Consider the following 67,372-nt stretch of genomic DNA (forward strand, 5'->3'; position numbering starts at 1 on the left):
CGGCAAGAACGTCACCGGCACTGACGTGGACATCGTCTTCTCCAAAGTCAAGTGAGTGTTCACATCAGCGCCAGTGTCAAAAGACTGCATAAAATGCAGTTCCTCTAATGTCCACTTGAGGCAGGCTCCAAAAGTGAGAGTCCCATTTTATAATCCCCAGCCTCACAGTAGAAATGAACTGGTTAACTGTCATCATTAAAATGTGCAGCCTGGAACAGAAAGCAAATTTTTCCCAGCTTTATAACCAAGTTTGTGACCATCGGCTGATGAACTAGCGTCTCATCTTAACATGGCCAAATCTACGGAAGAGGATTAGGGCCACTGGGAAAAAAATAATAATTCTGACTTTAATCTCAGAATTCTGACTTTTTTCTCAGAATTCTGACTTTAGTCTCAGAATTCTGACTTTTTTCTCAGAATTCTGACTTTTTTCTCAGAATTCTGAGAAAAAAGTCAGAATTCTGATTTTTTTCTTCCAGTGGCCCTAATCCTCTTCCGCCCTAATCCTCTTCCGTACAAATCTCTCTCCAGAAACTCAAAAGGATTACAGAGGTGACTTTACACAACACCCTGCTGGTGACATGTGCGTTTTGAGTACTGGAGATATTTTACTGTGGTATTTGAAGACCTGCTGGTCCACACTGAATTTGAGGAAAATTGAGTACCATTATGCTGATGAAACAGCAGTGCTCCACTGTCAAGGTAGCTGTCACATTTTTATTGCATATGCACATTTAATGTGGATGATGGGGAGCTCAGTGTTTGGTGCAAACCTTGAAGGGCTTTGTGCTCGGACACGCTACAGATCATGGCTAATCTGGAAACGCCCTTTTAGAAGCGCCGTTCAAGCCTTGCTTGTAATGTGGGACAACAGTGCGTGCAGGGAGTGAATGTGTCCTGCTCTTTAACAAAGGTGGGGCGATTATTCGAACTTATATTTGTAAAACCACCTCCCTTAAAGTCTTTTGTTGCCATATTGTATGGAAACACGTGCATAAATCTTACCTCTGAAAGACTTTTTGCTCCGTATTTAGTTTTTAAGTCAGTGTCTCCTCCACACGCCCTGATAAAACTGCAGCACTTTAGTCTATATTCGAACACAAATGTAGCACATAATTAGTTCAGGCAGAGCGCTGAAGTCATACTCCGAAAACTGATGAGTGTCATCCATCACATGGGTGTAACATGGATGGGACTGGCGGATAAAGACAGTCGTGGAACTACATTATAAAACTTAGTAACAATAGTACATCATTGTTTTGGGGGACAAAATGTTAAGCACTGGATGAAATGATTGATGTCAAGTATTTCTTTAGAAACAATAACATACACCGGGGGACCAAGAAAATAATGGAAATGTTTAGGGACCCGTTTTGAACTATGCCAAAGATTTAGACCTGCAATAAGAAGACTTTTTGCTGTGTTCCTGGGATGGACGTTTTTGAGGAATTGCAGTGCGGTGTATCGAAGGGGCAGCTGTTGTTTGTTTTCTGTAGTTTTGTTGCTCTACTTTTAGTTACTTGAGTTCTTGTTGAATTCCCAGTCACCACAATTACTCTGACAGTTGTGCCTGTGTTCAGCTTCCCAAACTTTTCTCGATGAAACAAAATATCTGTTTAATAATTTAAAAACAGCTAAAAGACATTTTCCAACCAAAAGAATTAATAGTACAGTTTAGACTCTGAACTCTTCCATGTCTGTGTTCCTTTTGTGTATTTCTGTACAGACAGAAGACGTCTCGGGTCATCAACTACGAGGAGTTTCAGAAAGCTCTGGAAGAGCTGGCTCCAAAGAGGTTCAAAGGTCAAAGCAAAGAGGAGGCACTGCAGTCTATCCACAAGCTGGTGGAAGGCCGAGAGCCTACCAACGTTGGTGTGACGGTGAGACAAGATGCTTGTGTGCCTGTTGTTTTAAAGCTCTAAATCCCACAATAAAGATGCTCAACAGTAAAACAGGAAATTGTGATTCTATGCTATGTATATTTTGTGAAATGCATCATTTTTCTTTTTGTGCATATGTGTAAAAACAAAAGCAATGAGTCTCCAAAAGAAAAGACTTAAAGGTAAGTGATAATGTAGTTATATGGATTAAACCACACTGTCATACTAAGCCACACCCATACTTATATATAATAGTCCCCTCCATGAATCGCCACCTTACCGTGGTGGGGGGGTTTGTGTGCCCAAGTGATCCCAGGAGCTATGTTGTCCGGGGCAGTTTGCCCCTGGTAGGGTCTCCCAAGGCAAACTGGTCCTGGGTGAGGGGCCAGACTAAGTGCGATTCAAAACGTCTAAGATTGGATTCATTAAGGACTGAGGACCAGGGATACCAGGACTCCACCCTGGAGCTACACCTGGGGTAGGGCCTCATTTGAGAGGGCAGTAGATAACACAGTGTATTTAAAGTAATGATAAAAAACATCAAGGGGCGAGTGAAGTCGGAAGTTTTATGCAGATGATGCATAAAACTGCATCATCTGCATAGAAACGAATTTTTCTGATCAGTTTAGTCGATTTCCCAGCTCCACACTCTGAGCTACAGTTTGGACAGAAGAGTGTCTGTCTGTGAAAAACAGCAGCATAATCATGAAAACATGATTAGACGAGTATGATTATGTGCTGCTCATATTTATATTTAGCTCAGCGTTTAATCACCTCAGGCTCATCTTCTCAGTTTTCAGCTGTAGAAAAACAAGTCCTGAGCTGCTCCACAAACAAGCGTCTTACTCTGCTCTAATATTTCAGAGCCATGGCTCAATCACAGCTGGTTCATCCATCAGATCACAACTGCACACATCAAAGAGCTCTTATTTTATAATGATGAGGTCCTCAGAGCCTGAGCCAGCAAGAGAGGCAGTCTGGATCCTCTCCAGATCATTAAACGCTCTTCAGTCATCAGAGCAGATACAGTCAACACTAACCTGACTGAAATGCATGCATTACAGATGACAATCCATGAGTAAAAAACACGATCAAGTTACAAGCTTTTGTGTTCATGAAGGAATCAGCGTTATATTATCTATCATATGTCTGTTATCGATTCAAAGTTTTAAAGTTTTCATGGATTAAAGCAGAACTTCATAGTAAGAAGTTCTTGGTGGCTATCTGTGGAGTTACAAATGACACTGCATGTCATTTAAACTTTACCTATCAGCAGTACAATATGGGACTGTTGGTGAAATCCATTGTTTTCCTGAGGTGAAAAAGAACTGTTTCATATCCAGATCTACCCATTCACTCACTATTGGTTCTCACACTGATTTGATAACTACACGACTGTAAAAGGCTAAGGAGCAGGCACCTCTTGCTACTTGCTAATCAAGTGGGAATGGTGCTAAATACATGTGACTTTAAAAACTATCAGATGCTTTATTTAAATGTCCATATTCTTTAAACTTTGGTTTCTACTACCCTTCCTGTTTGCCTTGTTTTGCCTGCTCTGACATTGGGCCTTTTTTTCATTCGCTTAGTTTCCAGTTACTCTATCTTATCCTCATTTCAGCTACCTGAAGAAAACTAATGAAGAAAGCAGACATATTATTCTTGTTGTGGTTTTGCAGTGGAGTCTTCATTTGATGCCCTGGGGCAGAGAGGATTGCATAATGAAGGTGCAGTTTACAGGGACTCAGTGCAGTTAAATGCAGAGGGCTCCGTGTTATCTAAAATGCTGTGCAATGATCAGAATCATAGCTTAAAGCAAACAACAATTTTAATTCCACTTTAAACTAAACGTGAATCAGTAAGAGTTGCTTTCTAAGTGGCGTTTGCGTGTTGCACCCATGGTCGTACAGAAAACATAGAAGTTATGAAAAATAGTTGTAGCCACTGTGATATCACTTGTTGACTTCATGATTTTGCATTTTGATGATTTTTGGAATCACACGTTATCATCAGTGAGTTAAAAAGCAGACGAATAAAACACAACAAGCCAGAATATTTATTGTGTCATCTATTAAAATGCTCTAAAAGGCTCCAACGCCCAAACACACGATCAATAAATAATGTTTAGTGACCTGAAGTAGTGGATGGTTTATGTTAGAGGCTGTAAACATGCTTTGTAATGTTGGATATGTTAACATGGAACTCTAGAAGGGCCAACCTCATTGTGGCCTCAAGTGGTCATTAGAGGAACAGCAGTTTGTGACGCTTCTGCATTGTCTTCATTTTTCCCCTCTTGTTAAAAAAACAGAGACGCGTCCTGAAGCAGGGAAGATATTTTTTCTTTTACTGACTTTAATCTAATTTTTCTACTTCCATCAGAAAGTGGCAAAGACAGCAGCGGTGGACCGTCTGACCGACACGTCCCGTTACACTGGATCACACAAGGAGCGCTTTGATGACAGCGGCAAGGGCAAAGGTCGCGAGGGTCGTGAGGAGATTGTGGAGAACACGGGCTACGTGGGAGCGTACAAGAATGCCGGGACGTATGACACGAAGGTGAAAGCTGAGAAATGAGTGAGCTGGAGGCCGCGCCCCCTGCTGGGAGCTGACTGGAAGCACAGCTCCCCAACAGCACTTAGTCTGGACCAAACCTTGAACTTTGACCCTTCTATGTCTGTGTGGATGCCTGTGTGTTTGCACTGGACAGAGCTTTTGTTCATTCTGATTTGCAGATAAAGATGTGGATCTGACAGAGGTGAGGTATTGGCCTCATATCAACTCATCAGCGCCCCCCTTAGGCTGAAATATTCATCACACATCTGGACTTCTTGTTCATTCTCACTCAGAGCAAGGAGGTGGGTGATGTAATCAGTACCTGCTCTGCTCAGTGATGGTAATCCAGTCTGCAGTGTTCAGTGTTCAGCTCAGTAATAATGAGCTGTTTCTCTGACCTGGCTTCTCCTATTGTGCTTTCAACCCTGTCCAGAGCCTCATTCATGTGATTCAGATTCTTTCATTCTCCCTATGAAGGCACCGGTGCTGCTGCTAATCTGATTATCTCTATAGTTTTTATTTGGTTACACAGAAGCAGACTTAAAAACAGGAAACAGCTTCTGCATTTTCTGGAAGTCATTTTAAATCTAATGATACACGTTTAAGTTTGTTGACTAAATTCCATCTCTGAGGATAACTGCACACACTTTGCTTCCCTTTGAGTCAGTAGCGCCCCCATGGGGAGGCTTTTGTATTTGTCCAGCTGAATGTCCACTTCTCTTACGAGTCCACTCATGATACTATGCTATCACAATAAGTCACCTGTGATAATGATGGTATCACGATACAGCAACTCGTGATATTTGACACAATGTGCAACAATCAACGATGCAGAGAAAAATGTATTTATTCTCTGCTTTCATCTTTAATAACACAATAACACAATAATTCGCTGTCCACACTGTTCTGGTTCACTGCAGTTTAGGGAACGTCCCTGCTCCCTCTTCCATTTCCATGAGGAGTCATGAAATGCTGATTCCAGGAATCCATTTAGCACACCTGCATGTTTGAATAAAAATCTCAGTATGTGCAGCTGGTGTACCAATAGCATCACAGGAGGAAGCAATAAAATATCAGGACTGAAGAAGCTTCTTGGATGAGAAGTGAGACGTCTTCACAAAACTTAAAGGAGTCCAATCGCTTTATTCCCAACCTCCTTAGACTCTCTATATCGCATTATTGAGACTTCACTCCTCTGCTGTTAGCCTGAATAACTATAGTGACGGCTTCATTGCTCACCTCCTTCTATGAGGTTCATGTGTCTGAATGGGGCTGTAATTTGTGTGTAAAGTCGTTTAGCAAATTAAATTCTCACTGCCCATTACAAAAAAAGGTGTTGACTTATGAATACTTATAGTATATATATATATAGTATATTCAATCTCCTGCAAAAAAGAAAGTCAAACAAACCAAAAAGCTCAATCATCTCTGGATCCACATCAGATTAAGATCAAACTGTTTCTGCAGCGCTGAGGCTTCTGAAGCCATGTTTGCATTTTTTTAAATCTTTTTTTGTTATATATAAGTTTTCAGCCTGATTTTTCTTCTGCAAAACAAATATTTTGCATCTTCCCCAAGAGCTTTACGTGTTAATTATTGTTGTTGATGCAGTGTAAGTAACTTTAGTGAACAAATAAAAGCTTTAAAATGGTTTTCTTGTTTCTTGTTTTTTTTGTCCCAAAAGGCATTTGCAGGTCAGTTTTATTTAAAGTAATGAGAGAAGACAGTCAGGGGGATGAGGAATAAAGATTTTTGCTGCAAGAGTTCAGCTTTTGCATTCTTTTATTTACATTTTACAAGCCGTCCAAACTTGTTTGGGAACAGGTTTTGAAAATCCTAAGGCTTCCTTGTCTGCATGATGCTGGGGCTAGAATACAAATACATTTCACGTATTTGTAGTTTATAATATACAAATAAGCCCTTCAGGTTTCAAATCAAATCAAATCAAATCACTTTTATTGTTACATCACATGTGCAGGTACATTGGTACAGCACATGTGAGTGAAATTCTTGTGTGCGAGCTTCACAAGCAACAGAGTTGTGCAAAATACAATAATGTAAACAAGCAAAATACAAGAATGGCTACATCTGAAACTAATAAATATATGTACAATATATAATAGTATATGCATTTCTGGATGTGTATACTAAATATTTTTCTACGTGTGTGTGTGTGTGTGTGTGTGTGTGTGTGTGTGTGTGTGTGTGTGTGTGTGTGTGTGCACATATTTTACAAATTAAATAGAGTAAACAATAAATAAAATATATAAAATAAAATATACAGAGTGAGACATGTGCAAAACAGTGGCGTTACTGTACAGTATGGAGTGCATAATGTTGAAGTTCCAGTAGTGAAGCTGAGGTGTCTATGACGTGTTCAGCAGTCTGATGGCCTGATGGAAGAAGCTGTCTCTCAGTCTGCTGGTACGGGACCGGATGCTGCAGAACCTCCTTCCTGATGGAAGTAGTCTGAACAGTTTATGGCTGGGGTGACTGGAGTCCTTGATGATCCTCCCCGCTTTCCTCAGGCACCGCTTCCTGTAGATGTCCTGGAGGGAGGGAAGCTCACCTCCAATTATCCGTTCAGAGCACCGCACTACTCGCTGGAGAGCTTTGCAGTTGTAGGCGGTGCTGTTGCCATACCAGGTGGTGATGCATCCAGTGAGGATGCTCTCAATGGCACAGTGATAGAAGGTCCTGAGGATGCGGGGGCTCATGCCGAATCTTTTCAGTCTCCTGAGGAAGAAGAGGCGCTGCTGCGCCTTCTTCACTGTTTTATTTGTGTGTACTGACCACGTAAGATCCTCAGCCAGGTGTACGCCAAGGAACCGGAAGCTGCTCACTCTCTCCACAGCAGCGCCGTTGATGGTGATGGGGGTGTGTACTTCTCTGCACCTCCAGAAGTCCACTATCAACTCCTTTGTCTTTGTGACGTTGAGGGTGAGATGGTTGTCTTGACACCAGTGGGTCAGGGCGCTGACCTCCTCCCTGTAAGCCGTCTCATCACCGTTGGTGATAAGACCCACCACTGTAGTGTCGTCCGCAAACTTCACAATGATGTTGGAGTTGTTAGTGGCTGTGCAGTCGTAGGTGTAGAGTGAGTACAGGAGAGGGCTCAGTACACACCCCTGTGGAGCACCAGTGTTCAGTGTGATGGGGGATGAGGTGATGCTGCCCAGTCTGACCACTTGGCGTCTGTCAGACAGGAAGCTAAGGATCCAGCTGCAGAGGGAGCTGCTCAGTCCTAGATCCTGCAGTTTCCTGTCCAGCTTCGAGGGAACGATGGTATTGAATGCTGAGCTGTAATCTACAAACAGCATCCTCACATACGTGTCTCTCTTCTCCAGGTGTGACAGGGCAGTGTGTAGTGTCAGGGCTATGGCATCATCAGTGGACCTGTTGTGGCGGTATGCAAACTGTAGAGGGTCCAGTGAGTCGGGTAGTGCAGAGCAGATGAAGTCCCTGACCAGCTTCTCGAAGCATTTGCTTACGATGGGGGTCAGGGCTACAGGTCGCCAGTCGTTCAATGAGGAGATGGTGGAGGATTTGGGTACAGGGACGATGGTGGCCATTTTGAAGCAGGCTGGGACTACAGACAGAGAGAGGGAAAGGTTGAAGATGTGCGTGAACACTCCAGCCAGCTGAGCCGCGCACGACTTGAGGACGAGGCCGGGAATCCCGTCCGGACCAGTAGCTTTGCGTGCGTTCACCTTCCTGAAGCACCTCCGCACATCCTCCTCAGACACAGTGTGCGCACTGACGTCATCCGCGGTGCGCACACTGTCCGGTCTCATGGTGTTCGCTGTGTCAAATCTAGCGTAGAATACGTTTAGATCCTCACACAGAGAGGCCGTGGTCTGCGGTGTTTCTGGACAATCTGACCGTATTTGTAAAAGATAGAGGACCTTTTCAATCAGATGACAACCAAAGATCCAGATTGACAATTTATTTAGAATAAAAGCCTAAAAACATTAAATGACAAATAATAAAATCACACAGAGCAAACTAGCTGTCACGGAGTATTTTGTGTCCATAGCTGAACCTCCATGGATACGCCATGCACTGTGTATCTGAAGCATAATACCAGCAAAATCACTTCTAATGACGCCTCTGATAGAAGATGCTAATATATATGATAAGAGAGAAACACCCTCATCAATAATCCGGTGTGAGAGTGTAACATTAATCCTGAATCTCTGTAATATAAATCATGTAAAACCTTTTACTGAATCAGGTTTTATTTATGTGTGTGTTGCTGGATTATAGCCCAGAGCGACTCCAGGTTATGGTCAAGCATTCAATAACATTTTTTTCAAATTAAATTCAGTCGTCAAATAAAAAGTGATTTGAATGATAGACTGTGTATGCAAGGTGGAAGCAGCTTTAGTTATGAAAAGTAAAGCCTTAAATTTTCTTATTAATGATCAGCTGGAGGAAAATCCTCAAAAGAAGTCTGATTGCATAGAAGTGTATGAAAAAATGACAGAACTTTTTACTTGACTTATGACCTCAATAAACATTATCCTCAGACATTTGTGATCTCAGTCACCAGTTTTGGGTCTTACTGAACAAAACGTTAAAGTTCACTTTGTAAATTATTTTTCCAGTTAGAGTGAAATAGATGATAAAGCAGGGGATGGTTTAAGGCGTGGCTACTTTGGTCCCTTTGCTTTTTGCACGCTTCATCCATGACATTTAGTTGCAAAACACCAAGATGGTTTTGCCAAAGTGACTCATAATTGTCGTGTTTTCAATAAAACATCCGTAGTAGTTAGCAAGCTTCTTTATTTTAACGTGGCTCACATCCATGTACGTAAACATAACCTGCCGCTGCTTCTACGACACAGTATATATCACAATTTGGTTAGACAGCCCCCTAGTGGTGAAGCTGAACTACCCACATAACTCCTATCAACACATCCCCTTTTCTTTAGATGTTATCTGCTGAACAACACTATGGAAACATACCTAACATTGCATAGCTTGAATAACATCACAAACACTTGTGACAGTGTAAACTACGGAACACACAATAATGCAGAAAGTTCCTTTTTGATATATGCATATATATCTAGCTATATATGTATACACCAACATATACATATATATATATGCTTAAAGGTTTAGTCTATCAGGTGGCTTGATAGAGCGTGCTGATCTTCTGTCAATGGGTGACTGGTCTCTTTGCTCCACACTGTCCTTCACGGGTGTTGTTGGTTCAGGTGGTGTGTTGTTGTCATCACACTGTCCTTCCGATGGTCCCATTGTCTTTTGAGTGTACAGTAAACTCCTCCGATTTCTCCTTAATATCAGTCCATCTTCAGTTTTCACATTGTACGATCTTGGGTTTACCTCCTCCAGTACAGTTGCTCTCTTTTCCCAGATGTTTGCATCTTCCACTCTGACTGCTTCATTGGGTGCGAGTGGTTTTAGACTTTTTGAGGACTTGTCAAAGTTGACCTTTTGTCTCTTCTGCAACTGTTTCATTTTGTCTCTCACTTGTTTATGTTTCCTGGTTGTTGTGTAAGGAAGAGTGGTCCGTAGTTTTCTTCCCATTAATATTTCTGCTGGTGACTTGCCATGCTCCAGTGGTGATGCTCTGTAGCTCAGTAGTGCCAAATAAGGATCTGCCTTACCATCTTGTGCTTTCTTTAGTAACTGTTTCACAATGTGCACACCTTTCTCTGCTTTCCCATTGGACTGTGGATGCAGGGGGCTTGAGGTCACATGTTTAAAGTCATATTCCTGAGCAAATAGTTGGAATTCTCTACAACTATAGCAAGGTCCATTGTCACTATGAACAATCTGTGGTATCCCATGTCTAGCAAATATTGATTTCATGTGCGTTATGACACAAGTAGCTGACATGTTGGACAATAATGCCATCTCTGGATAGTTTGACAAGTAATCAATAACCAGCAGGTAGTTTTTTCCTCCTAGGTGGAAAATGTCTGTTCCGACTTTCTGCCATGGTTCCTCCGGTATGTCTGTTATGGTCAGAGGCTCTTTTGGTTGTTTTGCCTGGTGTTTGATACACGTATCACAAGTGGAAACCATTTGCTCAATGTCTGCATTTATACCTGGCCAATAGACTGCTGTTCTGGCTCTCCGTTTGCATTTCTCTATGCCTAGATGTCCCTCATGCAGTCTTTTCAGGATGTCTCCTCTCAGTGAGTGTGGAATTACTACTCTGTTTTGTCTTAGCAGAAGTCCATTCACAACACTTAGTTCTGCTCTTATGTTGTAGTATGTTTTGCATTCACCTCTTGGCCATTTCCCATTCAACAGTGTTATAACTCTTTGCAGACTAGAGTCCTTTTGTGTTTCAGCCTTGATCTGATGTGATTTTCTGTCTGACACAGGAAGTGACTCTGCTACCAGGTTTACATGTATATTTACATCCATCTCTGTGGAGCTTTGCTCTTTGTTTGGGGTTGTGGCCCTAGAGAGTGCATCTGCTAACACAATGTGTTTACCTGGTGTGTAGATCAAGTTGAAATCATAGCGCTGTAGTTTCATCATCAATCTTTGAATGCGTGGAGACATTTCACTTAAGTTTTTCTTGATTATGGCTATCAATGGCTTGTGGTCAGTCTCTGCCACAAATGTTGGCAAACCATAGACATAGGTGTGGAACTTTTCAAATCCAAAAACAAGCCCCAATGTCTCTTTTTCTATTTGGGCGTAGCGAGATTCTGTCTCTGTCATTGCTCTTGAGGCATATGCCACTGGCCTCCAGTGGTCTCCATAAGCCTGCAACAACACTGCGCCGATCCCGGCCTTCGATGCATCTGTTGACACTTTTGTTTTTCTTTTTGGATCAAAATACGCCAAAACTGGCTCTGTTGTAAGTGTCTTTTTCAGTTGTTGCCACTCGTTTTCCAGTTCTTCATTCCATCTGAACTCGCAGCTATTGTGTAGAAGCTGTCTCAGGTGCACTGTTTTGGCCGCCAGGCTTGGGATGAATTTTCCAATAAAGTTAACCATTCCCAGGATTCTCAACACACCTTTTTTATCTTCAGGACGTGGCATTTCCAGTATAGCTCGTAGCTTTTCCTTGTCCGGCTCGATGCCTTCGGCTGTCAGCTTGTCACCGAGAAAGGTAATGTCACCCACGCCAAACTGACATTTTACTCTGTTCAGTTTAAGTCCATAACGTTTCACCCTTTCCAAAACCTTTACTAGTCTCTCATTGTGCTGCTGTAGTGTGGATCCCCACAAAATGATGTCGTCCATATAAACTCTGACTCCCTCGATTCCCTCGATCATATGCTCCATGGTCCTGTGGAATATCTCAGGAGCTGAAGAAATTCCAAAAGGCATTCTCAAGAAGCAGTAACGCCCAAATGGCGTGTTGAACGTGCAGTATTTTGTACTGTCCTCATGAAGCTTGAGTTGCCAAAATCCTTGGGACGCATCTAGTTTGCTAAAAAATTTTGCACCAGCCATTTCACTTGTTATTTCTTCTCTTGTAGGTATCTGGTAATGCTCTCTTTGTATGTTAGCATTTAAGTCTTTCGGATCCATGCAGACTCTAAGAGCGCCGGTTGGTTTTTTAATGCACACCATGGAGTTAACCCATTCAGTAGGTTCTTCAACTTTTCTTATGACTTCCAGTGCCTCCATCCGCTCTAGTTCCTCTTTAAGCTTGTCTTTAAGAGCAGCTGGAACACGTCGAGGTGCATGAACCACAGGCTGAGCTCCTTCTTTCAGCTTTATCTTGTAGGTGAAGGGTAAGACTCCAAACCCCTTGAATATGTCTGGGTACAGATCCACGATTTCTTTCACACTTTTGGGCTCAGAGCTGTTTATACTGTATACCCGTCTGACTAGGCCGAGTCTCTCACATGCTTTATCTCCCAACAGAGATTCATGTCCCTCTGGCACAATGATAAACATCAGACTGTGATATTTTCCTTTTACTTGTACCCGGAGCCTGCATTTACCTTTGGTTTTGATTGGTTCTCCATTATATGCTTGGAGTAAACTGTTATTTTGGAATATGTGTGGTTTCGTTTTCATCGCTTTCACATCCAGCTCATTCACCAGATTAGCCTTGGCTCCTGTGTCCAGTTTGAAAGTTACCAGGGCTCCGTTCACTGGTAACATCTCTGTCCATTTGTCCTGCTTCACTGTACTGACTGCAGGTTGGTCCATGGGTGTATCTTGCTGCATTACCATTCCCACAAAAAACGTGTCACTGAGAGCAGTTTCTTCTACTGTGTGTACTCTTTCTTTTTGTTTATTCTTTGAAAAACATTGCTTGGCAAAATGGTTTTGTCCATTGCATTTTTTGCATATTTTACCATAAGCTGGGCATTGTTTCCTTCCATGTTTTGTGCCACATCTTTTGCACAAGAAAGTGTCTTTTGATTCTTTCTGTTCTTTTTTGTACGTGCGCCCTGCCTGCCGTGTATTAACTGCAGCTACAGCTGTGCTTTCCGTGTCTGTTTCCCTCGGCGACCTGCTGAAGGTTTTTGCATGTTGTATGGCGAGCTCGCTGGCATGACATACTTTCACAGCACTTGCTAAAGTCAGATCCGCCTCTCTCAGAAGCCTCTCTCTTATCTTTATATCTTTTATTCCAAATACGATCTGATCTCTTATCATAGATTCTTGCAGCTGTCCAAAATTGCATGTTCTTGCCTTTAACTTGAGGTCAGTCAGAAACGTATCAAAACTCTCTGAAGGTTGTTGTATACGTGACCGAAAGACGTACCTCTCAAATGTTTCATTCTTTTTGGGCGAACAGTGTTCATCAAACTTTCTCACTACTTCGTCAAACTTTTCTTTGTCTTCTGCAGTTGCGAACACAAACGTGTTATATACTTCCACCGCTTGTGGACCTGCTACGGTAAGAAGCAGTGCAATCTTCCGTGTATCAGGCTTACTATCTAGGCCGACAGCTTGCAGGTATAGCATAAACCGCTGTTTAAAAGTTCGCCACTCACAGTCCACATTTCCGTTCCAGTTGACGGCATCTGGTGGCTTAACACTGTCCATGATGACCTGCTTTACTACCCCACTCCTGGTACCATGTCGTGTTTTCAATAAAACATCCGTAGTAGTTAGCAAGCTTCTTTATTTTAACGTGGCTCACATCCATGTACGTAAACATAACCTGCCGCTGCTTCTACGACACAGTATATATCACAATTTGGTTAGACAGCCCCCTAGTGGTGAAGCTGAACTACCCACATAACTCCTATCAACACAATAATCATAATCAAGATTCAGTGCAGAGTCACTGATGTCATACCACTTGGGACAAAATGCAGATCCTTGTTTTTCCCTTCCACTGAAATTCAACATCGCTTCACACGGGATGAATCGCACCCCAAACTCCATGCCGATGTTTCCGTAACAAAGATTCAGCAAAGACTATTTTTTATTCTGCTGCCACTGTCATGGTCCTGGGTCGGTGACCCAGTGTTTTTGGTTTTGTGCTTTTACTTTTGATAGTTTTGTATTATGACTGTTGTTTTGGGTTTCCTAGGGTTTAGTTGTGTTTCCTCTGTTTGGTGTCTTCCCTGCTTGTGTATCTCCTTAGTGTATTAGGTCTCTGTGTTTAGTCCGCGTCTCTGAGTCTGTGTCATTACGCGTATGTGTTTCCTGTTTTACTCTGAAGGGCTCTGTCTTATGTCAGTGTGTTCTGTTTACGTTCCCCCTGCCTCGTCAGCTGTGATGTCTTCCAGGTGTGTTCCCCTCCTGTTTCCCATCCCTTGATTCCTGGTGTGTGTATTTATAGTGTGTGTTACCTCGTCCTCGTTCGTCTGCTTCTCGCCGTCCGGTTTCCTGTGTATTTTCCTGTGCCTCCCTGCATCTTCATGTCTGGTTGGTTTTGTTAGTTTTGCCCAGTTTAGGTTTTCGTAGTTCCATACTCACCTTTGCCATTTCTGTTTGTATCTACTTCTGTTTAATAAACTCACTTGCACTAGAGCTGCCGCATTTTGGTCCTAAATAACTCCCACACGGCTTGCCCCGGCAACCCGTGACAGCCACTCTATTTTATAGAAGTTTTATTAAATATGTTTTAATGTTTTATTTTTAGTCCTAATTTGTTAAGCACTTGTTGACTGTGTGAAGGAAGAACACCCTTAAAACAGGAAGAGACCTTCTGCAGAACGATGCTTGCGCGAACTGCCGCAAATGGTTGGGGCGTGAGAGGACAGAGAAGAAAAACAGCGTATAGGCAAATAGTATAGGAGAAAGCAGCACTTAAGGCACATGGAGGAGAAGTTCTCAGTGCATCAGGGGAAGTCCTCCTGCAGTCTGAGCCTCTTGCAGGGTCACCTGATCCTGCCTTATGCTGCAGAAAAATGATTAATTGGAGCAACTGATATGTTCTTGTCATGAATAAATTTGTCATGTTCAAGTCAACCTGCAGATGGAGCCTTTACCTCTCATTAATGCTATCAATGCAAACAGCAGTGGGGAATCTGACCCAACTCACTCTCATTTAAAATTTCACAGCAGTGAAAGTGCTGAGGTGGAGCTGCACATCCAAATATGTTGGAGTGGTACTTCAGTTTTATGAAAGAATAAAAGACAGAACTTTATCCTGTCTGCACTGAGTTAGGCAAGGTTTAAAGTAGATTTACCTCCAATCATCATTTATTAAATCTGCATCCCTCGTAGAGCACCACCCTTGGCCGTCTGTAGCATCCACTAATCCTGATTACACATGGAGAGACAGGATGGGGTCTCCACCCACCACACCCCACCCAGAGATGAACGCATCACAGACTGAGGACGGGATTGCGACGACCACAAGAGGACACGGGAGACAGAGAAGAGACAGAGGACACGCGTACAGAAGGGGAGATGGGACGATGAAGGTGGAGGAAAGCTAAACTTTACCAACATGGACAGCAGAGGGAGGAGAGGAACTGATGGGTCTTTCAAACGCTCATCCATAAAACGCAGCGCATCCTCTGCATCACAGAAGGTAGGATGGAAAACTCACCTGGGAAGGTGGCAATATTTACTGCGGTGGCCAGGATGAGATCGTTACTTACAGCATCAAATGGTCAAAAAGTACCTGAAATGTTACCTATAGTTCCTCTTTTTGAACTGTTAAAGAAGCTCATCCATAACTGCAATTAAAGCAGGTGGTTAAACAAGCATTAAGAGAAAAAGCTCTTTAGTAGTCACTGCAGGTAACATCAGCTGTACACATGCACAGCCTTCTATAGGATGCGTGCATGCTGCAAGACTTCTGTTCTGTCACTGGACCCACCTGGCCACTATTTGGCTCCACCCCTGCACCTCAGACTTACCTTAACTCTCAGAACTTGAATATCCTGCAATCATTCCCCTTGAGATTGTTTAGCATAATGCTGCCTCTTACAGATGTTTTGAGTGTAAGTTAAAATTAGCTGGTGGGTGTGAACCAGAGTGAGCTCTTGGAGAAACGTTTCCTGGTCTCTCAGTTAAGATGTTAAGATGAACTCTGTGAAGCCTGTTTGATTTTTTTCTGGACTTTTTTTGGTGTCAGTGTTTTTCAGCAAACGTTCTGAAACTCATTTGCAGTTCTGAAAACACTCACTGAATATCTGAAGGCCTCCTCGTGCTGGTTTGGTCCTTGTTTGTGGTTTGCGGTTTTCTCTCACTGGTGCCATTGTGCTGTTTTAATCATTTTTCTTTCAGTCTTGCATTTTCTTATTTGTCGTCTTTATCTTTGTTCTGATCATCATCACCACCACCGCCTCCATCTGACTCTGAGGTTTTGTTCTGAGAAATGTTTGAAAAACTCCACAGAAAATTATCTGCAGACACTGAATCCACAGGGAGACAGCCAATCAACAACAGCATGAGCACAGAAATCACTCTTTGCACTCTTTTATGACCGAGGGTTGTAACAGTGCAAGGCCCCCCCCCCCCGGGTCAGAACAGGAAGCTGGGTTTGGAGGTCAGTTAGAGGACAGTTAAACTGGTTTAAATAAAGTGCTACTGCAACTTCACATTTAGTAGAATTAAAAAAACAAAAAGACAAATATCTGAACAAAACAAAGAAATCAGATTTTTGTTTTTAGGTTCAGGGAGGAAGCAGCAGCACCTTCTCTCAGACCATGTGACCTACTCATGCCCTTCTCCCCTCCTCTTCCTCCTCAGATCATGTGGCCCGCTCACTTCACGGTTCATTGGCTTCATGTGATTTTGCTCAATGAACACAATCATCTGTTTATTTTCCCTGGAAAACATGTGACTGTGAAATCAGACACATTAAAGTGCGAACAGCAAAGGGTCTAATTAATAAAACAGAGACGCCAACGTCGCACAGATGAGTAACACGCTCGTCTTAACACTCGAACCAGATCCTTTCTGTCAGACGCAAGCTTCACCTGTATCTCCTCAGTTAATCAGTTTCCCGTTAATTTGATGAATGAAAAAAATGGGAAAAAACGTTGCATATTGTGAAAAGTTTTTAGAAGTTATGAAGAAAAGGAACAAATTAAATTGACTGAATGTCATCGAGGGTTATACTTGTTTATAAAAACTAAGACAGGCACTTTTCCTATAGGAAGAAAAGGATTGCACAAAGCCTTTTGTAAGATAAAGTGCCAGAAAGGCAGAAAGAACATTCATTCATAGAACAACATAATTAAATTAGAAAAAAATCCTAGAATATCCTTCTCCCAAACTGGAGCAAAGAATTTTTGATATTGATATTTATCACAGATTATACTCATATATAAAATGAGTTTGATAAAATTAATAAAATGGATTCATAATTGTATGAAAACTTTCAAAAGGCATCATCATAGTAAACCTGCATGGGACCCAATTCAGTAAATCAAATTAGTGGTAACCAGTTAAACATTTCAGCTAAAACCACCTTTATAAGCATCCAGCTCAGACTTAATAATGCCAATTTTGAGCCTTAATGCAACTGAAATACGAAGTAGGTATTATATAAAGAGAACCCAAAACTGTTTCACATCGCAGGCTGTAAACATTATTTTTTAAATTTCTGCTGTAAAGTTGGACATTTTAAAAAAACGGAAGCCCGTGGCGATCGTGGGAACTGCAGGTTTTTTTGTATTTTTGGCACAAATGCTTGATTTTTCTTTTCTTTTCTTTTTAAATTCTTCCAGCATTTTTTCATTGAGGTTTTTATTTTAGCTTTTTGATGCTACTTTTTGAGATCTTACAGAAATATTTTTGTTGCTGTTTGTGTGTCTGTCAGAAAGATTGTGTAACAACTGCCCCGATGAACCTCAGTTAAGTGTTGATGCAAGTCCAAAAGAAGAACTTTACACATTTACTTCTGGCACAGGTTTATCAGTTTCCTAAATATTGCTTTCACCGTTGAACGAATTATCATCAGTATATATTTTTAATATGTTTTCATACAATATTTATAGAAATAAATTGAAATAGGCTCCAGTTCACATGGAAACACACATGCAAACTAGAGACCACCAGGGATTGTTGTACAACCCCAACTGGTGTTGGTACTACATATGTGACATGCACTAAATCTGTTCAAAAACAAAGAATAAGTGTTTGATTTTTGCTGATTCCTCCCCATCAATGCATTGTGCTGCTGTTGTGCCGACTGAAGAGATTTGCTGTTTATTCCTACCTTGTTATTCTCTGATTGGTTCAGAGCTGCGGTCCACTTCCTGTCTCTGAATGAAATAAAATAGAGCATAATACAACAGCTCATTATGCAAACAAGTAGTTCCTCTGAACAGCATTAATCTCATTTAAACCCCTGATAATCCAAATCTCCAGGCCTCTCTCACACACCCTGTGCATTGTTGCTGAGTCCTTCCTTTTTTCTGTTTTCGTTGAGAAAACACTCCTTGATTTTATTTTATTCACTTTAAAAGTACTTTAGCAGAATATTATTGCACAGAAGAACGGAACAAATACTCCACTAAATTTTCAAGTATAAGTACTGCAATAAAATCCCTGTGAAGAGGTCCATCAGTATTATTTACAGTATCAGAAGTAAAAGTACATGTTCTGATCGATTAAACTGTCATATGAACTGAATGTGTGTTCGGTCTGTTGTGCAGGCAAACTTTGTTTTCACGAGTGTTTCCCAGAATCCAGATGCAGTTATATCAGCGGTGCTTTTCGTGCCATGATAAAATGTTAGAAAGTCTGGTTGGTCCACAGGTGAGGCCGTCCTGAATTAAAGTGGGCTCTGCATTTCTAAACTCCTGTGTGGAGGTGACCGTAGTGAAGAAAAGAGCACAGAATTCCTCTCTGAGATGCGGTGGAAAAGCAACCAAATGTAAAAACTGGAGTAAAGAAGCAAAACGATTCAAACCAAAGAAGATGGACTCAGTTTCCATGAAGACAAACCGAAATCTTGAGGGGGAGCAGGTTCAACAGGTTTCAGTTTAAAGCTGAGCACATGGAGGATCAGGGTTTGGGAGGTTTTGGGAGGTTATGTTTTTGGGGGATTTTTAAAAGCAGATTTATTGAGTCTGGTCCCAGCAGCTCATGAAAATGCTCTTGTGTTGAAGCTTGATGGGTCATGAGACTCCCAGAAGGATTACCTCGGCCTGGAGTCATGAGACCAGGTCGAACAAAGAGCCCTGCTGCCTCACATGCTTGTCACATGAACTTGCTCAGCTGCATAAAGTCAACTCCTTTCTTATCTGCTGAGCTGCACCCAGACCCAGTCCTCACAGGGTCCTCGCGGAGCTGGAAGCCAGTGGGAGCTCACAGAGCTGCTGGGTCTGCAGTTCACTTCAGGTTTAGCACTGAGTGAGATGTTTGGACGTTGGAGTAGATGTGCAGGCTGCTGCTGGTGTCCACACAGACTTCTGACTCTTCTTCGCCCGATCTGAACATGAAGCATCTGAGAGGTTTGTTGGTTTCTGAAAGATTCTGTAAGAATGATATTCATAGTGGATAGAAATAGAGCGAATGTACAACAAATCTATTTTATCTGTTCAAAGATTAATTTTAAAAAATGTCTAAAAAGTACTTTTTTAGGTTTATCCCTGTCAATGTGTTTACGACCTCGACACACTGAAAAAACTGAAGAGAAACGAACAAGAAGCAAGATTTTGTCCACCATAAAATTTGGCTATTCTTGAGGTTGACATCCTTCATTGCCACTAGATAATTTCGAGCTGCTTTCTGGGTTTGAAAAAACAAAATCAGACAGTTGTCACGAATCAGTTGCAGTCCATCGTTAGTGGTGCTGGCTTCAGTCATTGTGCAAAGGTACTGTTTATAAGGTTGGGGAAACCTGCAGTCAGCTGACACTTGGATAAGTAAGGAAACGTTTCTCCCACTGAATCATTACGTCCAAATGAACAGAACTTTTTGGGATTGGTTCCGTTCCTGGGTTTTTATTCTGCAGGCTAAAACAACTGCAGAATCCTAGCTAGAGGCAATGGCTCACCCACTTTCATTTAACCATTTCTCCCTCTAGCTGTTGTCACACAGGAAACTCTGGACAATTTGGGGAGAATCCTGATGGGAACAAAGTCAACTTTTCCCACATGGAGCTCTCTGAAAAGCATTTTTACTACTGGAAACACTCAGTTTGCTGCAGGTGTGGGCACTGCCTGGCTCAAGCATACATAAAGCAGCATACATTAGAAAGTTATTTTCTAATTTCTAATGTTGGCCTTACTGGATATCAGACGGATTTGTACTGAGGGCTACATTTGAATTCTCACACACATCCTGATGTGAAAATCATGCCCTTTAATTGTGACTTCTTCACATCTGAAGTATTTTCTCTGACATGTCTTTGTTTCGTTTAAAGTTAAACCCAGAACAGTAACTTTGGTTTCCTTCTCTACAGAACGTTTGCTGCCTGATGAATCACTGAATTTACCTGATTCTCTTCCTCTTCTTCCTCAGCTGTCAGGAGGATGGGGAGGGAAAGATAATGATGATGATGATGGTGGAGGGTTATCGCTCACGTGAAATAGACAATGACGCTGAGGCTCATGTGCCGTTCGGACGTTAATCCTCCATCATCCAGAGTGCAGGAATTTTACAAAGTGCAGACACACAATAACAACCAGTCATTGGTGCTGTTTGGATTTAAACACACAGGAAATAGAGCTTTAAAGGGGAGTTCCGTGTGTTTTTCTGTGCAGCTCCAGGATTAGGACGGAGGGTAAGAGGATTGGGTGCATAAAGAAATGGAAAGCTCCACTCTCCCAGAAATTAGCCAGATATATTCAGACATGAGCAGTTTGGTGTTTCATTTGAGTCATTCTGCAGCTGAACACAGGAACAAGAATGAACCACAGAGAGCACCGACACGCTCAGCTGACTTCCTGTTTATAGTTTTCTATATTAGTGACTGAATAAAGTTTTTGTTTTTATTATAAAAACTTACTCTGATCCACGACTAAGTTTATCTTGTAATCTTGCTGATGTGAGACATATTTAATCCATAATATCCACCTTAGGATACACCACCAAATAGTTATTTATTTATTTATTATTAACAGCAGGAAAAGTGGAATAAATCATTTTCTATGATCAAACTGACAAAACAATGATTCTGTCTCTTTGCCTTTTGTTACCTTCTTTGTGCAGATGATGTGAATTTATCAGTAGAGTTGGAAAAATATAGTCCTTAAATTAAAAACATCACTGTGTTGGATGAGTGAAGTTTAATTTGATAAATTAATAATTAAAGTTCCTTTGAAGATGAAAGGAAGCAGGTGTTTCTCGGACATTCGGTTTCATGTTTTTCTTGATGACAGTTAACCTGTTACTTTGTTACTGTGAAGAAGGAGAAGCAGAGTCATCCTCATGTTTCTTCGTAATCACATATTTTCAGATCCAGAGAGCTTGGATCGACAGAACCTTCCAGAAGAGGGAATGTATCCAGATCATTCCCAGCAAAGACGCCAGCAGGTAACGACACAATCGAGTGCAGAACCTCAGAGAGAGAATTTTCTCTTCTTTTTAATTTCTCTCACCGGACAGAATGATTATGAACGAGGAGACGAGCTGCGTTCAGTCACTTTCAAGTGAACTTTATCAGCTGGTCCTCCTCATGCAGCTATAATTACAGCTTCCTCTGGGGTTTGTTGTGTTATTTCTTTTCTTTTAAATTTTTTAACCCTCATTTTCATTTTTGGAGTTTGATATTTCAGTTAGCTCTTCGTATTTTTTGTGTTTTGGTCTATTGTTCCAGCCTCTGTTTTCTTGCCTTTGTGTTTAGTTTATTTCCTTTTTCCTTTGTTTCTTTTGTGTCTTTGAGCTAATCCTTAATGATTGTCCTTATTGTCTTCACCTGTGTCCCTTTTCCCCAAGCTGTCTCCACTTCCCTGATGAACTCATCTGTATAAACAGACCAGTCTTTCACCTTAGCCTCTGTGTGTTCTTGGCTCTGAGCTTGTGCTCGTTGGTGTTCGGGTTTTTGAGTGTAATGTAAATTAAGGCTGGTTTTCTGGAATCGCTCCCGTCTGCCTGAGTGTTGTAATTGTGTTGTACTTGAGGCCATGAGTGCGGCTTTCTAACTTGTTTTTGTTACAAGCAACTCAAGTTCCAGAGGAGCCAAAAAGCTTTCCAGTGACTGGAGTCTTTGTCTTTATTAGCTGCTTCTCTTCTACACTGATCGCTTCATTCAGTGTAATGTGACTGGTCACTCGCTGTTGATTATGTGCTTTAGTCATGACCTCATGTCTGTTAAATGACAAACGAGACGAGCTTGATGGTAAAAACGAGTTGACCACCGGTTTATAATGGGAGTTCTGCTGCTATGAAGAATTCTTGGAGAACCTGTACTATTAGTGTTTAACTTCAGGTTCAGAAATTTTATTTGCGGTAATGTTGCACAAAACATTCAGTTCCTGCAATTTAATGAAAGCCCGTCTGCAGAGTTGATATCCTATAAAAGCAAAAATGGTTAAAGTGGAAATGATAGTTTCTCATCTCGTCATATTATAGTAGAAACGACAGTTCCCCCTCTGCTCAGTGCAACAGTTACCTTACACAGTGAGGCGGTAAATGAACATCAGTGCCTGTAACCTGTTTGTACTGCTGTTTTTGTTCAGGTGCAGCTGTGGTCAGCTGGTGGCACAGCACACCGCCATCCCTCTGGGGGCCAAAGAGGACGGGGCCCCACTGGTCCAGCTGGAAGTCCAATCTACGGAGAGATGGAGTGCCCTCAAACACACCCAGGTCTCCCCCACTGATGCCTACGGGGTGCTGGAGTTTCAGGGAGGAGGACATGTCAACAAGGCCATGGTAGTGTGCCTGAGGAGTGACACGCCAGCTTCACTGCTTCTGTAGCATTCTAGCACTGACACCTCTTCCTCCTCCTGCAGTACATCAGGGTCTCCTTTGACTCCAAACCAGATTCCCTGCTCCACCTGATGGTGAAGGACTGGCAGCTGGAGCTTCCCACACTACTCATCTCTGTTCATGGAGGCCTCCAGAACTTTGACCTGCCTCCCAAGCTGAAGCAGGTCTTTGGTAAAGGGCTGATCAAAGCTGCTGTCACCACTGGAGCCTGGATCTTCACTGGAGGAGTCAGTACAGGTACAGCCTTCATTCTTTATGCAAAGATGACTTGATGCCATTGCTGTTCTTTGACATCAAAAAGAGTCATTTTGTATATCATGACTTTTCTTTTTTTTTTTTTTTTTCCCCAGGAGTCATCCGCCATGTTGGCGATGCTCTGAAAGACCATTCTTCAAAGTCCAGAGGGAAAGTTTGTGCTATCGGGATTGCACCATGGGGGATTGTGGAGAACAAAGAAGACCTGATTGGGAGAGATGTAAGACAAACCAGACGGAGTCTAAGCCGACAGTGTTTGCAGATATTTATGTAGTAAAACACCTGGCAGCAGAATGTGCTGTTCTTCACTTGGGTGAAACATGGGGTTTCATGTTTTAGGTGACCCGGCCTTATCAGACAATGTCCAACCCGCTCAGCAAGCTGTCAGTCCTGAACAGCAGCCACTCCCACTTCATCCTTGCTGATAACGGGACGTGTGGAAAGTACGGCGCTGAGGTTCGCCTCCGCCGGCAGCTGGAGAAGCATATCTCTCTGCAGAAAATCAACACACGTGAGTCAAACATGTGACCTACCCAAAATGCACAATTGCTTTTAGTGTCAGTCTGAAGCTTATCAGTCCATCAATCTGTGTGACCTGTGGGTTTCCCTTTGTCATCCTATGCCTGGAGCTGTCTGTAAGGCAGGGACAGCAAAGGGGAGCTCAGCTGTCACCTCTCACTTCATGAGGCCACCATAAATGACCAGAAAATCAAGACTTTTTTTTTTTTTTTTCTATCAAACCTTAACTGTATCGAGTCAGGTAAGTCTAAGTGAGGCGGCTGTTTCACACTACTTGTGGCAGAAATGTTGTCTTTAACAAACCATTTTTAGTTTGAGCACAATGCATGGCTAGAAAGCAGTTCCAGAGTGAAAGGGGTGCTGGGTTTGGGTACGTGGTCCTGCATAAAGGTGGAAGACCATGCATGAGAGCAGTTTTCTGGTGGGTGGCTCAGCAATGCTAAAGCTGCACAGCACTCTGTGTGAATGAGTGACTCTTCAGAAAAGGAAAACCAAATTGGTGCAAGTGAAGCTAATCACTGAATGCTAAAGGTCATTATTTTGAATTGCAGATGCTGATAGAAGTTGGCCTTAGAACTTATTTTTGTGTATGGTGGTTTCAGGTCTTGGTCAGGGGGTCCCAGTGGTCTGTCTAATCGTAGAAGGTGGTCCAAATGTTATCTCAATCACACTGGAGAGCTTGAAGGAGGAGCCCCCTGTCCCAGTGGTGGTCTGTGATGGCAGTGGTCGAGCTTCAGACATCCTTTCGTTTGCTCACAGATACTGCGAGGAAGATGGGTGAGCTGAACGAACGTAAAAGCCAGGCTTAACTAGACGATCACACCTGGTGGCAGTTATGGTATTGATACAATCACTGAGGATTGTCATCGACAGATTGAAGTTAAATAGCCAGACTACAACGTCATGTAGAAAATCACATTTGCTTCTAAAATGCACAATTACTAATAATTCAATTTATCAGATCATGTGAGACGCTCATAGTTTTCCAGTTTTAATATGGGAATATCTTTATCGTTATACCCCTCTGCGTTCCTCAGTTTAATGTTAATGTGGCTACCTGGATGTTTCTCTTGCGCAGGTTGGTTAGTGAGAGTGTCAAAGACCAGCTGCTGGTCACCATCCAGAAGACCTTCAACTACAGCCGCAGCCAGGCACAGCAGATCTTCCTCATGGTGATGGAGTGCATGAAGAAGAGAGCTCTGGTAGGTTGGGGGCAAATTGAAATTAAGGTGTGTGGGGGGGGGGTTTTTTTTTTTTTTGGGGGGGGGGTTCATAACTGCATTTGTCTGTCACGTATGTCCTCATCAGTTCATTAATAAACCTGATCTCCATCCCCAACCCATCTCGTCTCAGTCATTTATCACAAACCAGCCCTACTGCCTTCATACACTGTGTTACTGTTGGGGACGAAATAATCCCTGCCTGGATCGGAGTGGTTCAGGAGTGCATGAATATGCTGCAGACTTACTAAAGACAACAACCGAATGTCAAACTGTGATTTGAGTTCACAATGAAACGCATTAATTTTTCTCAAAATTAAACTGTCTGCGCCAGATTTTGGTTTTTATTTTTCCTTCGTCTTGGCTATGCACCATTTTTCTTTTGTACTGTGTAGGGCAGGGTGTCCTGTAACAGTCCAACCCTGCAAAAGAATTAAAGCCATGTAGAGGCCTGATGACCGAACGCAACCAGGGGGAGCTACCTTACATGCCAGGGTGCACAAGTGTTGGTGCCAATTTGAGAACAATGGCTTAAGTCTCTGAACCAGCACTGAGCAAACACTTGATTGTAATGACAAAAGCTCAGGGGTGTGTGTGTGTGGGGGGGGAACTTAAACAATTTAAACATTGTTTAAGTTCTTTTAAACCTCACATGTGTAACTGTGGTACGTTAACCTACACTACTGGTTGGGCACAGTTTCTGCAGATTACAGATTCATGTTATACAAACCTGTTCACTGTGACATTTGCACAATGAAGGGTTTCCCTTTGAACTGACACTGCAGCACTTAGTGGAGATTGTTCTGTGACCCTCCACCATTTATTTAATCCCACAATCCTCTGCTTCTTCCAGAGAACAGCTGCAACAGCAGGCTGCCCATAAATGTAAAAATCTGAACATCAATTCACTTAAACTGATCTGCTGTCAGATTAAAATTGCTTTGCTGCAGGTTCACATGTTCGTCTGCAGACATGACCTGAAGTCAGAAACATGAGGAAAATAAAGCTCGTGTAAATCACACACGTGAAAATGCCTGTTCAGATTTTGACTTCCAGTGATGATATCATTATCCATTAATCTCTTCCAGAGAAGAACCTGCCTTTTGAATGTAAATCAATTAGTAAATAAGCACAAAGACCAAATCAACAGAATACAGATGGGATGGGGGGGGGAAACCAGCAGTGCAACGCATCTGAAAACCTGCCGCACATGTCCAAACAACAGATTCTCACTCCAGATTCATCCTTTACTGACACTTACTGAGGGTCCTTCATATTTTACCACACTGGGAAGCCTTCAATGTCATTTTCAGTGACACTCAATGGTCTAGCTGAGATCGCCAGATAAGGGGGTTTAAAAACCAAACGGTTTCCTCATGAGTAGGCTGGATTGATGCTGCTGGAATATATTAGAGGACGTCATCAGATGACCTATTCTTTCATTTAAGGTCTTTTTAAATAAAATAAATAGATGCACAATCGGTGTTGATTAAGAGTTGAATGTGATACAGCCTGCATCTAAAAATAAATACAAATAACATTATTGGCAAATGTCACAAGACATTTGTGTTCAGGTTGCTGCATTGGACACCACCTCTGCAGGAGAGCTGCTCAGACCCTGGTCTGCTGCATAAATCAAGACCAACGTCTGTTAGATCTGGAATTCTGACAGTTTCATCACATTTACATCTAATGTCTGCATCCAACTTTTATATCTGATCAAAGGAAATAGATCCTTGGAGGCTCAGAGATAACAGGTACAGATTTACCAGATTACGTATGCCTTATTCCATCTCAATCACATTTTTACGACCTGCTTTATCGTCTCCAATTTGCATAAAATTGTTATTGTAGATAGTTTGAAGATAAATGATGATTCCTGTGAAATTTTAGCTTCATATATTTTTAATCCTTTAAAGATCTTTTTGAATCCTTTAAATGATCAGCTGATCCACTTTTCATGAACATCTCAAAAAGGCTAAAAATGTCACTGTGTGAATGAATGAGTACTATGAAAACATTAAGGTCTCTTGTCTAATATTTGATGCTAAATAAAATGCAAAATAAAGCATGCACAATTCTTTCTGACATTAAATTAATTTATGTTGACTCAAAGAAAGAATCTTGAAAAATATTAGATAAATGAAGCTAAATTGTCACAGTAATCAGTCTATATGTGTCCAAGCTTTGCACCATAAGATTTATAAGTAAGTTGGAGCCAGCAAAGCAGAAGATGCACATTGATTTGAGACGGATGACCTATAATGGGACCGGTTCTCTGCCCTGAGCTTTGCCTCTCAGGCTCTGGGTGTCTGGTGCGGTTTGTGTCGCTCACTGTGCTGTTTCTTTGTTGATTGTGTAGATTACAGTGTTCAGGATGGGCTCAGAGGGACAGCAGGACATTGAGATGTCCATCCTCACAGCTCTGCTCAAAGGTTGGTGTGTGAAAGGGTTTTAAGAAGGAAACGCACAACAATGTTAATGCTGTTGTGTTAGGTAACATTTTAGACAGGCGACTGCCTAAGAGAAATGTTGGCCCGTGTTTCAGTTCAGGATCATTTCTCTGATAGGTCTGAGTACATCAAAGCAAATTATGCTTTTCCCCACTTAAATTGGGACATTTGGTGTAATGAGTGTCATGAAAGCCACATGTTGCTGGCAATACAGATAATTTCTTCAAGCATATGGAGTCGCAGTGATTTCACATGGTTTAATTGGTCAATGTAACAGCAACACATTCATATTTCTAATATTTATTCCAAAAACATGTCTGTGTAGGGACGGAACTGAGGGTGAGATCTTTTTTCCTGGTTTCAGGTACAAATGCATCTGCGTCTGATCAGCTGAGCTTGGCTCTGGCCTGGAACAGAGTGGACATTGCTCGCAGTCAGATCTTTGTGTATGGACTCCACTGGCCTGTGAGTTCACAGATACAACAGCTTCAGTCACTCCGTAAACTTTGTTTTTCTTTCAAGAGAAACTTTTTTCTTTGACATCAGCGTTCTGTCATCCATTTGTCTGCTTCCTCAGCCTAGGTGTCTTTTACTTATGTGTTTGTGGATTATTGATTCCCCACTTGCGTTTGCTTTCTGTTTCAGCCTGTGCGAACTTCACCTTCTGACCGTCCAAAGAGCCCGGTAGCCCAGCGACCATCAGCAGGAGGGGCTAAAGGGAAACCCCGGGGGAAGAAGGGAAAAGGAGGAAAAAGCAAACCTGAACCTCCTGAAGAGACGGACCCTCGGAAACTGGAGCTGCTCAACTGGGTAGGAGACTGGACTAAAAGTGATGTTATCATCTTGAATAGCCGCCACCAGCATCCGCTCAGTGACTGACACATCGAGGCAAATCTGTGATCCAGAAGCAGGTGGCAGGGGATGATTGTCATGATGGTGTTTTTGTGTGGGACAGGTGAACTCACTGGAACAGGCCATGATGGACGCTCTGGTGTTGGACAGGGTCGACTTCGTTAAACTTCTGATTGAGAACGGCGTCAACATCCACCACTTCCTCACCATCCCCCGTCTGGAGGAGCTGTACAACACGGTGAGAGGAGGACCTACTCCATGACACCTCCCGTGTGCAGAGTCATAGTTGATTTACAACGGAAAAAGTGCTCTTTGCAAGAATTATATGATAAATAAAAATTAAAAATGACCTTGAATGAAATCAGCATAAAAATCCATCAGCAGCAGAAAGAAATAACCCATTTTAAACCCAGTACAAAGCATCATTTTATGACGGGGTAATGAAACTGGGTAACCGATTTATGGTGGTGTTAAACTGGGTGTGATTATCCTGAATCAAGATGTTAGACGTAGCAGGGTGAGAGCCCTGATTATTTGGTGCTCACAGCAGGCTGGTAACACACACATAAACCTCAGGTTCATTCAAGATACAATAAAGAGTTATTTTATCTTATCTTCAATGGGGGCTGGAAGAGCATTGAACTGAGCTGCAGTGGAGCTTGAGCACACCCTGCTGGTAATACATGTTATGTCACCTTTCAAATGTTTTTCCCAGTCTGCCTGTTTGTTATTGATGCAGTAATGAGGGCTGGTTTGTTGAATGTGAGAGTAAGATTAAACTGCACTGTTTGAATCAGCAGAAACCTTAAAAAAAGTTTTGGTTTTATATGATGCATTGAAAAATCTTAATTCTCTCAGGGTCACTGCTCATATACATCAGGCAGAAAATGCTCCAATTTCTTGGTACTTCACCATTTGTTACTCTTCCCTTGTAATATAATACCTTCATGCTTGTTTGATCTCAATAAAATTTGGACATCTGTTAACAAAACAAAAGCTCTGCTCTAACCACTTTACTCTCGCTGACACGTTGCTCTGCAGCTTAATGTCCTTCTTCTGTTATATCACTGCTGCTGTCTCTAATCTAGCTCTGATCCACAGACATAAAAGCTCTTAAAACAATGGTTTAACCACATTATTGTCAGATTACAAAACAGCTCTCTGCTGCTGTCTGCGTGCATCCCGCTCATCACGTCCTCTGGTCTCTAAGTGAATCTGTTAATTTGTATAAATTGTATTAAGCAGAGAAGCCACCACTGTTTTTATTCGCATCACCTTGTTTTGTGGTTGGTTTCTGCAGAAACTGGGACCAGCCAACACTCTGCACTTTTTGGTCCGAGATGTCAAAAAGGTGAGTACCGTGCTCTGGATTCACCGAGTTCATGAAATATTTAAACTGCAGTATATGCTTTGAGCTCAGGCTGCTTGTCCCCAGAAGGTACCAGGGCAGAACCGCAGCTGCACATCATAGAAAATATGTTCACGACCTTTAAAAACGAGGTATAAGTGTCCTGTTCACTGAAGGAAATCGGCTCTTCTACACTGCATCTGCAGAAAGAAAACTAGCAAATCAAAGAAAATATGAGGAATGACTGAACAAAAGATGCATAATCCAATGACATGTGTTTCAGGGGAATCTTCCTCCAGATTACCAGATCACACTGATCGATATTGGACTGGTCCTGGAGTTCCTGATGGGTGGAGCGTACCGCTGCAAGTACACAAGGAAGAGTTTCAGGACTCTGTATAACAACCTGTATGGCCTCAAAAGAGTGAGTAAAGTTGGTGGAGCTGCGATAGAAATGACCTTGCATCTGCTGTAGCATCAATACACTAATATTTACTCACATTTTCATCTTGTGTCTTACAGCCCAAAGCGCTGAAGCTTCTTGGCATGGAGGTATGTACATGTAGATCTGAAAACTTAAGGTGATCTGCTCTGAGAGGAAGACTTGCTGACCTGCTTGGTTTCTGCAGGATGATGAACCCCGTCCAAAGGGGAAAGGAAAGAAGAACAAGAAAAAGGAGGAGGAAGTAGACATTGATGTAGATGACCCTGAAGTCAGCAGGTTCCAATACCCCTTCCATGAACTGATGGTGTGGGCGGTGTTGATGAAGCGCCAAAAGATGGCATTGTTCCTGTGGCAGCGAGGGGAGGAGGCCATGGCAAAGGCTCTAGTAGCCTGCAAGCTCTACAAGGCCATGGCTCACGAGTCTTCCCAAAGCGAGCTGGTGGATGACATCTACCAGGACCTGGAGAACAACTCCAAGTGAGTCCCACACACAATCCTGGACATCGTGTCCAGCTTCTGTTTATACTCTTAAGGCCCTTGTTATCTTTTAAACCTTCTCAGTTGTGTTTGTTAAAGCCACATGCTGGTTTTCCAGCTTTAAAGTATCCACTGTGAGGCAGCCTAAGGAGGGTGTTGGCCTTTTTCTTTGCAGGGACTTTGGTCAGCTGGCCTATGAGCTGTTGGATCAATCCTACAAACACGATGAGCAGGTGGCCATGAAGCTCCTGACCTACGAGCTAAAAAACTGGAGCAACTCCACCTGCCTGAAGCTGGCTGTAGCTGCCAAACACAGAGACTTCATTGCCCACACCTGCAGCCAGATGCTGCTGACCGACATGTGGATGGGCTGTCTGAGGATGGGCAAAAGCAACAGCCTCAAGGTACCAGCAGAATACAGCAGCAAGGTTTTCTCAGGAAAAGGGTAGAATAAAGAAACTGGATAGACAGAAAAGGTTAAGAGTTTGTTTGCTTTTCAGAACTTCACAAGTTAAAATATAATTTTTAAATTAAATGGGCCCAAGGATAGAACCCTGAGGGATCCCAGCAGTAGAGGCATCTATATGTTAACATAATTCTGTTAAGCTTGACCTTTGTCCCCTCCTCACCCTGTCTCCAGGTCATTTTAGGGATTATTTTCCCTCCTGCCATCATGCTCCTGGACTTTCGTCTTGGGGATGAAGCTCCTCATCATTCATCCAAAGGAAGCAATGATGGAAAAACTAAAGATGACAAGAAGTCAAACAAGGTATAAAACTCTCGTGTCGTTAACATCGGCATAAAATCAGGCTGTTTGAGTAACTAAGACTTTGTTTCAGGATGCAGCATCTAATGTTGACGCTACTTCAAAGAAAGGAGATGAAGAAGAAAATGAGAGTGACAAGAAGCACGGGAAGAGGGTTCCTATCGGGAGGAAAATCTATGAGTTCTACAATGCCCCATTCACCAAGTTCTGGTTCAACACGGCAAGTGCACATTTCAATATTTAAAATGAGAAATATATAAAAGGGCATTTCAGATAATAAAAATAAGTATCTGGTAGATATAAAAAGACTGAACATTTATGAATATTTTCCCTGAAACTTCGTGTTTGACAGAACTGCAACAGACAATGTTTTTTTTGTTTTTTTAAAATTTATGTTTTATTAGTTTTCTTATTTATACAACATGTACAACAAATTCAACTTAATCACCGTGGGGGGGGAAAGCAAGGCAAAACAAAACAACAACAAAAGAGACAAACGGACCAAAACAAAACCAAACAAAACACAAAAACAAACGAAACAAACCAAGAAATACAATGACATTATACAAAATCGGGCCTCCCATTTTGTACATATTTCAACCAATATTTGTCAAATGAGTCCACCTGCCACTTTCGCCTAAAAGTTATTCTTTCCATAACAAAAATATTATATATCACATCAATCCATTCATCTATAGTAGGAGTATCTTCTTTAAGCCAAAGGCGAGTTATGGCCTTTTTGGAAGCTACCGACAGCACACTGAACAAATATTTATCCGGTTTGCATAGATTAAGACTCTCTAGGTTACCTAGGTACAATAATGCAAAATGAAATTGTATTTTCTTTTGGAAGATTGTTTCCATGACCTTATGTATTTCCTTCCAAAATGGAACCACATGGGGACATTCCCAAAAAATGCGGAAATGATTTGCTGTTGCATGTCCACAATGCTTCCAGCATGTTGTATTCTGAGAATAATTGGATTTTCGAGCTGGGGTAATAAAATAACGAATTACATTCTTCCAACTGAATTCCCTCCATGAGGGGGAGCTTGTTACTGACCACTGCTGTCTACAGATCCCATCCCATTCCTCTCCTGTTAGGGATAGGTTGCTCTCTGTTTCCCATCTTGCTTTAACATATCTTGTATCATCACCCCGTAGATTGATCAGTGAACAATATAATTTGGAAAAAATTTTGTAATAGGGTCCATCTCTATATACATTCTCGAATATATATATAATCTCTTCATTCCCAGTTGATAACTGAGGATTTTTTAACTTTTTATTCAGGAAGTCCCTCAGTTGCAAATATCTAAAAAAAATCTTGATTTTGCAACCCAAACTTTTTCTTAAGGTCCTGGAAACTCATCACTTTTCCATTTTTCAACAACGTACTGTATGTGGTGAGACCTTTATTTGCCCATGTTTTGAATGTTGAGTCGATCTTACTAGGCAAAAATTCTGGGTCATATGCAAACCACTTAAGGAATCCGGCCCTCTGGTTTAATTGATACTTTTTAAGTACTCTTTCCCATATCTTTAATGAACTTACTATCCAAGGGTTGCCCGGGTCTCCCAGGAGTCGTAACTCTGAAGGACAATGTTATGTGCTTAAATAAATTGGCACATCAAGACTCAGAGGTCTAAGAGTCTGAAATGTTCCCAATTCTAGCTGTCCATCATAAATCCAGAAGCTGAATTTTTACTTTTAGATTCTATGATCCTTGTGTTTTTTGTCCATGCCAGATCTCATACCTGGTGTATCTGATGTTGTATAACTACATAATCCTGGTGAAGATGGAGCGGTGGCCGTCTTTGCAAGAGTGGATCGTCGTCTCTTACATCGTCACTCTGGGCCTGGAGAAATTCAGACAGGTGAACGTCAAACACACCTTGGCTGTTTAACCCCCGCCTGCTTCTGTGACACTCACTCAGCAGCAGATTTCAGTCCCTAACTACACAAGAACTGGCCCAGGTGGTTAAATCGATCCACATCAGGTTCTCTTCCAGTCTGTGAAGGTGTGCAAGAACAACATTATCTCTGCTGCTCCAAGTTGCAATTTATACTGGTATGCCAGTACTGTGTTATATAACACAGACACTGCTCTTGTCTGACAAGTCTATTTTTTACATTTTCAGACTGAGTGTGAGCTTGTTATGAACTCTGGATTCTGCTCTGAAGGTCATTAAAATTTTGAAGGCAAAGCAAAGTTTGTGCCTGAAAAACAAACAAACAAAACAGCCATTAACAGTTAGCATGAGCTCAGTAGGTGTGAGGACAAAATGAAATCTGATCGGGGTGCAGGGTGAGATCTGAAAATCTAATAACATAAAAAGAACGTTTTATTTTTGCCTAATTAGAATTTTACACTTTACTGAAGAAACTACATGAAAAAATGTAACCAAATGCAACTGAAATTATGCTCAATGGCGGAACCTAAAGGTTTAATCCTCTGAGCTGACAGGTTGAAAGGTGATCTCATATTAAAGGGTCTCTTCTTGAATTACACTTTTACCACAACATTTGATCCTTAATTGTTTTGTTCCATTAGAAATGCATTAGACTGAATTACATTAGCAATATTGATACTTTAGGAAACTTTTCAAATCATTACAGTTCAAGCGGGTTGTACAGTAACGTGTTTACAGTCTCTGAAAAATGAACTTCTGACCTTTTCTTCTGACCTGGATGAAAACACTTGCTTGGTCAGATCCTGATGTCCGAGCCTGGGAAGCTGAAGCAGAAGATCAACGTGTGGTTGGAGGACTACTGGAACATCACAGACCTGGTGGCTATCTCGGTCTTCATCTTTGGGTTCCTGCTGCGGCTGGAGCCTGAGCCCTACATGGGATATGGCCGCGTCATCTATTGCGTCGACATCATCTTCTGGTACATCCGAGTTCTTGACATCTTCGGAGTAAACAAATACCTGGGGCCCTATGTCATGATGATCGGCAAAATGGTAGGACCCCTGGTGTGGGTTTCTTCTTATGTTTTCATTCAGGAAACCGCACTTACAGTCAGGCCAACGCAATGTTACACAACCTTTTGTAAAGGCACCAGGAAATCATAGTCTTACATTTAAAAGGACTGTGATGTACTGGTACCTCACAGTACACAGCTACATGTACACTGTATTATCAGATTTATGTGGGGTACCAGCAGTGCACACAGGTTATTGTTTATACGTGTGGTATAATATTGATATCGTCACAGAGTCCACATTGATTGGGTTAAATGTCTCGTGTTCCCACATGTCTCCAGATGATCGACATGTTGTACTTCGTGGTTATCATGCTGGTGGTGCTGATGAGTTTTGGTGTAGCTCGGCAGGCCATCCTCCACCCAGATGAGGAGCCGACGTGGCGTTTGGCCCGCAACATCTTCTACATGCCCTACTGGATGATCTACGGAGAGGTGTTTGCCGACTCCATAGACCGTAAGACTAGAATCCATAGTAAGACAGCTGTTAGTCCCCTGTCCTCATGCTGTCCTTACCCCGTCCTCCCTCCATGCTGTAAACTATCAGTTAGTCCACACACCCTGCTGTCCTCTCCCTCCAAAAACAATTGATCTCTGTATTTACTTTCACTGTACTTATGCTTTTTATTAATCATTTGGATACTACAAACGAATTTTATTTTTTCCCCTGCAGTTGATTTGTTGTGTTCATTGTGACTGTGATTGTCATCCTCTCCTTTGTTAGACATTATCTCCTTCAGTGGTTCCAACATGAAGTCTTCTTCACTTTTTGAGGATTTTCAGCTGATTATTTTTCTTCCTTCTTTCCTTCCGCTGCTCCTGGACAGTTTACGCGATGGAAATCAACCGTAAGCATCTAAAAGCACTAACCCACTCAAACCAAACGGTCAATGTGCTCATCTGTGCATTTGAGGTCATACAAGGCTAATCTCATAGTGTTGTGAAATCTCAGTTGTATTATCTACTGACCATCATTTGTTGAATTTATGCTTTTAAACTCACTGATTTTCTTTTAACTCCCTTCGGTTCAGTCTCATTGAACCAGAAGAGGCTGAAATGAGTTTAGCAGCTGAAATAACTAAGCTACCCTCACAAAAATGTGTCATTTCATAAGTGCTGTCTATGAAACAAGGAGGTTCTGAGGGTGGGTGTTACAGACCCTATTTAAAATTTCTTTGGTAACACTCATAAAAACTCAGTTGCTCATAAATGCTGTTGCCTGATGTTGTCTTTTGCATTGTTATAGTTTACTCTTTATGTCAGATTTAATGAGTGCTGCAAGTCTATGCGTGTGTGTGTGTGTGTATTTGGGTTTCAGCTCCTTGTGGAGAAAACTTATATGATGAAGATGGGAAGAAGCTTCCTCCCTGCATCCCTGGAGCCTGGCTCACGCCCGCCATCATGGCTTGTTACCTGCTGGTAGCCAACATCCTTCTGGTCAACCTGCTCATTGCCGTCTTCAAGTCAGTACACCGAGCAGTCGTTGCAGACACGAGCTGTAACATATGTTCCGTCGTGGCTTAAAAGTCACAACATAAAGAGGAAACAACATTTAATTTTAAATCCGTTAGTAACCCGAGCTACACATGACAGCCCAGAGAGCACAAAGACAAAAACTGGCATCCCCCAAAGCCAGCCTCAGGCATGCCTTTATCCACACCTTGTAAGGTGTAGACAACTGTCAATTAAGCTTTGACACTTGCACTGCAGACAAGGAAATTAGGGGTTGCAGACACTGACTCAGACAAAACCCACTTTAAAAACACTTGTCATATTTTTCAAGTTAAATGCAGTGAAGAAGAGTTGAGTTTAGTTTCAGTGTCGAAAAAGGGGAAATGGGGGAAACAGAAAAATATGTGGACAAAATACTGAGAATGATCCGTATGTGTCCTAAAAACCATTTGGCTGCTGATTATGGCAGTGTTTACTTTGCCGTACGTACATACTTAGTATGTGACGTGAGGTTCATTATCAAGTGGTGACTGCCCAAGTACACAGCTGTTCATGTCCACAAGCATGTATAATCCCGGCCTTATACTCACTCATTTGCTCGGAGCTGGAGGATGAACACACTGTTTGTGCCCTTATAGTTCAAACTCTGTAACATTAGTGTCGCGACAGACTGTAGAGCATGCTGACATCCAAAAGAAGCCTCATGTTCACCCCATTGATGACAAATTTTTCATCACTCAGACCCAAGCAGACTTTTGCACACTTCCAATTTAACAAAGCTTTTAAATGAACTTTGACCTTTTAGCTTCTCTGCTCTGATACAAAGGGCTGTGTGATCAATAGAAACAAAGTATCCATCTGGCAGCAGGAACACGAGTTGATGTTATTGGTGCTATACTGTGTCTATATCAAGACCTTGAGAGGAAATCATTTTGTTGGAAAATTTTCTATCCAAGGAAACATCTGAGGACAAACTGCTTAGATCTGCAGTGTGTCCCCTCAATTGCTCTACAGAGGTACAGTAGAGATGCACTGAAAACAATAGCCCGGGCTGGGAATGTCACTTCCTGTGTAGATGTCACCATAATCTATTAACTGGTGGGAAGGAAAAATACCTAGAAACCATTTTCTAGTTAGCTCACGGTTCCAGTTGATAACTTCACCTTGAACTTTGAAAACCTGATTATATAATGATAAAGTGATAATTAACTCATTCACTGCCAGCCATTGGCAGTGAATGAGTTAAACCCATTGACTCATACACTGCAATTGACGGCTATAGACGTCAATGGCAGTGAATGAGTTAAGAGATTTTCTCCACTTGCTCCACAGCAACACCTTTTTTGAGGTGAAGTCCATCTCTAACCAGGTGTGGAAGTTCCAGCGATATCAGCTGATCATGACCTTCCATGACCGCCCCATCTTGCCCCCGCCGCTAATCGTCTTCCCCCACATCTACATTGTACTGAAGAGGCTGTGCTGCCACTGCAGACGGAGAGCAGAGGGTGGAGAGTACGACGACCGCGAAAGACGACTGCGTAAGACAGAGACCGCCATAATCAGAACCTGAACTTAAACTCTGGATCCTGTTCAGTTTTTTTCAGTATCTGATATCTAAAAATGTAATATGTTTAAGCACATCACTAACAGAAGCTAAAGTAGGTTAAAGGCTCAGTATGAATACAGCATAATCCTGGTATTTCTCGAGCTATCAGAACCACCTCTACCAGTCTGAGGCACACATTGCAGTCACGTGTGTTTGTGTGCCGAGTTTAAAATGCTGTGTTCCCTCAGAGCTGGTGCTGAATGCAGATGAGCTGAAGAGTCTGCATGAGTTTGAGGAACAGTGTGTGGAGGAATACTTCAGAGAGAAGGACGATGAGAAGCAGTCGTCTAACAACGAGCGAATAAGAGTCACGTCTGAAAGGTTCGTGTTCATCTCAGCGTGCAATCTGTGGAGGACCAAAACTGCCAGAATCAAAAATACATACGTTAAGAACTGAATAAAACTTAAAATGCTGTTAAATGTGAAAAAAAACAAACAAAAATGTAATGATTTACCCGGCAACTGAAACTTAAGTGAGACAGCATAACTTACAACTTGTTGCCATCACAGCCCTGAGTACTCATGTCGTGTGTTCAGGGTGGAGAACATGTTCATGCGTCTGGAGGAGGTAAATGAAAGGGAACACTCGATGAAGGCATCCCTGCAGACGGTCGACCTCCGCCTGGCTCAGCTGGAGGAGTTCTCTAACCGAATGATGAACGCTCTGGAGAAGCTGGCGGGCGTCGACCGAGCTGAGCTCGTCCGCACGCACTCCAGAGGATCGTCCGTGTGTGAGCCGGGCACTCTGCTGCGCCAAGGCAGCATCAACAGCGCTGACGGGTACAGTCTGTACAGATACCAGCTGGAGCACGACGACAGGACGTCGGTTTTCGGAGACATGGAGGGAAACGACAAGAGGGTCCAGCAGAGTCCAGAGAGGCAAGGTGGGAACAGCGAGGGAAGAACCAAAACAGGTAGGACAGGAGATGAGTCTTTATTGGACGCATTATATCAGAAGAATGAAGGTAAACAGTTATCCTCTGTTTGAACTTCTCTTTTTAGGTGAATTGAAAGAGTTCTGCTCAGCTCTGGAGGTACAAGGACTTAAGGACACTCAGTCTCTTTCAAACGTGGACATTCTGATCTCTCCCTGTGACCCAGACATCAAATCCCCCAAGATCTGCTCCATTTCACCTCAACGTGACTCGGCTGACACTAACAAAGATAAACCCATAGAGAAGGGCCGACTGGAGGTGGCTGTGTCCTTCCCTCTGGAGAGGTCAAAGGTCACACAGTATTTATCCTCTCCAACCCTCAGCAGCTCTCCATCCTCCAATAAGAAGTATGTCAGCAACATCATCTATAGCCCCGGCCAGCAGGACCAGAATTGGGCCACTGAATTGACCAGCAAGGAATCCAAAGAGGAACTAGATGAGACCAAGCTGCAAAGCCATGAACAGGAGGGTCAGAATAATAATGCAGAGGAGGAGGAGGAGCTGCTGGTAGGGGAGGACCAGATGTATCCAACGCTGCGCTCCAAGAGTCTCAATGCCAACCCAAGAAAGATGAGGAAGAAGAAGGAGGAGGACGAGGAAACACCACGTACAGCCAGCAGCGTCAAAGATCTGGTTTCAGCGTTCAGTGGGGGGCCATGAGGACACGGGGAAGGACCAGGTCCAAGAACTCTTCAGACGACTGTTTATCCTGAAGGACTGAACCCTGCTCTGAACTCACGGGAGATGAATAAAGCAAGCATGATGCTTCAGTATTCCTGAACCAATAATAACTCTGAAATAACTGCTAAACCTGAAGCTGCAGCCCCCCCTCCTGCCCAACACAAAGCTCCTGCATTTGGTTTGTTAAATTCCAGAAGAAAAAGTAAATGTAACCAGTTGCAACAAACATAGTATCCTTAACCTAACTGATCGTTTTCTCTGTCACGATCTTGACAGACAGCAGCACAAGAAAGGAAAACTGAAGAGATCGCATGCTCATTGGCTACGGGCTTGTGACCCGTCGTTAGCCAATGAACATTCCCTGAATAACACTACTTTTTTTACTCCTGTATTGATCATATTTTATAAACTACAACAATTTCCTTGAAATGAATTCAGTTTTATTCACAACAACATATATCACAAAGGCAACTCGTACTTTAAGGGAAACACATTACAGTCTTACCTCAGTGAGAAGCTCAATGATGAGACGATCATGTGCTTTCCTTTGTGTCTGCATTAAAAACATATTTGTCTTTAAACTCAGCAGCACAGCGAAATCTTCTACTTTATTAGTTTATAGCAACTGTGCAGGACTGAAGCCAAAACACAACGAAACCTGACTGATTTTTTGTTTCATACAGAAGCCACGTGTGTTCTTTCTTGCTATGCACTAAAGTGCTTCATTAAATCTGCAGTAAAATAAATATAAAACTGTCTAGAATAATAAGATTAATTAACATAAAATCTTGCTGTAGACTTGAAATTTTCACTGTTTATCGTTTGCCTTCATTATCATAAGAATCTTACCTGTTTTGTAACATTGTTTAATTTAATCCCTGACCACCTCTCACTGAGTAATGAACAATTTAAGAAAATGTTTTAGTTTGAACTTTGTGTCAAAGCATTTCTTCTATCCCAGTACGGCTCTGGACTGGAGACTGCTTCATGTTTCATGGTCACCACAGGCACTGCTGAGAGAGTGGAATGAACAGCTTTATATGGCAATTTTATCACCCTTACAAATGCTGAACATTCTTAACTTTTTTCTTCCTGTTGTCACCCACGTGACATATGCATTATGTCCTGTGGGTGGCACAGTGGTGCAGTGCTTAGCCCTGTCACCTTACAGGAAGAAGAGTTCTGGTTTGAACATCAGATCTCTGTGCCTGCACAGATTTCCTCCAGCATATTATACATATATGCATTTCAATAAGGCGAGATCACTTGTAAGAATTTGATTTATTGAGAAGGAGAAATTAATGTATCTGGTGATTTGACTCCTATGACCCATCATGGCATGAAGGAATCGCAGCAGTGATAGGATTTAGGACATGAGCCCCTGGAGTCTGGATGCTGACGGAGGTGAAGATGAGGACTGAGGTCTGACTGATTGAGGCGACTGTCTGGTGGAGATGGGAAGGAGGGTGGGTTCCACGAGTGTAAAAAGGAGAATGTGATAATAAAGGACGTATTCACACAGCGTTACACACTCAGTGTTTGTTTTTAAATTTCGATCGCTTTCTGCAGGAGCTTTCAAGCTGCCCTCCTTCAGCTTCACACCACGCGCAGTTCTCTCTTCAGTTCCTAGCGACATACGCAAGTGGGGAGACATGATCAGATGATTGGGGTCAGGTTTGTGAGTCAGCCTCACCTGACACCACACCCTAAACGCACATCTCCACCCCTCCCCTGCAGATGGAGAGCACAGATTTAAACTACGTGAATTGGAGGCAGAGTGGCTCAAAGAAGGTGGGCAAGAAGACGATGATTTGACTAGATTAATGATGACGGTACTGAGGCTGACAGCATGAGAAAGAGGTAGTGATGTAAAGAACAGAACTAACACCCAGGAAAGTAGTCAGATGATTGATTACAGATCTTCCTTACTGAACTTACAGAAATGCTTTATATTAGGTTAACTGGTGATTCCACATTGGCTGGCAGGTATAGAAAGCGTATTGAATAAAGCACTATATGAATATGTCGTTATGTTTGGTCATACGTGTAGTCTAATGCAGCGGTCTCCAACCTTTTTGGCGCCACGGACCGGTTTATGCCCGACAATATTTTCACGGACCGGCCTTTAAGGTGTCGCGGATAAATACAACAAAATAAAACTAGTACCGGTACCGAAAAAAAGAAGATTTATTCATAACACACATGAAAAGACCCAGGAAAACCGAGTTAACGATAAAAACGGTAACAAACTAACGCTGAAAACCGATAAAACCCTGAAAACCAGACATTTCACACCTGAGCCTCAACTCTCGCGGCCCGGTACCAAACGACTCACGGACCGGTACCGGTCCGAGGCCCGGGGGTTGGGGACCGCTGTTGTATAGTATACACAGTATAGTATAATAGAATACAGCGATATACTTGACATCACCATGTTTAACCAAACAGTACGAGAGTACAGAATATTACAATTGCTTCCCTTTGTTATGCTTTTACGTTTTAATAAAGATGGTAGTTTTATTCACTTTTATTTGCCGGGTTTTCATTTGATGCCATATATATGTTTCTTCTTTTCTTCTTCGCTCTGCACATATACTGGCACTAAATGTCGGACAATGCCCTTCACATAGACATGAGAGTCCAACGCTTGTTGAAGTCAGTTCATACTTTATTTACACACAAAGAAACTGTGGTCAAACACCTGTGATTACACACACTATAAATATTACACAGATCATCAAATACAGACCTTGCTCACTGCCTAGTTAAGTCAAATCATTGGTAGTACGTTGCTAATGTGGAGTAATTGTCCATAAACATGTGTTATTGTCTTTCATGCACACACATTCATCACATCCAAATGGTCATTTCTGTTCTCTGTCCCCTAAAAGAAAGGAAACACAAAGTTTGACTGTGGACCAAAGCTGAACGAGCTTCATTAATTATTAATACATTTTTAATGAATCAGACCTAATTTCATAACGTGAGACACAAACAAACTCCAGATGTTATAAATGTCATTTGAATCGGGATAAATATTCAGATTTCATGTTTTCAAAGGTTCGACAAGGTTGCCAATGAATAAAAAACACTGAATTATAAAAAACTGAAATTATAATCTGAACCAGCACAATTATTATAAATAGATAAATAATTTTACACCATTAAAACTGAAATACAGATTTAAAGGTTTTTTTTAAGTAATTAATTAATTTTTGTAAAAACAAATTGCAGAATTATTTATTATATTTTAAATATAATTACATTTTTTAACTGATCTGGTTACTTTAAACTCGCATGTCTTTCTTTTAGACTCTCGGTCAGTCCAAACAAAATGAATAAAAATATGAAAAATGTAAACGTTTATGTATATTTCGTTTGTATACCGTATGATATGATGACAGTTTACATTTTCAAACTGAAAGATTTCAGGTTGCGTTAATGGTCTGAAAAAATTCTTCTTATTTAAAAAAAAAGCAACAACAAAAAAAACATAAAAGTATGAAAGTTTCAAAATTTTCGATAAAAAAACCAACACATCACAAAATGTTTTTTTAATATTAAGTTTAAAGCTTAAAAACAATATCTGAAATATCTTTACACAAAACTTAAAGCAGTCCAGCAGGCTCTGCAAGTTTCTGATGAGTCTCTTGTTTTCTTGTGAATAAATCCTCCAATCACGTGCCGTCTTATTTTCATGTGACCTGCCTGCAGCAGATCCACTCAGAAAAAGCTTTCCCTCATTTACTGCTAGATAAGCACCCTGAGCGTCATTTATCTTGGCCCTTCATATGTTGGTGGTGGAGTGTGTGGTGGAGAAGTTTTCCATGCGAAAACGAACCACGTTTTCTGTGGGAGGCGGCGGGTACAGGAAGTAGCAGGTAAAGACCTTGCGACAAGCTTTGCGGAAGTTCTCAGACAGGAAGGCGTACAGGATGGGGTTAACACAGGAGTTTCCATAGGACAGGCAGTGGGACACGAGGCGGAAGACATAGGTCGCCTGGGTCAGGGGGAAAGTGCCAAACTCCGCCCACATGACGATGATGTGGTGGGGCATCCAGCAGATAGTGAAGACAGTGACGACCAGGAGGACCGTCTGAGCCGTCTGCAGGGAGAGATAACATATGTGTGAATCTACAGGATGTAGTCGTACAGTATATCAGCACGCCCCTGTATACTCCGGCAGTAATCTCCTAAACGTCTAAATACTTCACCAGTGCTCCACCATCACCATCACTCAGCCAGTGACTTCTCCAACACTCCACATAGTCCACAAACACTCCCTAATCACTTTACAAATACTCTCCGAGCTCCCCACACATACTAAACCAAAACTCCATAAACAATGTGAATTCACTTTCCAAACACTTAGAAATATGCCCGACAAATATTGACCAAACACTCCTCAAAGATTCCTCAAATCTCCATTAATATTCCTCAATATTATCCTCTAAAGTCCACCACCGCCACCACTCAAAGTAATCCTGTTATTCTTTCCTTATTTTCTGTATATACTTTTTCAGTGGCGGATGTTCATATTAAACATGGAAAAATATTTGAATGATGAGGCCAAAATATGTACAACTAATCTCCGCGAGCCAGGAGGTAAATGGACTTATATAGCATTGTTCTACTCTGAGCCAATAACAAGCCACTTCACCCATTTACACAAATATTCAGACAGCACTTTCTTATTATCACACACTCCAATGGATCCATCAGCGGTAATTTGGAGTTTGGCATTTTTCCCATTGATGCTTCAACTTGAGGACTGGAGGAGTCAGCCATTGTCAACCCGCCACTTGCAGCTCAGGCTTCAGACTGCTCTGCACACTCACTTTCAGACAGGTTTTTCTTCTATTGGATCTGCATGATGTCCTAGAGGGAGAATATTGTTAAAATGCCATCTCGGGCACATGCCTCTGACTGTGACCACGGCAGGCTGACTCACCTGTGGTTCAAAACCCTTTGTGAGGTGCAGCCAATCAGAGGAATTTTGACTTAAAGTGAATGATAAACTGCAAGAGCAGGGCAGCATAATTGCAGAATAAAATAACAAAAGCAAATCTATCAGAGTCCATGAATAAATGAATGAATGTGCTAGAAATTAGAATAATTGGTCCCCTTTTAAATGCTCATTAACTACAGTTAATTGCAAAGCAAACAATAACCACTCCAACTGCACCTCCCTGAGCCTGTTTTTTCCTGTTAAAATTCAATTCAGTTCAATTTTATTTACACAGCACCAAATCACAACAACAGTCGCCTCAAGGCGCTTTATATTGTAAGGTAGACCCTACAATAATACATACAGAGAAAAAAACCCAACAATCATATGAGCCCCTATGAGCAAGCACTTTGGCGACAGTGGGAGGAAAAAACTCCCTTTTAACAGGAAGAAACCTCCGGCAGAACCAGGCTCAGGGAGGGGCGGGGCCATCTGCTGCGACCGGTTGGGGTGAGAGAAGGAAGACAGGATGAAAGACGTGCTGTGAAAGGGAGTTTTTCCTTCCAACTGTCACCAAGAACTTGTCTGATTGTTGGCGGTTTCTCTGTATTATCGTAGGATCTCTACGTTACAATATAAAACAGAAATTTAGGCTCCATATGACCATAACCAGCGAAAAAGTAACCCAAGATAGATCAAATATCCCTCTGCATCATCATGAGCGCATTACACTCAAACTCACCTGTCACCACTCATCCTGCTGGCTCCCCAGCTTATATTCCAGTGGTCCACGATCACTCTTTGTCAGACTGTTTTTGTGTGTTTGTCACAGTTATCTGCCTAGAGTTTTTTTCGGTACTTTTTTAGACCGCTAAGTCATCGTCAGCCCTTCTCTTATCATCCCAGTCTGTTTTGGGACTTTGAGTTTCCTCAGCTGTGATAGTTTATTTAAAATATCTTTTTGAAACATACCAAAGACCTAAATATTGTTTCATGAACTATTTCTTAATCTGTACTTTACCCGTAAGATGGTAATGGCTATTTATTTTACCTTTCATGTTTTATGTTATCTCTTGTTACTGTAGTCACTTGGAAACTAATGGAGATCAGAGTTTGTCCTTTTTTGAGAAGCAAGATTCAAACCGCGTGATGTTTCCAAGGGTCACAGGGTTAAGTGTGAATTAACTGTGTAAGGTCCACATTACAAAACCGTAAGCTATCGCAAGTCTTGGCAATCACTGGACAGTAAATGCATCTTCTAGCGACCAAAAAATCCTAAACAAAAGTTTGTTTCTTTGTTTTTTTTAAATAAAAATCTCCAAACTTGGGGCAAGGAGATGATAACTATTAATTATTAACTGTCAGAAGGCAGGTCTGGACTTCAAAGACTCGGCCAATAATGCAGACACCGATCCTGCTCCACTTCACCTGCACTCGGTAAACACATCACTTAACAGTGTGTCGCTGTTTTACTGCTGAAATACTTCACAGCAGAAACTGAACATAGGCCTGATTATAGATGGAGCTTTAACAAGCTGTTCTCAAAGAATATCTGCATTTCTTGTAAATCTTTGGCAATGAAGAACTGACTTTAAAAAAATGAAAGTAATAACAGAGAAAGTAATAACCCATCCCCAGACACTACATCCTGAAATATATATGAGTTCAGTGTTTGTCTTAACAGCTTCAAACCAATTTTTTTGTTGTCATATTTTTACCGTGACTCATCTCCAAAGTCAGCACATCACATTTCCGCCCACAACCCTGGAACCGCACATTTATCCATACTCAGTTCATGTCAATATTTAATCTAATTAAAAAGCCTCTTCTCCCACACAGGCAGCTGCCATTTCACACTTCAACTCGGCAACAAAAGCTTCTCAGCTCTCATTTATTAAGCTTTCGCTCTCCCAAAAGTCCTCACTGCTTTGTCCCAGTTATGTCTGATTTTTTTAAAATGTGTTCACACTCACTTAGTATCCCGTCTGCAAAGATTCTTTCATTATGCTCTCATGAAAATGTTCACTTCACTTGATTTCTACAAGTGTCCTGACTGTTCACAGTTTCCATGCTCTTTTCCATAAAAGGGTTGTTTTGTTCTTGTTTGCTCTCACAAAGTCTAATCCTGTTACAGACAGCACTTCATTCATCCTCCAAACTAAAGCACACCACTAATGTTTACATGGCTACACTTTCAGAAAATGTTGCAAATTTCAAGTTGCAAAAAAACAAACATTCGTTAAAGTGTCATCTTCTCTCCAGAAAAACTCCCACATGTCCTAAAATATTCTCACGTTGTAATCTCTGTCTGAGAGACCCAAAAATATTTGTTATGCTTGTTTTTAACGTCTGTCATACTGTATATATACTATTACATTTGAAGATGATCATAACAAACATGGCCAAAGTACTCCCTGAGAGCCAGAAGCTCAGGCTTCAGACTGCTTTGTTTCCACTCCCACCTGCTGTCAATGAGGGCGGATATCTCTAATATGATCATCTCAGGCACACAGCTGTTCCTTTTTTTTTGTTTGAAAGAAGCACCAGTTAAAGGGAGCTAAAGCATCTTTTTTCAGACAGAAGATGACCTGAAAGCCTGAATTAAGGCCCAGTGTAACATTCAAGGATTACTTTGAACTGTAAATCAAGCAAAGCTGATGTAGCCAAGACTAAAACTGTGGAGCCTTTGCGACTTTTGTGGGTTTAAGACTAGTCTGATGCAAAAGCAGGTGAGTGTGTTAGCTGATGGACAATGATAAAATACGCAGGGCTTTATAATATATCCAAACAGAGCGGCCGACAGGTGATAGATGACAGTCTGTCCACTTCAGACGTACAAACAGACTCTGAGCGCTGAAAGCAATCCAGCTACGCTCACTTTTACATTTTCCACAACTGAGTCTCACAAAAATAAAATTTCTCTCAGGTGAAGGACGGTGCTCGGCTGAATCCTGGGTTTCAAACATCTTCAAACATCAACTAATTTTATATTTGAGCATTACAAGATGTATTCACTCGTATATTTAACTTCTCCTCCATCACCATCAGGAGGCATCTGAGCCCAACAAACCAAGCAGAGTCCTGATTTGAATATCACTGAATCAAAGCCAGCGCTAAACCTGAAAATCTCTTGAAGACATGGAGACAGAGTAACTCCATAGAGGCTGCGAGACCCTTACAAGAAGTAGGAGACAGCTGATGAAGGTGTACTGTGGGGATCTGTTGTTGATTTAAAAGTTCACACAGCGAACACTGATTCGATTTAGTTTTTTCTCTCTTTACTGCACAAAGATCAATAAAACTATTCATCCTCAGGACTGTGGGCAGATGAAACTGACCAGCGACCGAGACGTCTGCGTTTCATTGTATGAGACTGAAGATAACAGCTGACTGCGTGTCTGACAGCGAGGCTGGAAATGGAAAAAAGCATGTCCTCCGAGATGATCTCAGTTCCAAAGTAATCATGCCGGGTCTTCTTGTTTTTTGAACTCTTGTGTTGAAATCATTGTTTTTTGCAGCTAAATCTGCGTCGTAAAATTTTATTGCAGTCTTACGTGAAGAGATGAGACTCAGCACTCAACCCGAACATCTGCTGAAACATTATACTGTTTATATGGAAACAATCTCTCTGTTTTCAGCTGCATTAAAGATTCCACGACCTTTCTAAAAGGTTGTACAGAGCCACATGTCCACTGCATGCTCAGCATCTGAATATGGACACACTGGATTCTATTTTAAAGAGCTGTTGGACTAATGTGTTTTTCTTTATAACAGTAACCCTGGCAAGTTAAGAGCAACAGACTCACTAATGCCACCGACAGACAAAACTGCACTAAACAGTGCCCAGATGGAAAATCTCAGCTGATTGCTTAATATGGAGTTGAGGACTTTTCCAAGAAATATTTTGAAAAGGTTGTTTGGTGTGCTAACCACTGCAGCATGCTTGCCTCACAGCAAGAAGGCCCTGAGTTCACCATCAGGTCAGGATCTTTCTGTGTGGAGGTTGCATGTTTTCCCCGTGTTTGCGGGAGGTCTCTCTGGTACTCTGGCTTCCTCCCACAGTCCAAAGAAATGCAGTTAGTGGGGTTCACATCTAAATTGCCCATAGGTGTGAATGTGAATGCACAGACTGGTGACCTGTCCAGTGTGTACCCAAAGACAGCTGGGATAGGCTCCAGCGCCCCCGCGACCCTGAATCGGACAAGCGGAAGAGGATGGACGGATGGATTCTGTTCCACAGGTCCTCTTATTTCATAAGTTGATGCAAATATTTGTAAATTCAAACAAACTAATGTAGTCCGGATGGAAAGCACTGAAAGGTGCCAAGTTTCCAGCCCCTTATTTAATTTCAAACATAATAAATTCACAGGTGTTGTTTAGTCATACGATGCGTTGTTATATTTTATTACATGGTTTTATTGTCTTTCTTGTTTGTGTGAATTCATATGATGTTTCTGCTCTCACACTTTAATCAAGTGTGTTATCTAACCATGTCACACCAGCATAAAACCTTGCACAAATATTGTAACAGGAAAGAACTGATGAAACATTTCTTGGTTTATTTATGCCTATTTTGGGTGTTTTGCATATTTCTGACCACATATTGTATATATATATGTGTGTGTGTGTGTGTGTGTGTGTGTGTGTGTGTGTGTGTGTGTGTGCAGTGTTAGGGAGTAACGGAATACATGTACCGGCGTTACGTATTTAAAATACAAAATATGAGTAACTGTATTCTGTTACACTTACCATTTAAAAAGGTGGTAATCAGAATACAGTTACTTTGTTGAAATGAATTGAATACACGGCGGCCATCTCCGGTTTAATGTGTTAGCTTAAGCCCTCTCTATGCCTTCTCCAATTGTGGTTTAGCTCAGTTAGATGAGCATACGGTCATATATCACATGCCTGAGAGTAGCAAGCCCGGGTTCGAGTATGACCCATGGCCCTTTTTTTTAAATGGGTCAGTTACACAATGGACCCAGAGCCAGCAGTGCACGGGCAGACCCGCAGCCCGCACAGCCGGTCCAGCTGCTGGGCCAGATGCTTGCGGAGATCATGGCGATGCATAAAGATGCAGAGAGCAGAGATTGACAAACTTCAGTACCCAGCCAAGAGCCAGACCCAGGCATTGGAGAGGATGGATGGGGCAACTGTGCACCCCCTCTCTAAGGGGTGCCTAAAAAGTAGTACTGAAAGCTATCTATATCTGAGGCCTTAGAAGCTTCTATCCCTCTGGTATACCATAGAGATAGAATCTAGGACAATAAACCAGATGTTCTCCACTGAACCATCCAAGGTAGGGGAACAGTATGAGAACAGCCCCACTACAGCTGGAGACAGAGCAATACTTTAAGAGCATCTGGGATGAGGACGCAACCCAACATGAACGAGAAATCAATTCACTGATACACACCACAAGGAGGTACAGCAATCACATCAGAATGTCATTCGGACTACAGATGTGTAGTCAGATGGTAACAGAGAGAAGGAAGGTAGCCAGAACTGAGGGGATTGCACTACCAGAAATTTACACTACACAGCAAATTCAAAAGTGTTAAATGTTTTGGTGTTAATAGTCTTCTTGCAAAAGTAGAGTTAATTTTACTCTAAGCAGAGTCACATTCTTTTAATGTAACTCTGAGGTGTAAAATGATAGTAGTTAAAATCGAGTGTTAAAAATGAGTGTTTCTCTGTCAAATCTGGAGGTGTTACAATGGAAACATTAACTCCTGACCTCTTAACTCTGAACTCCTACAGGGGCTATGACACCAACAGAGTAAATTCACAGACTCCGCCCCCAGCACGGCTCCAATCGAAGCTGAAGTGAAGCCGTTTCAGAACATTTTGCTCTACATGTTTGAGTTGTTTGCCATGCTTGGTAAGTCACTTTTTCCAAAGATTGTTTCAATTATTATTATTAACTTTTACTTCTGTGGCTCTTTGGAGTTGAGACAAAGCTGTGTGAAAGGCATTAGCCATGTTGCTCGCTGATAGCATAATATTCTGTTTTAGCTAGCTGAAAGGTATCGTTTGCGGGCAAATACCACAGCCATGAAAAAAAGCTTGCATGTGAATTTTCAGTCAAACTTTTGGTCAAATACACCTAAAACAATGTCTAGAATGTGAAATGTTGGTATAATGGTGCTGCTTGAAGCCTGAAAACGATCGCCCATAAAAACAAACAAACAAACGAGCAAAAAGCAGTAGCAGACGTCCTGACTGGATTCTACGTTAGCATAGATCCCTCCAGAGTTTTGTGCACACGGTTTAGGTAAAAATGAAAAAGGTTGAGGTTTTACATTTAGTTCAGTATTACCTGTTGCCTGTGTCTTTGTCTTTTGGGAAAATACTTTACACAAGTAATGGCTCAAAGAGGATTCCTTTTTTTTTTTTTTTACTGTGCTGCAATTGTTTACTGGATTATTTGTGCCATTAATTAGTGTCAACTAATTTTTATTCAATCTCCACACAGGATATGCTTGTGAAGATGGAATATGGGGGAGAGCAGAAGTGCGCTGAAGTTCCACAAAGTGATGAATGAAGGACATGCATATTGTATTGAAGAAATAAGTGATGAGAATGCTGTTATTTGCATTTACCATGTCAGACCTTTTGATAAACAAAATTCTAATGAAAGTGAGAACATGTATACTGTTACATCTTTCAGAAAATGTTTTGAAATTGTGGTGCACAGTTCAGAATAAATGTTTTTCAAAAACCATTGCATCTTTTTAGTAAATGTTTATTTCCAAAAGAAATTTCTAGAAGTTCAGAACAGTAAAATTCCCGCTTTTTAGAATGAATTAGAAGATAACTCTTACGTAGTTAAACTAAAATACTCTTTGAGAGTTAATATATAAACTCTTAACACCAAGTGTTAAATTATCAACTCCAGACAGATTTGGTGTTTAACACTAAATCAGAGTTAACGTACCAACTCTCCAAAAAGAGTTAAATTAACACTCTCTGGTGTGGACCCATATAGACACTTTAATAGTGTTGAAATCAAATCCGACAGTGTTAATTTGGACATGCTGGATTTGCTGTGTACAGACATCGAGGGCAGCTGCAAGTGCCTGGGAATAGGAAAATGAAGACCATGAAGAGGCCACAAGGAAAGTCACACCCACCAAAATCCTGCAGAGAATAATGCAACTTCTGAGGAGTGAGCTGTAGAGGAAGAACACGACCCAGGCAATCAACACCTACGCCAGGGGTGGGCAACTCCAGGCCTTGAGGGCCGGTGTCCTTGCAGGTTTTATATGTGTCCTTGAACCAACACACCTGATTTAAATGGCTAAATTAGCTCCTCAACATGTCCTGAAGTTCTCCAGAGGCCTGGTATCGAACTAATCATGTGATTCAGGTGTGCTGACCCAAGGTGAGATCTAAAACCTGCAGGACACCGGCCCTCGAGGCCTGGAATTGCCCACCCCTGACCTACGCCCTGCAGGTGATCCTTGGGTTGTTGAGAATGACCAAGGCAAGATCCTGTGGGACTTCCAGATACAGAGGGACAAACTGGTGAGGGCTAACCAGTTGGACATAGTGGTGGACAAGCAGAGGAAGACAGGATAACAACATCAGGAAGAAGGAACGTGAAAAGTTCAAGAAGTACCAAGGACTGAGAAAGGAGCTTGAGAGATGTGGAGGGTGATGGCAAAAAATGGTCTGATCTGAGCACTCGGGGCAGTGACCCTCAAACTAGGCTGTTGACTCCAGCAGATCCCAGAAACGTCATCCAAGGAATCTGTCCAGAAGAGCGCAGTCCTGGGAACGATACAGCCCAGGACCCTCAAGGCCCGAGTCCTCTGGTTGACTTGGGTCTGGTGGATCCGAGCTTGAAGGATAAAGACCGTCCACAGGGCGAGCTGGGATATATTTATATATACAGCAGTATGTCCTCACAAAGAACTCAGCTGGCTGGTGTTTCCGTGACACTGAAACATCAATCTGACGTGAGCGCTTACATAATTGTTATCAGTGTTATGGTGTCTCTTGTTTCCACAGAGGATGGAACTGGTGTGAATGAAGGCCCAACATTTCTCTCCTCTTCAGACTTTGTGGGAATCTCCTCTATTCTTAGTCCTGTTGTCTAAATATTTACCCAGTAGCGTTTATTCCTGCTCCACTGACCCGAGAAGCAGCAGATACTTTGTTGTAAATTGCCTGTAGCTAATGTCTCTCTGATCTGTTGGTACGGGAGATCTGCACACTGTCGCCTGCCAGCTAGGACCAAGTAACTCAATCTTTGAGGCTTGTCGCCCACACCTGTCATGTTGAACTTCTACTGCTCCACAGCTGTCACACTCTGGGCAAACTATGACCTACATGATGGGGCAGGTGAGCTAACACAACTGAGCTGCTGGCTGAACAGGTTTGACTGTGATGGTGATGTTTAATCATATTATATTGATTTTTTCTTGTTCCCTCAGTGGCTTTAAACCTGAGGTTCCATATTATGCAGACCAAAGCATACATTTTAAATAGAATAACAAAAATCAACTTCATTAGTTTCAAATACCTCTCCACCCTTATCATGGTGTGATGGGGGTGTCCTTGCTCAATTAATCCCAAGATCAGTATTGCTGGTGACAAATGCCCCTGGCAGGGTCTCTGAAAGCAAAGTGTCGGCAATCTGAAAAAGGAGACATAGCCCCCTCATAGAGCCATGCCTGGTAAAGACGCTAACTGGCCCGCCCCCAGCAAAGAGAAAAGACATTCAGAGTTCCTCAGCGTGACAGAAAACTGATGTTCAACTACAGATGTAATCAGTTTGATATTCTAATACAAGGGAAAGAAGTCCAATTTCAAAAATACATCTCTTTTTTTCTATAAAGAAATGCTGATTTGATTTGGGCTTAAATTCTAAGAAATAAATGTGTAAAATTACAGAAACAGTTCTATTAGCACATTACGCAGACCGTCCCGTAATCCACAATCAGACATTTTTTAACTGGCAGAATCTGTATTTTGTTTTGCTTTTTGTTAATGTGAAAATTATCCGTTTTTATGGTACATAGTGAAAAAACACAATTTTTCTGATATTTTATTGTTTATCTATTACTTATTTATTTTGGCGTAGTATGAAATGCCATGGGGGAGGTCCACCAGACCTAAAAGAAACAGGTGCTGTCTTACACCAGACTCTTTGCTCTAACAACTCAGATGCTGTTTCAATTAAGGATTACAACTTATTGTAGAGAAGATAAAAAGCTAGAGAACCCATGCAAACACGGGGCAACATGCTCCAGAAGAGATGCTCGAGATGGGCAACGTTTCCCCACATTTCAAATGAATGCGGTTCCTTTTTACCACTAAACATTCTAGTTTGTGAATCACTTCTATATGCTAAGCACCAGAGTTATAAGCGTATGCATTTCTAAAAAACAAAATATATGCAAAAACAAAAAAATATTTGCTGATAAAACAAGATGGCTGCATGTGCATTCAGGTAGGCACCACTTTTTTCTTATTTGTTTTTTTAAAACTACCCTCTCCACGTCATCCCTGTTACAGCTTCTTTCTCCCGAACTGAGCTGTGTTTCCTGTAAGAAAAACAGATCAACGTTCAAGCTCTGCTAATGCTCCTTTTCTTATCTCTCCTTTAAACGTAACTGTTCTCTCCATGTGGCTCACAGAGAAAGAAGACAGAGAGGACAGCGCCAAGAAGAAAAGACCACCTTCAGTGCCAGCTGCTATTGTTTTAGAGGAGCTCATAAGTTTCTTTTTCAGGCAAAACCTTTTAAGATGAGCCAGTTCTTCATAATGAACCTGTTTCCTTTTTTTTTTAATTAAAGAACCTGTTTATATTCTGGGAGAAAAAAAACATAGCCTGGCAGCCAAAAGTTTCATATAAAATAACTCATTTCTTACAGTTAATACAGCTGCCAATCATCCTGTTACAGGGAATCCTCCTCAGCATCTCTTCATCGTAACAGTAACAGTGTTCAAACAGCCCGCTGGTGCTCGTTTTCAGTTTTGACTCTCTCTTTTTCCTGTATGGTTTGATAATACTGTGCACTGGCTTGCTGCTGTACCAGTACCAGACCCATAGTCCCTACCAGTTTGGATGAAAGTTTACTTACAGGAAACAGCAAGCTGTCTTTCCAACAACTCATTAAAAATAAAAGCTGGAACACCTGCAGCCTTTTTAATTCACGAGCCATGTGTAATGCATTTACAACTGAGTGATTCTTCCACAGAAGGTAATCGTATGCTTGGTCTCCCTGCATGCAGCGCAGCACAGAAGGAAGAGGAGACCCTTACTTTTTTTTTGGAGCGCTCAGACTTCTTGGACATGTTCTTCATTTTTTTATGGAGATGAAATAAAATCTGGAGAGAAAAAGTAGAGCAGACAGATTAATTTTGAAGGAAATACTTCTTAATGATTTATCAAAAACGGATCAACTGGTCTGTAAACAGCAAATGCATCAACTTGGTCAACTTGTACTCATATCAGCAGCTGAAGGTTAAAGTTACACAGTTAGATGCCAGCTGGAGGAAGTCACAGGCCACACCAGAGGACTTTTATTGTGACAGTCGGCTGTTACATAAACACAAACTGACTCTGTGCTACTTCAGCTTGACACTTTTATCTGATAAGTGACTTTAACCGTGAAAAAAATCCAAATAAATGAACCTGGAATTTATTGTGAATTTATTTATTAATTAGTTCCCTGGTAACCGAATTACAGCCACTTTCAGGAAGCAACAGAAATGTTCATTTTAAATCTGTTTAATCTAATCAATGTGTAGTTCAAGTCAACAATCTGTAGGTATTAAAAGCACTTCGCCAATAAAATAAATACATTTTTCACATTCCAGTGGCAAGCTGGGATTGGTTCCAGCCCCCCTGTGAACCTGAAGGGGATAAGCTGATGGAAGGACGGACTTGTACTCATTTAATACTTATTATTTTGTAAGTTTTGTTTGTTTATTAAATAAGTGAGAGCAAATGGTTAACCCATCAGAACTGAATTTATATGTAAAATTAATATTTTTGTATTATTTGTTTATTAAACAGTGCAAACGTGTTCAGAGATTTTTCTTTGGCTGGATTCCAGACTTTTATTAGCAGAAAATGTGATTAATTGCGTTTTAAAGCAATTAATGAATGAATCAGAAAATATTTTACACATAAACTGATAATAACTGCTACAGGTATCGCTGAACGGTTATTTATGACTGACTTATAACAGATCAGCTTTGACGCTCACAGATCTCTGACAGTCTGATCATAAATTTAAATGCAGAGGATGGATATTAAACCGGTTATCAGGGGTCTAGGATGCTGATGTTTTTACTGCCTGGTTTAAAGAAAATGAACCATATTTGATGTTAAGTTTCATTTAAATAAAACAGTTGGGGAAACGAATATTTAACCTCTGGGAAATGTCTCGATAATCATTACGATGAAGCAAAAGCTTCTTACCTGCGTCTGGTGCGTTTATTCTGAAACTTCAGCTGGGTATTTTGTATGATGTTATCATAGTTTGGTCATATCGGTTTATCACATGTGACCCACATTAAGCTGACCTATTGAATTGGTTTTATTCTGAAGCGCCACACCGGTGCTGGTGAGTGCGCGCCTCACGCGCGTTTTTACGCACAGCTTTTATGATCTGCAGGACTTTGTGTACGGCCTTTGGACCTTCTGCTCTGTTCTTAATGCCTGTTTTACTGCAGCTGGGAGTCAAACATTACCCCGTTAAATGCCTCCTATTTTGAACTGACCTTAGTGTAACAGCAGCTGATGAGGAGCAGCGGTAGCAGGTACCCCAACACCAGGAGGGTCACTTTGTAGGCGTTTTTGGAGGCTCCGGCCCAGTCCTCCCAGCAGAAAGTTCCGTTGTGGTAGCTAATGAGGCCCTGGTGCTTGGCCACCGGCACCGAGCACACCAGAGACATCGTCCAGATGACGCACAGCCCTGCCAGTGCGTTCCTTGGGCTCCGGACGCTCAGAGATTTGTTGGAGCGCACCACGGCAATGTAGCGGTCCACGGACATGGCCACGAGCGTGAAGATGCTCACAAGCATGTTGACGGTGAAGATGTAGTGTACAAACGTACAGAGGAAGGCCCCGAACACCCACTCCGGCAGAGTGTAAATGGTGGCTTGGAAGGGCACGCAGAAGAGCAGGAAGCCGAGGTCCGCCACGCTCAGGTTCAGGATGAAGATGTTGGTCGGGCTAAGCGAGCGCCTCCCAACTCCTCCTCCACTTCCACCGCCGCCTCCCCCACCTGCGCTGTACCCCACCTTCCCTATCACTACTAGCACTAAAATGTTCCCCACCACCCCCAACACGAAAATGATCCCGAACACCACCGGCACAATCACCGACTCCGGTGTGTGTCCGTCGTCCTCTGACCGATTGAACTCGGGGAGGTCAGGCACGGAGCAGGAGTCGTTTACCGGGAGCGCCATAGTGGGGCAGCTGGAGGGTTAGAGGTGCAGAGAGGGACAGGCTGACAGAAAGACCAGCTCCATGATCCCAATCAAACACCTCCAGCAGCGGAGTCAGCTCTGAGACTCTGAGGACTCCTGGAAACACTGCAAGTTTAGGGAAACGTTGAAGGCTGTTTCCTGTCCGGGGACTTCAAAGTAAAGCCATGTTATTCAAAAGGCAGTCCTCTATTTCTTACTTTTATTCGTGCTAATAAAGAACCTAGATGTTCAGCAGTGAACAAAGCATCTTCATTTCATCTTGAGAAAGAACAAAACAAAACGTCACTGAGAACCAGAGCACATAAAACAGTATTAGAGTGAAGGCACAAAAAGCAGGTGAAATTTTACATCTTAAAGATGTCAACAGATTCCTTTAAAAGCTCAGGAGATATTTAGTTAATTGAAATTATTTATAAAACAAAAAGTTCACTTTTTAGGGAGTAATGCAAATAAAAAAATAAAAAAGCTCCAATGCAGTGTGTGTACAAACATTTTATGAAACTCAAACAACACTTTTTAAAACAAAAACTATGGACCTGTTATTATTTACATCAGATGCATATTTTTAAAGATTTGTGTCCCAGAGATAATGTCACTTTTTAACATGTTGTGATATAGAGACTAAAGTGCATGGCATTTGTTGTTGTCACTGTATATTCTTGTATAATAGGTTTCTGGTCACTTTATATAGTTAAACGCTATGAGTGTGGAGTGTAAGAGTTCGACCTTTTGCAAAAATGAGCAGGAATGAAGCTGAACTACTAAGAGTTGGTTTGATATTTTGTGCTTTTTCCTCATTATTTTTTGTCCATTTTTGTATCAACTCATGTTTATACAATATAGATTCTGTTTATGTTCTTTGATAGGTTTAAAGTGCTTTTTTATTTATTCGTATCTGTTTTTCTCTCCTAATAACTAACAGAATATCAGTGACCTGGGTTTCGTGATGTTTCTCCTCCTCAAAACTTTCTGTGTCGCTCCCAGCTGTCTTGACCAACGAGGCTTTTATTTTGTTGAGCAATTTGTTTGCCTTTTCCCGTTCAGAAGTTTCGAGGCGTGTCTCAAGTTCGATTGATTTCGATGGCACTTCGTACACGCTGAGCTTTTACTGTCTGCTATGAGTCACCACAGCGTTTCATTCACGTCAATATTTAGTTTAAAAAACGAAGATAAAGTTTCTGTGAGTCTAAAATCGGACTATATCTGATCACTTTTAAACTTTTAAACTCGGTTACACTAAAATCCTCTCGTGCTGATAAGTCTAACTGTGGATCATTGCACGCACAGATTATGTTTTATCTGGTGAGATAACATTATCACACATTACATCACACATTTTCTACGAGTGCTTCTCAACCTGCAGTCTTTACTGAACCAAGAAGCCTGAGAAAAAGTACTGTTCTGCTTCAGAGCAACACACCTGTGCTCAGGATGCTGTGGAGAACTAAGTAGGAGCCGTGGCCTGTTAATAATCCATATTTTAAACCAACCACTTTATTAAGAACACATACGCAGTCTAATGAAACCCAAAACAACAGCACAGATTCCAGTTTTGTTCTTTTATGCTCATTAAAGTTGCAGTAGGAGGTGGTTCACTGCATATTGAAAAGTGTTCCTAATATTTTTTCCTAGTATAATAAACGTGTAACCCAGGTTAAAACCTGTTGATGAATCAACATATCACTTCCTCTCGCATTGCCTCATTACTTTTGGACCTGTTTGGTTTCTGCTACCTGGTGCTCTGAATGGGTCAGTTACCATTTTATATTTACCAGCCTCGCTAGTGCTGTTTATGTTAAATGAACACAGATATTGTTGTGTAATTAAGGTTTTTTTTATGCTTTCATACTTATACTTTTATACAGCTTATAAGATTATATTTGGACAAAACTTTACTTAATTTAATGTTGTGCAACATCAGTCAGTCACTGTTACTTGAGCTGGTCAAGCATGAGGAAAGTCATGTAGTTTAAAAAAATTTTTTTTACAGAAAATGTAAAATAATTAAACAAAAAAAGTCAGATTTTTGGTTTTGGTGGAGCTTTTAAAGGAGATAAACAAAACAAAACTTACGTTGTAGTGCTAACATATAACTGAGTAATAAACTAACTGCTCAGATAAACTCACCTAACATCCAAGAGAAGAATGGGAGCTTGAATACGTGTTGATCAGATAAACTTGAGCACGTATTGGTGACACGCACTAATACATGACCTGATTACAAAAAACGAAATAAAATAACTTACTTTTCAATTATTACTTTCACTTAATGGTTATCAAACCCAAAATATCTAAATAACTAAGTCAAATGATATGAACAACATATTTAAAGTAACTAGTTTCATCATCTCTTCCACCCATGATATCGCAAAAATTGGTACAATCCATTCATAACTTCATGTATTTAACAGCCAGTACCGATCTGCTCCTTTCACTCCCTCGGCAGCTGTACCCCCCAGTGCAAAGAAAACAAGAGAAAGAAGTTAAGACAAAATAAGAAAGTAGGTTAACAGACCAGGACCTTTAATTAAAAGTGTGCACTCTAAATATAACTAAGTGTTTTCATAGGTTACGAATTATGGTTAAGGATAGGCCTGCCCAGTAAAGTCACTGTGAGCTTCAGCTGAATTCTGTGCTTCAACTATAACTTACATTAATTCATACAATTTCATAATGAAAACCTTCGACACACATACCCCAGATTAGTTCTTGCAGTGCAAGCTTAGATTAATTATTCGGTTCAGAGTAGTTTAGCATATCTTTGGCTATCGCAGTGAGCAGCATGACTCAGGAGGACATGTGGACCTGTGCAGGTCCCACTTTGGGAAGTACCCCTCATGTTTCTTTGACACTAAAAAGAGCTCATTCATAATTTGTTCAGCTAGTTTTAAAGAATAATGCTACTAAAATTGCTAATACAAATATTCTGCAGTCATAATCAACTGTTCTAATGTGTGGTGAAAATGTTTCTCCTGTTTGTTGTGACTTTGCAGCAACTGCTAAATAAACTTGAATCTGTAACATGAAATCAAAAATCACGTGTCATTTGTGTGCAGTGGAAAATTGGTTTTATTTAAATGAGCCTATCACTTATGAACTGGGCTTTAAAATTCAGCAAATCCCACTTCCTGGAGTCACTGTTCCACTAATTAAAACTGAAAATGTGGAAGCTTTGAGAAGTTGCTGCAGAGCTGTAATGCTTTCCTGATAAAGTTGACGCATGTCACAGGTGACAGACCGGGGAGAGGCAGCGCTAGCATAACAGATTAATTTAAGCAGCAGCTCACCCAGCTGAGCCTGAAAGCGCCACCATGATTAATATTATTATTGTTCATGTAATTAAAAAGGACCAGTGTGTACACACACACACACACACACACACACACACACACACACACACACACACACACACACACACACACACACACACACTTCTTCTTTTTTTTGTATTTCCAACAAACCTGCAACCTTCAGGCAGGACCTGTTAAACATCACATCATCAGTGCAGCTCATTCAGAGTCAGGGCCATGCACTCCATCCTGCTGCTGGAAACAGAATTTTATTCATCTGTCAGAGATACATACAATTATAGGAAACATTTGTAGGAAATGGAATAACTTTAATAACAATCAAATTGTGTATTTTCAACCCAGTTAAAAAACGTATTGTCAGTAGTAATGAGTGAGCTGAAGGCCGAGAAGGCCACAGACAGACTGACAGTCACTGGGAGTCTGAGATGGGCAGATGCACTGATGCTTTTTCCACTTGATAACTATATTTTTCTCTTCGTGCAGCTGATAGCACTCTCATGGAGAGTAAATGTGATTAAAACCTGACGTAATCAACAAAGCAGAAGGTGATCAGACAACATGTTTACCAATGACAGGGTTCATTTCCTGTCTGATTTATGGCATCAGACATTTAATAACATGACTGTGAGTGAGAGGTGGTAGTGGTGTGTTTGTCTGTGTTTGTCTGTGCATTTGTGTGCACATTTATCTGCTTGTTCTTGACGTATCTTACTCTTGTTTCTCCCTTGTTACGTCAAACCTTTCTAGGATTCCTGTTTTTATTGCCTTCTGGGAATTCTAGTTTTTAGTTAATAAAAAGCTTACGTATTATTGTTCAACCAGCCTGCTGGGTCCTCTCTGCAGCTTATTATGACACTAGTGTCCTTACTTTTGAATACCCCCAAAGGAAGAAGAAGAAGAAAAAGATGCAATAACTCAGAAATTAGTTCAACTAAGCAGCCAGCTGTGAGCTCAGCTCCCTCAAAGATAACTCACACCACTGTGCAACAAACAAACCACATATGAAGAAAGTAAACATATCATAAATGCACTGATATCTTGGAGTAAGCAAAATAATTAGATGCAAACATATGAACATATTATGTGAATGAAAAAAATATTTACCCTTGTCCTGATATCTTAGAGCTTTTGATTTTTGTAGGTTAAAAGATCTCAAAAAGAAACATCATTCCTTGATCTAAAGAAGCTCGAGAACAACTGAGAAAGAAAGTCAGTGACATCTATCAGCCTGGAAAGGGTTACGAAGCCATTTCTAAGGCTGTGAGACTCCAGTGAGCCATGGTGAAGACCCCAAAGGTTGATTCTGTTCATCTGGACGCAGCGTTTTCAGTGGCAGAAACGTTTCGTCACTCATCCAAGTGACTTCTTTGTTCTCAGCTGACCGCAGCTTTCCCCAGCCTTATAAACAGGACATTTGCACAACATCGGAAACCAGCCCACCGAATGAACAACGGGCTGTGAGGTCAGTTCCTGGATCATGTCAAGGAACTGACCTCACAGCCCGTTGTTCATTCTGAACAATCTGATCATCAAAAAGTGTTGAAAACTTGTAACAGTGATGAACTTATTCCCGAGTAGCTAGCCTCCCAAAATTACACCAAGAGCAAATCAACGACTCATTCAGGAGGTCACAAAACTCAGAACCGCATCTAAAATACTGCAGCCCTCACTTGCCTCAGTTAAGGTCAGAGGTCATGATTCAACAATAAGAAAGAGCCTGGTAAAAAAAAGAACACTGTTCACAAAAAAGAACACAAAGGTTTGTCTCACATTTGCCAAAAAACATCTTAAAAATCTCCAAGTTTGGAAAATATTTGGACTGATGTGACAAAAGCTGAACCTTTTGAGTTCAAATCACACATAAAAACACATCCAGCATTTCATAAACATACCCATAATACCACCAGTCAAACTTGGTGGTGGTAGCATGATGGTCTGGTACTGCTTTGCTGCTTTAGGACCTGGACACTTGCTCCAGCTGATGGAATCATGAATTCTGTTCTCTCTCCTCAAAACGTCAGAGAAGGTCTGGCTCAAGTGCACTTGGGTTTTTCATCGGACCCAAAACACACCAGCACGTCCACCTGTGATTTTGGAGAGGCCTAGTCAAAGTCTGACTCCGAACCATTTTAGATGCTTTGGCCTTAAATAGGCCGTTCATACTTGAAATCCCTCCAGTGTGGCTGGATTTAAACAATTTACAAGGAAGAGTGGGCCAAAATTCCTCACCAGCAATGTGTAAGACTCAGTGCCAGTTATCACACATGTCTGGTTGCAGTTTTTGTTGCCAACCACTTATTAGGTATAAGGGGGCAGTGACTTTCGCACAGGGCCAGCTAGGTTTGGTAAAAAAAATCCTTAATAAATGAAATAGATTTCTTCAAACCTACATTTTGTATTTACTCAGGTTATCTTTGATTAACGTTAGAATTTGTTTGATCTGAAGCATGCAAGTATGACAAATATGTAAAACACTAATAAATCAAGAAGGAGGAAAATTCTTGTTCAAGCCGCTGTACAACAACTGAAAGGATAGGATTTCAAAAGAAACATAATGTGATTAACCAAATTTTTGCATGCATTAAGAATTAATTAATTCAAAAGAACAAATGATGGGGCCTGGAGAGACGCTGCTCCTGCAGAGCCTGCTGCCTGTGAGACAGGAAGAAAGAATTTTAAAATCTCTTTAGATACCACTGACTGTTCAGGAGCTGTTGTTGATTGGACTTTCTGAAATATAAAACAGAGCCATGCTGGTGGCTGCAGCATCAGATGAATATTAATAATATGCTGCATTTGCAAATTAAATTTGACAGATTAGGCGTCTTTTCAGGCATCGCCATTCGTCAGTGGAGACAAAAACACAGCAGCAGTCTCCTCCTTTGAAGGGGCAGCGCGAAGTAGAGCAACAGCATTTAAATGGCAGCAGGAACCAGTACCAGCCTCGGCACTGGTTCAGTCTCTGAATGCTGCATGTTCCAGGACTCCAACAAACACAATGTGTCCAAGCTTTGACTGTTTTTACTAGAATGAGGGGTACATAAAAGTAAAATCCGGCGCTTCTGTTAGTCTTTACCGTTTAAAACATGAAATCTTTTTTTTGTTTTGTTTGTTCTTTTGCTGTTCTGTTACCACACTCTGCTTTTCTGATGCTGTAAAACTTTCAGAGCTTTCATTGCTGAATTAAAACATGAAATTCTTTTTTTTTTTCTGAGTGCAGGAACACCGCTGATTTGGGCCATTTCCCCTGCCAGCTTTCATTATCTTCACTCTGATGTTGTTCTCACGTCACGAAGTCAATCAGAGGAGCCGCAGCAGCTTCACGCCTGCAGAAGCAAACTGGGGAAAACACAAATCACAGGTCTTATAATGCTGAAATCAAAATGAATCATATAGGTAATGTGCTGTAGGCCCCTGCTTACAGTCAGCATCAAGAGCTGGAGACCAGTTACCATGGAAACAGAGGCTGAGTCCCTGATGACCTGCGGTCTGAACTGAATCATCTGTTTATTTGACTCCGGTTAAAACAAGCCAACAACAAATCTACAGATTGACTCTGACATTTTATTTTCATCTCTGCACAAAGAAGAGCTTAAACAAGCCCCCCCAGCCCCCGGCCACCATTTGTTATCCACTTCAAATATAATCATTATTGATCAGGCAGGATTCTCAGAAGCAGTCCGGCCATGTGTATTTCCTGGAAACATTTAATAAAGATATAGTGTGCAACATTTGAGCGTGATGTTACCTTTGGTTTTTAAGCTCTGCTCACTTTGGAGTACCTTTTCAGCTGTGAATGAGTAAATCAATAAATAATAATAACTTTCCTAATAAAACAGGCAGTGGATGCTTTCATTTTCAGGACCATCGACAGCCGAAAGCCAACACCCTGTTGCTTCACACCCCTTCAGAGAGGACTCAGAATATGAGCGATTTCTACTAGACTAGGGCTTAAAGACAGACTTTTCCATCGTTAAGAGCTCCACATATGTCAGGAGGTCAGCATGTGACTACAGTTTAACTGAAGATGGGCATACACAAAGCAGCTACACTCTTTAAATCTCTTCTACTACCTAATCAATTTTAATTTAAAAGCAGCAGCGAATAAGCAATTCTGTTTACATTATCCATGCTTCCCTTCAGCAGTATAATTAGAAGGCGCAGTTCCCTGTGGTGCTCCTGTGCTGCTGATCACGTCTGACACAGTGGTCAGCAGCACAGGAGCACCACAGGGAACTGTGCTGTCCCCTCTTCTCTTCACCCTGTACACCTCTGACTTCTGCTACAACTCTGAACTATGCCATATTCAGAAGTTTGCAGACGACACGGCCATCATGGGGTGTATCTGGGATGATCAGGAAGAGGAGTACAGAAGTCTGGTGAGGAACTTTGTCGCATGGAGTCACACAAACCACCTGCAACTCAACACCTCAAAGACTAAGGAACTGGTTGTGGACTTCGGGAGGTCCAGAGAAGGTCCACTGCCGGTTCAGATAGAGGGGGAGGAGGTGGAGGTGGTCAACAAGTACAAGTACCTCGGGCTGTGGGTGGACAATAAACTGGACTGGTCATGCAACACAGAGCACCTGTATAAAAAAGCCCAAAGCCGACTGTACTTCCTCAGGAGGCTGAGGTCTTTTAACATCTGCAGGAAGCTCCTGAGGATGTTTTACCAGTCGGTGGTTGCTGGAGTACTTTTCTATGCTGTGGTGTGCTGGGGGAGCAGCACAGCAAAGAAGGACTCATCCAGGCTGGAGAAACTGATCAGGAAGGCTAGCTCTGTGGTCGGCATGAAGCTGGACACTCTGGTGACAGTGGCAGAGAAAAGGACATTAAAGAAACTGATGGACATTATGGACAATGCTGGGCATCCTCTGCACACGGCCATAAACAATCAGAAGAGTCTGTTCAGTGACAGGTTGCTTCTCCCAAAGACAAGAACTAACAGACTTAAAAACTCCTTTGTCCCACACGCCATCAGACTGTTTAACTCCTCTCTGGAGGGGAGAGGGAGGGGAAACAGGAGGACAAAGGAGGGGGGAACAACTAAGCTGTAGTGCCTCTTCACCTCACTGTACAATACCTTGTGCAATACTTTTTGTAAATAGTCAACAGTGCAATAGACTCAATACTTGAAATGTGCAATTCACTTGTATTTTTATTTTTTATTCCTATTTATTCTATTTATCCCCTTCGTATATTTTATTTATATTGTCTCTGTATTTATATATATATGTGTGTGTGTGTGTGTATATATATATATATATATATATATATATATATATATATATATATATATATAGCAGCTGGATAGCGTAGTGGTTAGACTACACGCCTTTGGAACAGAGCATATGGGAGAAGGATGCAACCCATAACGGCAACCCATAACGGCAATGCTCAGTGGCTAGAGGATCTGAGGGCTGACCACAGCGACCTCCCTGAACAGGGTCCAGTAACCATCACAGTGGCAGATATCCAAGAAAGGGTCTCCAGTATGAAGAGTTGGACAGCACCAGGGCCCGACATGGTTCACGCCTACTGGCTGAAGAAGCTGACTGCACTCCACGAGCGTCTGGCAGCACAAATGAACCAGCTGCTAGTTAACGAGAGACACCCGGAATGGCTAACTGAAGGCCGGACGGTCCTGATCCCCAAGGACCCCAAGAAGGGACCGGTCCCCTCCAACTACCGACCAATAACCTGCCTCAGTACTACATGGAAGCTCCTGTCAGGCATCATATCGGCTAAGATGAACAGGCACATGGGTCAATACATGAGCGGGACACAGAAAGGAATTGGCAAGAATACCAGAGGCGCAAAACACCAGCTACTGGTAGACAGAACAATCAGCCGAGACTGCAAGACCAGACTGACCAACCTGTGCACTGCCTGGATTGATTACAAGAAGGCCTATGACTCAATGCCCCACAGCTGGATACTGGAATGCCTAGAATTGTACAAGATCAATGGGACCCTAAGAGCCTTCATCAGGAACTCAATGGGGATGTGGCGTACAACACTAGAGGCCAACTCCAAGCCCATAGCACAAGTCACCATCAAGTGCGGGATCTACCAAGGAGATGCTCTGTCCCCACTGCTGTTCTGCATAGGCCTGAACCCCCTCAGTGAGATCATTAACAAGACTGGCTACGGATACCGACTACAGAACGGAGCAGTTGTCAGCCACCTCCTGTACATGGATGACATCAAGCTGTATGCCAAGAGTGAACGAGACATCGATTCACTGATCCACACTACCAGGCTATACAGCAATGACATTGGAATGTCGTTCGGACTGGAGAAGTGTAGTCGGATGGTAACAAAGAGAGGGAAGGTAGTCAGAACTGAGGGGATTGAACTACCAGAAGGCAACATTGCAGACATAGAGGACAGTTACAAGTACTTGGGGATCCCACAGGCGAATGGGAACCATGAAGAGGCCGCTAGAAAAGCTGCAACCACCAAGTACCTGCAGAGGGTCAGGCAAGTCCTGAGGAGTCAGCTGAATGGTAAGAACAAGATCCGGGCCATCAACACGTACGCCCTGCCCGTGATCAGGTACCCTGCTGGGGTAATAGGCTGGCCAAAGGAGGAGATAGAAGCCACTGACATAAAGACAAGAAAGCTCCTTACCATGCATGGAGGGTTTCACCCCAAGTCCAGCACCCTGAGGCTGTACGCTAAGCGGAAGGAAGGGGGCCGGGGACTGGTGAGTGTCAGCACCACAGTCCAGGATGAGACAACGAACATCCAAGAATACATTAGGAAGATGGCCCCAACTGACCGAGTGCTCAGTGAATACCTCAGGCAGCAGAAACCCAAGAAAGAGGAGGGAGACGAGGAACCATCATGGAAGGACAGGCCCCTGCACGGTATGTACCACCGGCAGATAGAGGAGGTGGCTGATATCCAGAAATCCTACCAGTGGCTGGACAAAGCTGGACTGAAAGACAGCACAGAGGCACTAATCATGGCAGCACAAGAACAAGCTCTGAGCACAAGATCCATAGAGGCTGGGGTCTATCACACCAGGCAAGACCCCAGGTGCAGGCTGTGTAAAGATGCCTCAGAGACAATCCAGCACATAACAGCAGGGTGCAAGATGCTAGCAGGCAAGGCATACATGGAACGCCATAACCAAGTGGCCGGCATAGTGTACAGGAACATCTGTGCCGAGTATAACCTGGAAGTCCCGAGGTCAAAATGGGAGATGCCCCCAAGGGTGGTGGAGAATGACCGAGCTAAGATCCTGTGGGACTTCCAGATACAGACGGACAAAATGGTGGTGGCTAACCAACCGGACATAGTGGTGGTAGACAAACAGAAGAAGATGGCCGTAGTGATCGATGTAGCGGTTCCGAATGACAGCAATATCAGGAAGAAGGAACACGAGAAGCTGGAGAAATACCAAGGGCTCAGAGAAGAGCTCGAGAGGATGTGGAGGGTGAAGGTAACGGTGGTCCCCGTGGTAATCGGAGCACTAGGTGCGGTGACTCCCAAGCTAGGCGAGTGGCTCCAGCAGATCCCAGGAACAACATCGGAGATCTCTGTCCAGAAGAGCGCAGTCCTGGGAACAGCTAAGATACTGCGCAGGACCCTCAAGCTCCCAGGCCTCTGGTAGAGGACCCGAGCTTGAAGGATAAACCGCCCGCAGGGGCGTGCTGGGTGTTTTATATATATATATATATATATATATATATATATATATATATATATATATATATATATATATATATATAATATTCTGTAACTCTGTAACTTCTGTCGGTGCTGTGCTTTTTTGGAAATCGAATTTCCCAGAGGAACCCACCCGAGGGATTAATAAAGTTCTATCTAATCTAATCTAATCTAATCTAATCTAATCTAATTTTCATTGCTATGCAGATGATACCCAGATTTATTATTCCATGACTCGACACATAAATTAGCTAAACTGCAGGAATGTCTTAAAGACCTAAAGACCTGGATGACCTCTGATTGTTGAGG

General features: G+C 41.9%; 3 protein-coding genes across 3 annotated transcripts in view; 2 read left to right on the forward strand and 1 right to left on the reverse strand.

Moving 5' to 3' along the window:
• tppp3 (tubulin polymerization-promoting protein family member 3) overlaps window positions 1-6,039 on the forward strand; it is a 9,923-nt gene extending 3,884 nt beyond the window's left edge. The window contains exons 2-4 of the mRNA XM_085351405.1: window positions 1-51; window positions 1,727-1,880; window positions 4,260-6,039. The exon at window positions 1-51 is cut by the window's left edge and continues 151 nt beyond it. Coding sequence (XP_085207531.1) covers window positions 1-51; window positions 1,727-1,880; window positions 4,260-4,454 — 400 coding nt within the window. The 3' untranslated portion in view covers window positions 4,455-6,039. The remainder of the gene's footprint in view (window positions 52-1,726; window positions 1,881-4,259) is intronic.
• Window positions 6,040-21,114: 15,075 nt separating this feature from the next.
• Window positions 21,115-38,656, forward strand: LOC146639271 (transient receptor potential cation channel subfamily M member 1-like). The gene is made up of 27 exons (XM_085351417.1): window positions 21,115-21,287; window positions 22,433-22,625; window positions 22,706-22,919; window positions 23,033-23,157; window positions 23,277-23,448; window positions 24,059-24,233; window positions 24,535-24,658; window positions 27,039-27,111; window positions 27,494-27,594; window positions 27,775-27,939; window positions 28,085-28,219; window positions 29,282-29,332; window positions 29,613-29,753; window positions 29,852-29,881; window positions 29,959-30,251; window positions 30,427-30,655; window positions 30,892-31,020; window positions 31,091-31,237; window positions 32,767-32,895; window positions 33,732-33,983; window positions 34,286-34,460; window positions 34,831-34,851; window positions 35,322-35,466; window positions 36,788-36,993; window positions 37,250-37,382; window positions 37,599-37,975; window positions 38,064-38,656. The coding sequence occupies exons 1-27, from the start codon at window positions 21,115-21,117 to the stop codon at window positions 38,654-38,656; spliced, it is 4,701 nt and encodes a 1,566-aa protein (XP_085207543.1).
• Window positions 38,657-42,464: 3,808 nt separating this feature from the next.
• On the reverse strand, window positions 42,465-56,054 carry galr1b (galanin receptor 1b). The gene is made up of 3 exons (XM_085351431.1): window positions 55,365-56,054; window positions 53,898-53,963; window positions 42,465-42,782 (listed from the first exon to the last, which is right to left on the reverse strand). The coding sequence occupies exons 1-3, from the start codon at window positions 56,052-56,054 to the stop codon at window positions 42,465-42,467; spliced, it is 1,074 nt and encodes a 357-aa protein (XP_085207557.1).
• Window positions 56,055-67,372: the final 11,318 nt, after the last annotated feature.

This window comes from Diplotaxodon limnothrissa, linkage group LG1 (genome assembly GCF_057381915.1).
Source record: "Diplotaxodon limnothrissa isolate DT_005_m linkage group LG1, D_limnothrissa_male_GT1.1, whole genome shotgun sequence".
Taxonomy (NCBI): domain Eukaryota; kingdom Metazoa; phylum Chordata; class Actinopteri; order Cichliformes; family Cichlidae; genus Diplotaxodon; species Diplotaxodon limnothrissa.

What these genes read in the sequence shown, in the direction of transcription:
- LOC146639271 (XM_085351417.1), top strand. Translation starts at nt 21,115, where the DNA reads ATGTTTTTCTTGATGACAGTTAACCTGTTACTTTGTTACTGTGAAGAA. An exon ending in CCTCACAGCTCTGCTCAAAG is followed by an intron (nt 27,112 to 27,493) that starts GTTGGTGTGTGA and finishes TCCTGGTTTCAG; the next exon opens with GTACAAATGCATCTGCGTCT. An exon ending in TGGAGGAGCTGTACAACACG is followed by an intron (nt 28,220 to 29,281) that starts GTGAGAGGAGGA and finishes TGGTTTCTGCAG; the next exon opens with AAACTGGGACCAGCCAACAC.
- galr1b (XM_085351431.1), bottom strand. Translation starts at nt 56,054, where the DNA reads ATGGCGCTCCCGGTAAACGACTCCTGCTCCGTGCCTGACCTCCCCGAG. An exon ending in TCAGCTGCTGTTACACTAAG is followed by an intron (nt 53,964 to 55,364) that starts GTCAGTTCAAAA and finishes TTTTCTCTCCAG; the next exon opens with ATTTTATTTCATCTCCATAA. An exon ending in CTGAGCGCTCCAAAAAAAAA is followed by an intron (nt 42,783 to 53,897) that starts GTAAGGGTCTCC and finishes CTCTCCCTGCAG; the next exon opens with ACGGCTCAGACGGTCCTCCT.